Source organism: Sminthopsis crassicaudata, chromosome 3 (genome assembly GCF_048593235.1).
Source record: "Sminthopsis crassicaudata isolate SCR6 chromosome 3, ASM4859323v1, whole genome shotgun sequence".
Lineage (NCBI taxonomy): Eukaryota > Metazoa > Chordata > Mammalia > Dasyuromorphia > Dasyuridae > Sminthopsis > Sminthopsis crassicaudata.
In genome coordinates, this window is record NC_133619.1 from 349996201 (window position 1) to 350068289 (window position 72089).

Consider the following 72089-nt stretch of genomic DNA (forward strand, 5'->3'; position numbering starts at 1 on the left):
CTATTGTGTTTCTTTGCTTTTACTTCTATGCTACTGATTGCCAATCGTCAAAAACCACAAAATTGTACTGATTTCATTCATTATAAATTCATGCTGTCTAACCTCAGCTAAGCCCTTATTGCTAATCAGCAATCTTTTTCATTCAATTCTTATTGATTCTCTATCACATCTTACAAAGAGAATGTTTCAAATATTTTTCTCTCTTTTCAAGCTTCCAGCTTCCCACTAGGCCCTATCCCATAGCAAATGACTTCATCTCTGTATTTAGTAAACATTTCAAGGCCAGTAAAATGAAGCTCTCTCAATTCTGCTCTTCATATGTGAAAACTTTGCATCCTCATCGATTCTCTGCCCCTTCCCTTCCATTTCAGAGTAAGTGTGCTTATTTCTTGCTAAAGCTAGCTCCTTCTCCACCCATGATTCAAGTGCTAGACTTGCTGTCAGGAACATTTGAGGTTAAATCTTGCCTCAGACACTTAGCTGTGTGACTCTGAGCAAATAATTTAACTACTCTCAACTTCATTTTCCAAATTTGCAAAATAGGGATAATAATAGCACCTACTTCAAGGGTTTGTTTGCTTTAGAAAGATCAAAGGAGATTATCTATGAAACTTTAAAGTATTTATGAATGTTAGATAATGTTATCTCAAGTCTTTTCTTTTTCATCAAGCACACTGAGGTCTTTCTATGAAAACAAACAAAAACAACTCTCAGTTCATCATCTACTGCTAATCTTATTCCTTTTCTTTGACATTTTTAAAAATAACCACATGGTTTTAAAACTGTTCAAGATTTTAGAAATTATTTAGTCCAATGCACTCACAGTGAAAAAGTCATGAATGAAGAGTCAAAAGATGTGGGTATTTGTTCCTTCTTTGTTATTAGCTTTGTCATTTTGGGGGGATAAATTATTTTGCCATTTTTGGCCAAATTAGTGCTTCTCTTAGCCTTTTGTTTCCTCATCTTTAAAAAGAATCAATTATATTAATTTTAAGATCTGTACCAGTGAGAACATTCTATTGTTCTAGAGACACTAATCAGTTCTTCCTCTAAAATCAAATCTGAAAGTAGGCTTAGACATCAACACAAATGTTTCTTTTACATTGTAAATTAAAGATCAAAAGACAGTTCTGTAAAAGAATGTCATTAGGGACAATATTTAAAGGAATTGTGGTCATGTTTTAATACTCATTTATGATAATGATTATGATATGATAATAAAAATTTAATTTTTACACCATTGGATCAGAATTCTGAAATTTGTACAATGTAAAGGGCTAGAACTGAGCAATGCACTTGGATAATGAAGCACGTGAGACTAATTGTCAATTGGACGGTTCCCTATTAACTTGTTTGAAGGTTGACCCTCCCCAGCTGTTCTGTGCTGACTTGATTGGTGGGACAAAGAGAGGGAAGTGACTTGTGTGGGAGGAGTAAGAGAAACTTGGGTGGTGGAACTCACGCTCACTCGCACTCGTGACCTGGCGTTGGAGGTGATGGTAAAGATCTAGAATAAAGACATTTAGTGGTCCTGACTCCTGCTGATTTCTGGAAAGATAGAGTTCCAGCAGTACAACTGTTATCAATAATAGGGTCCTCTTTATGATTATTTACATTTTCTACTTTGAGTACTATCATATCACTGTGCAAATTGTAACATCAGTATTTTAAAGGATCTTTGTTTCCATTGTATGGAAACTCCCTTCATAGTTTTAGTAGACCCTCTCCATAAGTTACTTTGCCCTCCCCTCTCCCCCACCCCAATCAAATGCTTTGCAGATGGGCTAGACCAGGTTGAGGTCAAGGATGCTCAAGCTTCATTTTGCAAGGGGATTAATGATATCATGGATGATGTCTTGACTTGATTTATATGAGGCAGAGTGGCACTAAGACAGCAATCTCACTCTTTCTTCATAAATCCAGTTTCAGGACAAAAGTCAAGATCATAGTTGGTGGCCCAGGATGCAATAAGTAACTTTGGTGTCTCCAATGCGTGACCAAATTCTAAGTGTTGCACAATGCCTATTTCAGCTGTCCTCAAGCTGTTAGAAGAAATTGTTCTCATTTGTCTATTTCACTGGAAAAAGTCTTTATATGTTTGGAATAGGCATCCCTCTAAGTCACCACTGGTTTGAGGTCCATCAACCTCAACCCATGACCTGTTAAATGCTTAACATTAATTGACTTACTAACAATTGATTTTATATTTTAATGTCATTATGAAATAATATAGATCTTTCTTAAAATTCTTTAAATTCAGTTACTTAAAATTAGTATTTTCGAAAAGTAGATTTTGAGTTAGAATCGACCACACAGAGCATCTAGAGTCTAGACTGATGCCTTCATTTTACAGATGACCAAGCCATTTATATAGCTTGCTTAAACTCACATGGGTGTCAATGAAAGAATCAGGATTTGAATCCAAAGTCAGTGGGCTTTTCACAAGGCCAAGATGATTCTTAATTTTTTTCTTTTCTCTTTAATTTCTTATTTAAGACTAACAGAGACAAGCCTGGACAAAGTTTTTTTTTTTTTTTTTTTTTTTTTTTTTTTTTTAATATTTGAATGACACAATATAGATTGACATTATCCCCTTAACATGATTCATCTTCTTGCAAAGGGAACAAAAATTCCAGAGAGAGCAAGGTACAGGAGCTCTGGCTTCCCTTAAATCTTCATCATTATTGCTTCCCAACACCATTCACAAACCCTTTGAGATCTCCTAAGTGCTTTGCAATTGGTGGTTAACCATTTAATACATTAAATAGCTCCTATTTTATTATAGTTTGGTTTCAGGCAAGGGGAAATTTATTTTTCCTTTTATTTCATAAAGAAGGGATCAAAGAGATTGTTTTAGGAAGCTGATTAAATTAAGTGATGGAGTTTGAAAAATTGCCATTAGCAATGCTACCAAATGTTGCACCCCCATCATAAAGACTGGAGCCAAGAAAAACATTTACTTTATTACATGAGCTTCAATGAGCAAGAAAGAGAGTCCCCAATCAGGACAGCTATACTTAGCATTTATGTAGTATCTTGTGCTTGAGAGGAAATAAATGATAATGGTGATTGGAAAAAAAAAAGAGTGAATTAGATAACACTACATCTTAGATTAAAGTTGAATAAAAACCACTTACAATGGACGTTGTGAGCTGAAAAAGAAGCAATACATTTACTAGAGGTGTGTGTGTGTATGTGTGTGTGTGTGTGTGTGTGTGTGTGTGTGTGTGTGTGTGTGTGTGTATGGGAGGGGAAGAATAAGACAATGGAAGACTTTTTAGAAGAAACTTTTTTAAGAATGTGATATAAATTCATTTTCTTCAAGAGGCCAATCTAAGCCACATTAAGAACATCACTTTACTAAGGACTCTAATAGTTTCACTGTTGCCTATTGGTTAGTGTGAGGTACATACAATACTGAATATGTATTGAAGGACGTGATCATCTATATATTTCCATTTAATTCTTGGAAATCTATACAGAAACACACACACAACACACACATACACACACACACACACACACACACACACACACACACACACACACACACACAATTCCAGAATTTAATTCCTGGAAAATTCCTTTTGCTGTTCAATTAAAGAATACAGGATGTTTGCTCTCTGGATTTATTTTCCAGGTCAACTGTTTTTTCAATGAGGTATTTTACTTTTTCTTCCATTTTTTTCATTCTTTTTAATTTTTTTGACTGATTCTTGATGTCTCATTGAGTCATTAGCTTCCATTTGCTTGGTTCTGGTTTTTAATGTTTAATTTTCTTCAGTTAGCTTTTGTTGATTAATTCTATTTTATGTTGTTGCGTTTTGTTTGTTTGTTTGTTTTTGCATTTGGAAATTGTGATTTTTAAAGAATTGATTTCTTCAGTCAATTTTTTTTTTCCAAGTTGGCTAATTGTATTTTTTTCCCTTGAGGCAATTGGCCTCAGGATCACAAACTAGGAAGTGTTAAGTGTCTGAGCCCAAATTTCAACTTAGGTCCTCCTGACTTCAGGGCTAGTGCTCTATACACTGCACCACCTAGCTGCACCTAATTGTATTTTTTAAGGAAATGTTTTTTGCAGTCAATTTTTGTTCTTCCTTTTCTAATCAGTTGATTCTCTCTTGAAGTTCTCTTGTTTCTTTTCCAAATTTTTCTTTGACCTCTCTTATTTGTCTTTCAAAATCCTTTGCCAGTGCTTCAAAAAGACCTTTGGGCTTGAGATTAATTCATATCACCCTTCAAGGTTTCACATGTGGGAATTTTGTTCTCTTCTGAGCTGGTGCTTTGGTCTTCCCTGTTACCATAGTAGTTTTTGGAGTTAATGCTCTTTTCTGTTTCTTGGTCATTTTATTTCTTAGACAATTGTTTCATTATATCTCTTTGGTGGTTCTGTTGTTCCAGACTCTGTTCAGAGGCTTAGGTACACATGGCTTTTGAGGAAAACTATTAAAGTTCAAGCAGCTTCCTGGCTTCACTTCTTAGAAGTAGGAGGTAGTTTAAGAGAGATAATAAATGAAAAGAGTGAAATTAGAGAACTGAAATAATACAATAGGAAAATAATGCAATAGAATTACTGTTCAAGAGATGTGAGAGATCAGAGGACTACAGGGTAGATTTCCAGGTATAGAAAGGAAACAGAAAATAGCAATGGTACTTCAAAGGACAGCAACAGAAAAAAATCATCAGAAGAACAGTTGGCCAAGATCATGTCAACATAGTACCATAGAGGAGAGTTCAAGTGGTATCTTATTATTTTGGACAATGTTGGGAACTAATTTGCAGATATCATGTATCATCACAAGAGCTCTGGGCTTTAAGTCAGGCAAGCTGTCTTTAAACACCAGTTCTAGCACTTATTAGCTGTATGATCTTTCCTTTCCATCCTTTTCCCTTTCCCTTTCCTTTTCCCCTTCCTTTTCCTCCTTCCACCCAGAATATCATACATTTGCCTCTTGGTTCCTTGTCCAAAGAAATATAAATTTTGATGTTTGAAGCCTCACAAAATATTTAGGGTTTATGGGCTCTGATTGGCTCACAATGAATGTAAATAACAATTCTTTCTATTTTGGCCAGAAAATCTGAAAGCCTTCTCCTCCAGATTGATCTATAAGTAAAATAGACTATTCTCTGTTTCATTTCTTTCCTAGTATTAGCACTGTATTAACCACTGATTGGGTATTGTCTCAGTTAAACTGAGACTTATTAAAAACTGTAGGTTAAAAAGGTCAATTTCTCCCTTTCATTGCATCTGGGAGCACTTCCAGTCTTCCTGATTTATATCTTGCCCTTGGACCATCTTTGAGAATGAAGGGCAAACAACAAAAGTCTGATAAATAGATATCATCTACAGTGTGCTAAGCACTGGAGATACAAAGAGAGGTAAAAGAGAGTTTCACAGTCTAACGGGGATGTGATATGCAAACAACTATATACAGGAATTAAGAGAGATCAGAAAACGTTCTTGTAGAAGTTGAGGTTTTAAATGGAACTTCAAGGAAGCCAGGTAAGCCAAAAGACAGAGATGAAGGAGAGAATTTCAAGCATGGGGAAATTTTGTAAAAATCATGGAAAAAAGTCAGGATTTTCTGTTTAAAATGAATTTGAAAACTAGACAAAAAGTAATTGGTTAAAAACAAATTTCAGATTATTTTACTTTTCCTCTCTCTATATGGGAAAAGTAGCCCTTTTGGTATTTTATGTATTTTAATTTCACTTATTTTTTTAGAAAGGGGTGGTGGAGAGGAAGACTTTGTAAAACTTATAGAAGGTAAAATTGAGTGGATTCCCATCAATTATGTATGGCTGAACAAGCTGTGGTATATGAATGTAATGGAATACTATTGTTCCATAAGAAATGATGAACAGGAGGATTTCAGAAGATCATGGAAAGACTTATGTGAACTGATGCTGAGTGAAGTGAAGCAAAACCAGGAGAACTTCATATATAGATTGTATATAGTAACATTGTACAATGATCAACTATAATAAACTTACTGCTTCTTAGAAATAAAGGGATCTATCTATCCTTAGGGATCTAAGACAATTCCAAAATATTTGAGATGAAAAATGCCATCTACATCCAGAGAAAGAAACTATAGAGACTGAATTCAAATTGAAGCATACTATTTTCACTTTAAAAATTGTTTTTTCTTCTTGGCGTTTTACTGTTTTGTTATTATACCCCTTTCACAATATGATTAATATAAGAATATGTTAAACATCATTGAATATATATATATATATATATATATATATATATATCCTAAGTGGAATTGTTTGCTGTCTTGGGGAGAAGGGAGGATGGGGAGAGAGGGAGGAAAAAATTGGAACTAAAATTTTACAAAATGAATGTTGAAAATTCTCTTTACATGTAATTAGAAAAAATACTATTGTGTGAAGAAAATAAAATAAAAAAATCCAATATTGGGAATTTAAAAAAAGAATATATAGTAATAGTATAATACAAAGAGAATTGGATTTCAAATTAGAGAAGCTAATTTTAAAACTTGGCATGTATACATATCGTCCATATTTATTTGCATAAGTTACTTTACTTTTACAGTATTTATTCTTTTCCTCATCTGTAAGATGAGGGATTGGAGAAATAAATACTCTGCCAGGTCTTTATCATGTGATCTCTATGATACTTTCCAGAACTCAATCCCAGAATCTAATATATTTGAACATCTTTTACCCAGAAGGCAATCAATCTACATTTGAATATTGCTATTAAGGAAAGAGCTCAAACATATCTGAAATTAGGAAACCAAGAATCCAAAACATCAATGTTCTATGATATGACCGTGTTTCAAATAGCATAGTAGTTCTTTGCTAATTGATAATAGAATATACAGATCATCACAGACAATAATAGTTAAAGATAAGGAATCATCATATTTCAATAAAAATTAAAGACTAAGTTTTTTTTCAGTAAAAGATGAGGGCATTAAATTCTGAGCTATAAACAAAAATTGATTTTTCTGATTAAAAATTATCTTGAACTTGACCAGGTTAGGGAAAAAAGAAGTACAGTGGAGACTTGATGGTTTTAGAATATGGTTATGTAATTTGGTCATATGTAAGGTTGAAGTACCAGTATTCAGGTCTCTTCTACTCTCTGACATGTCCTTGAAAGGAATAGCAGAAATGGTGAAATACTGAAAGCTGTGACTTTAAAAAAAAAAAAATTAAAGTCAAATGATCTTAGTTCCAATAGATCCTATAAATCTTTAAATAAAATAAAAAATAGGTATGTTTAATTTCTCTCGGATTCTGATTATTACAGAAATAGCAGAATTTTAAAGAATTTAACTATTTTTCTATCTGACTGAAAAAACAACAATCATTCTTCTGATATTTGTATTATTAAATATCCCAAACCAAAAGATAACCACAGTCCCAATTTTAAATAGTTGTTTGACTTGAGCACATCACTTCATCTTTCTGAGATGATTTTCTCATCTAACATGTTAATGGGGATGAACTAAAGGAAATAGAAGGAAATCCTAAACATTATTAAAAAAACAATTAGTAATGATTTCTTTGATTTTTCCTCTCTCTGGAAAATGAAGAAGAAGTTGTAAAGATGATAAAAAAATACCAACAAAATAAAGGGATTGGTCACCCAATATACAGAACTGAACCTCTGTTTAAATTATTGACAGCTATGTGAAACAATGGATAAAGTACTGGTCTGGAATCAGGAAGACTCTCCTTCAGAGTTCAAATTCAAGTTCATTATCTTACTAGCTGTGTGTCTTTGGGAAGTCCCTTAACTCTGTTTGACTTGGTTTCCTCATCTATACCAAATAGAGTGGCAAAGAGTACATTACTAAAAAGTGACTAAAAATCTCAAATTAGTGAAGTCTACAAAAGTGAGATCTAACAGAATTATGCAAAACACATTGTCATTTCAATCCAGATTATTTCAACAGGCATCAATAAAGTAGATGGCAGCAAGGTAATACAATGGATAGAATTCTGGGCTCAAAGTTTGACACCTGTGAGAGACCTTAGCTCAAAAACACCAAAATCTCCCAGAGTATCTGCACCCATCCAATCATTCTGATCTATATCTTGTGACTGGGCCCAGATGGCTCCAGAGGAAAAAAGTGAGGCTGGTAACTTTACATAGCTTTCCTTCACTTAAATCTAATTAACTCACATGTCATGGAATCACCTTTCTATTGTCATGATTTTTTTCAAGAAGGAAGAAGAACATTAACATTAATATTAATACCACCACCAATAACATTAACAATAACATTAACACCACTACCAACAATGACCTTGGATAAGTAATTTAAACTCTCAGATTATAATTTCCTCATCCATAAAATGAAGGTAATAATGCTAGCACTAACGACTTCATGTGAATATAGTAAGGATAAATGTAAGGGAACTCCTATTATAAAGTGGTCCTCTTATATACTATCATCACCATCACTATTACCATTATCATCACCCTGAATGATGGTAAGAAAAAAAGTGAGTGAAGTGCTAGTTAACCCATAGTACAACCTTCCAGCCTTGATTTTGTAGCATTGTTCAGTTTTGGATTTTCCCTTCTAGTGCTTAGATAACATACATTTATGTTTTAGTCATATTTACATTTTAAAACTGAAATTGACTTCTGAAGTCATTTTAATCTAACCATTGCACTTTACTATGAGAAAACTTAACTAAATTGCCTAAAATCAACTTGCTTATTAGTAAAGCTGAGACAATTCCCAGATCTTTTCTTTCCTTTCAGAAAAATTCACACCCTGTCCCACAAATGAATGCTTTTTCTACAATATGGTATGATTTCCCTTCATTGGTAATATCCTTGGTGAGGTATATACAGCATGGAGTAAACTAATCTACAATTCTATAAGTTATCCTCTTTCTTCTCTCCATCCCAAGATAATTAAGCTTGGGATATTTTCCCAATGTAAAAAAGAAAATCATCTTTCAAAAATCAAAATTACATCTCTTGAATTAATTCTTCTTTCATTTTCACCTTCTCATCATCTCTTAGCACTTTTGCTTTCTCCATGAGACAGATTCCTCTCTACACTCTCTTTGTTCCAAATAAATTATCTTATTTTCTGTTCCTCCTCCACAATACTCTATCTCCCAATTCTCTATCTTTCCTTCATGCATGGAGTGTACTCAGTCCTCATTGCTACCTCAGAGAATCCCTAACTTCCCTGAAAGTTTAGCCCAAGTGCTACACTAGACTTTTTTTGATCACTCTAATGTTCCAGTGCCTCATCACTTTCAAAGTTAACTTGAATTTACTTGGTATATGTGTTTATTTTTTATATATAAGTTGTTTCCCTACTTTCCAATAGCATGTGAGATCCTTGAGACTAGGAACTTTATTTTTTTTTCCCCAGCCTAGCAATGAAGGGCATAATAAATGTTTGTTGAATCATCATTTTTTGGTTGTTGTTTGTTGAATGAATCATTTACAAAAGGAAAACATTGAAACAAACTTTCCTCAAAACTCTTCCTATATGAAAAAAGGAAAAGCATAGCTGAAACACTACAACTGTATACATATAGTATCAAAACATGGATTGAAAGTGAATGTTCTGTTCATCTTGTTATAATAATTTTAAGATTATTATAAATATAAACAATTATAATTAACAATTATATAATTATCATAATTAATAATTTTTTAAAACCACCACCAACAAAACTTCTTTCCCTTCCTCTATACATGTGCTTTACTTGTGGGGAGAATTAGTCTATATGAATCTGAATTCACAGTTTTGAAAAAAAAACAACATATGGGAAGTCAGGATTTTTTCATGAAGTATGGAAGAATTGGAAGTATTCAAAAGAATGCAAGCAAGTTTTAAATAGAACATCTTTTGTATTCAATTTTAATATATCCTAATGATATGTAGGATAAAGATGCCAGTATCTCTGTAAAAAATAAATGGGTATCTGGTTTAATAATCATATATTGTAGTAAGGCTTACTTTAGACATTTGGATTTTTGTATAATTTTTCTTCACTAAGTTCCTACTTTGAGTTTTACAGGAATTTTATATAGACATTATGGGAATGAACCCTGGGTTCTGGAAGGCCAATATAACAATTCACAATCTCTGTCAGCTTAATCAAGTTTGAAAATCATCACTCCGGCCAGAAAAAAGGTCTGTCATCAAGGTATAACCCACTGATAAACATTTATTATTATGTCCATTGTGTCTAAAATGTCTAGACAATTATAGAGATGGGCCATAGACAAAACCTCTGTCCTCAAAGAGCTTGTAGCCTAGTTAAACTGGGGAAGCAAATCATCAGATTGGACAATTGAGGATATATATATATTTATATTTTAGTTACAGGAATTTCTTAAGACTCCTGGGGCATTTACTAAGCAACATAATGTGTTATATATAGTAATAAGTACTAATAATTACAAAGATAAAAACAAAGTTGCTCTTGTCCTCAAAGAGCTTACATTTTTTTGGGGGGGAATAGATGACTTAAAGTTTTTCATGGCCATACGGGGCCACAGAAAGATTAGAAAGAAGGGCTTTTAACTCTTAGTATAATACCTTTATTTTTTACTATAGTTGTGGATTGGGCCTTTTGTATTTATAGACTAGGACTTTTACCTGAATTTACTAAGTGTTTTTTCTAAGGTGAAATGGTGCTAAGACATTAGTACCACAATGGCTAAGTGGCACAATGGATAGGTCTGAGCTTGGTGTCAGAAAGACCTGCATTCAAATATAACTTCATAAAGTTTAGTTAACCTCTGCCTGCCTCAGTTTCCTTGCCTATAAAATGACAATAATAACAGCATCTTCCTATCAGGATTGCTGTAAGGATCAAATAAGAATAATTTCTAACATTCTTTCTAAACCTTAAAGTAATATGTAAATGTTAAATTATTATTATTATTATTTCCTTTTAAGCTTTTAGCAAATCACAAAGCCCACCTCAATACATACTTTGCAATACTTGATTCAAGAGCTAAAAGTTTAAGGGGTTTGGTTATTTTTGATCCAACATTCAGAAAATGTTGTTCACATCTTCTGGCTTCCTACTTTTGTGTATATCAATATTTATTGCTAATTCAAGGTCAGGATTTAACCTCAGCTTTACTTGGTCAATATATGCTTCTTAGAGCAATAAATCTTGGTAATCGCCACTGTCCTAATCAATAACTGCTTATTATCTATTTATCATCTATGAGTGAACACTTCTAAATTACAGACTTTTAGAGAGTCAGGGAACCAGTTCCAAGAATGGAGCTTGGCAAAATGTAGATGACTTGGATATAAAACCTTCTGAATCTATACTTTTAATCTGGCAATAGAAACCATGTCTTAAATTCTTTGAAATTTAATTGTTAATTATTTAATCATTAGTATTTTTCAGGAGTTTATTATGCTGTTAGGCATATAGTTTTCAAACATTTATTCACTGGTCCAAAAATATCTATGAATCCCAGACTATTATTAGCTGGAAGAGAATTTGGAGGTCAACGAGTCCAATTTCCATTCAGACTTGATGATTTTAAAAGTCTCTTCCATCACTAACAATCTATAATTCTATGTCATTTATCATGACTACTGGGCAGCTTGCCTATGTCCCCATGAAGATGAATTGCATTAAGTGACACTATTTGGCCTCAATCAAACTAATAATAAATAAGAGCACATGATGGTATTAGTTATGATATATCTCTTTGTCCTATACAAGCTCAGTGATTGTATAGACCTGGACTTCATCCTTTAAATGTTGCACAAACTATTAGGAAAGGAAACTGTACTTTTTCATTTTGATAAATCTTTATTTAACTGTTCCACAAAGTTATCTAAGGATCTAAGATTATCATAGGATCCAACTGCTGATATGGTTACCAAAGTTGGACAAGTTTTCACTCCCTTAATGTTCTCTTCAGTATCAATGCTGTGGTTTGCAAACAAGCTATTTACCAGCTCATGGATGCAGTATAAAATGTTCTTTTCTTGAATCTCTGGCTTCATGTATAGGGACAGTTTGGGTATGTAGTCACAGAGTGACTGGTTTTGCTGAACAAACATTCATATTTTCCCCAAATTATTTTTCATTTTGTGAATATACAACTTTTTTTTGCCACAAAACTAATAAATTGGCTCTAGTTTCTTGATAACACAGGTAATTTCTCTTCCCCTGGCAAATACTCCAGATATTGAAAGTACATGCTCTGGTCTGACCCTTTTTGCTCTCCTTATCGTTGGTGTTCTTAACTCCATTTATAGAAGAAATAAGATTTGTGGTTATGCATCTTAAATCTGACTTTTCATTTTTTACATGTAGCCATATTGTCTAATGTGTTCTTTTAGAGGATTCGGGATACTTATACTTGCATTTCTACTCATGTTTTTCTGATTCATAATTTGAGGATGTGTAATCTGAACCCAAATCTTCTGAATCCTTAGAATTTTCATTTTGATTCTTCATCTTTCTGAAAAACTTGCAACATTTCCTAGGTGATTCATTAGATCCAGAATTTTTTTTGTTCTGAGACCATCCTTATAGTCTGAAGGAAAGTCCCTTGGGCTCTCACTTTTCTTATCATTTCCATGTGCAAACTGTTCAGGTTTTGTCAATAGTTGGTGATCTGGGAATCCAACTCACAGTTGAATTGACAAATTATTTTATCCTAAATGCTCAGGATCTTTGAATTGTTCTTATCCTTCTATGCTTTGTCTGATCTTTGCTCACTACCTTTTTCCTGGATGTTTAATATAATGCTCCTGATCTTTCCAAATATGGTCTCTGAATGACATCTCAAATCTTCATGGCATTCTGAATGGTTTGAATGAAGTTATTTAGCTCCTGAAAACTTTTTCCTTGCCACTTTAAACAACTTTCTTAATGTCCTCATCTTCACTCAATAGCAATATTTTAAAGATAGTTTAAGTTTAAGACAGCTCTTTAAGATAGTTGTCCTACAAAAATGGATTTTTATATCATCCTATCTCTGGATATGTGACTCCAATTTGCTGTCTTAACTAATGGTGAAAATATAATGTATATAAATTGGGAAAGTAGGTATGAGATACTAGTGAAGTAATAGGAAGGGCTTGGAAATTTGGGTTCAATTTAGTTATAAATGAAAATTGTACCTTTCTGGAATTTTATTTTTTAAAAAATGAGTCACATTAGTCCATGGATATGATAATGGCACATACACATAGAATACTTTTACGACCTTAATGCTGCTTCATTCTCCTAATAGAAAAGTTTCAAGTAGTCTCTCATAAGTTTTGGTAACAAAAGTACTTTTGAATCTAGAATTCTAAGGTACTAAGGATGACTGAAATCTGTTTCAGTTTGAAATACTTATGGAAATGTACTGATTTCCTTGGTTCTTTGTACCTTGGGTTGCCTATGCTATGTTTGGGCTCTATTTGGAATAATTAGTTAATAATAATTATACATAACAATTAATTAATAAGTATTAATATTATTATTATTATTATATATTATTATATATAATTAATAATATACTTATATCAGGGATATGTATATGTCTCCTCCATACAAGTGATATCTTAATCTCTGCTTTTGAGGGATAGACAGATGACTAAGACATGTATTTTGTCCTCATACATATTACCTCTTTTTAAAAAATTTTTGCTTTTTGGTGAGGCAAGTGGAGTTAAGGGACTTCCCCAGGGTCTCATAGCTAGGAAGTGTTAAGTATCTGAGGGCAGATTTGTACTCAGGTCCTCCTGACTTAAGGGCCACCTAGCTACCCCTATCCATCTTACATCTTGTAGAGAAGATAAGACATAGATAAAAACGTTGGGTAGAATACAAAAGTACAATAAGAGAATATTATAATTCTGCAAAAATTTAAAAGAAAAAATCACTTTTGGATTGTGCATCATAGAAATCAGGTGAATTTATTTGTTTTGATTTATTTTTCTCCATATGGACCATCAGTTTAATTTTGCCTTTGTCAAAAACAAGCAAAATAGATGAGTAGTAAAATAGATCTATCCCTTGACTTTCCTTCACTTTGCATTCTTTTTTCTCACTCCATAATCACCTATTACCCATCTTGGGTTATATTGTTTGTTTCTTTCAAGGCTTCAGGTACCTTTCAAGCAAGAATGAGCAGTCAATGACAGCTTATGTACAACTTACATTGTTTTAGCACAATTATATATTTTGTAGCTTACTGCATGCTATGCTCATTAGAAGATTTGAAAAAATTCAAGAACAGTGCCATAGTGTCATAAGGAAAGAAAAAAAGACCTAAATGATGATTATGGTAAACATCAACAGATCACAAGTGATGTGAGAAAATCATGTGACCAAAGCAAAGTATTAAATATTAATGAATAATGGTAGATAAATTTGGATTAGGTGATTTGAGAGAGTAGAGATTAAAATTCTAACAGTTAGATTAGATTCACATGAAATTTATTGGATAAAATAGGACAAAAAAACATTATAACATTTCATTCTCTATTCTATACCAGGACACAGGGATGCAGCTTGAGTTAACTTCTCCATGTGGAATTTTGTCTTTAAAGCAAGTATATAAATATATCCTATGTATTATATTTGAGGCACTGCTTAGACCCAAGAGAACTTCATTTCTTATTTTAGCTTGGTTGGGGAAAGGACAATTACAATACTTTCAAAAGAGTAGACTGAGGGCAGCTGTGCTTATTTTTGCATTTATTTAGTAAAGCAAAAGATTGCCTCAACTATCAGACACCATTGCACTACATAAGGAGCATTTCATTAAGCCACTAGAATTTCAGGGTTTTTAACAGGGGAAATAGTTAAAAAAAATGTGAATCTGGCATTGTGCTAGGATGAAACTGAGTGACCTCAGAAACGACAGATGATAGTTCAAAGATCCAGACAGGATGAAATCAATTTTAAAAAGAAGATATGGTTTTTAGCAAAGGGAATGTTAAAAATATCAGTGGTGATCATGAATTATATTACTTTCTCTTGATTCTGAGCCATGCTATATGAGAGAAAGTTAGCGTGTATCTTTAGGGAAAATTCTGGCTTTAGTAAACACCAGAAAAATAAAGGATTGTAAGAAGAGATCTACAATGAGAGGAGTTTGTTAGTCATAGAGGAAGGTTCCAAGGAACACAGTGGAAAGAGAGGGCAGAAGAAATGATTAGAAGTGACATAGGGATGAAAATTTGTGGAGAAGTAGAAAAATAAAGGACTCCAGGAAATAAAAAAATAGTTCTAAATCATGTAGTCTAGAGGAGCAGGTGGTAGTGATTTGCTATCTATAAGGCATGAAATTATCAAACTATAGAGAAGCTAAATCAAGGATAAGGTTCTGATTAGAATAGTGTTCAAGAGTCTCGGTAAACATTGTCTCTGAGATGAAGCTGATCTGAAGATGATTACAGTGGAGGGGGATAATGGATTCTTTGATAGAGAAAATAGCAATGTTTATAATAGTTATTGACATCTGGAATTATGCCCAAAAAGTTATCAAAATGTGCATACCCTTTGACCCAGCCATACTACTACTGGGATTATACCCCAAGGAACTACTAAAGAAGGGAAAGGGTCCTGTATGTGCCAAATGTTTGTGGCAGCCCTTTTCATAGTGGCTAGAAGCTGGAAGATGAATGGATGTCCATCAATTGGAGAATGGTTGGGTAAACTATGGTATATGAATGTTATGGAATATTATTGTTCTATAAGAAATGACCAACAGGAGAAATACAGAGAGGCTTGGAGAGACTTACATCAACTGATGCTGAGTGAAACGAGCAGAACCAGAAGATCATTATACACTTCAACAATGATACTGTTCGAGGATGTATGCTGATGGAAGTGGATTTCTTCAACATAGAGAAGAGCTAATTCAATTCCAATTGATTAATGATGGACAGAACCAGCTACATCCAGAAAAGGAACACTGGGAAATGAATGTAAACTGTTATTTTTACCTTCTGAATCCAATTCTTCCTGTGCAACAAAAAATTCGGTTCTACACACATATATTGTATCTAGAATATACTGTAATATATTTAACATATATAAGACTGCCTGCCATCTGGGGGAGGGGGTTGGGGGAGGAAGGGAAAAAATCTGAATAGAAGTAAGTGCAAGGGATAATGTTGTAAAAAATTACCCATGCATATGTACTGTCAAAAAAAATGTTATAATTATAAAATAAAATAAAAATAAATAAATAAATAAAATAAAATAAAAAAATTTAAAAAAAATAATAGTTATTGACATTGAATGCTGACTCTATGAAATACTGTCCATGGTAGTAGGAACACCATGGAAGATCTGTGATAGTCATCTATGCTGGTAAAGTATTTACTTCAGGGGAAGAAGTAGCAGTTAAATGTTCAGGCTTTGACCACTGATCAGATAATTCCATGTGTTTCAGGTACTTTCAGTTTAAAGAGTGAAATCTGTTTTATTGAGACTGTTGCTCTGGGAGAAAGAAGAGTGTTGTGATGATTACAGGGACATTAGGATAGCCTCCTGGGAGCAGTTATGTGGCTGACACTGAAGAGTTGGGAGTTAGGAGGTAATGCTTTATTCCATGTTATTTATCATTTATTTTGTCAGATTTAAAACTGGGACTTAAAAATCCAACCTTCTAATTCTACACATCAAAAAAACTTGAGTGTAAAGAAATTTTAAAAACTCAATCCGAAGGCACACAGGTAATAGCAGAGGCAAAACTTAAAGGTTCTCTGAATTCAAATGCAGATATCTATGCCATACTGACTTCTTAGAGAGTGAGACTTATCCAAAAGACAGGAACTTAGGAAATCTTGTCCTTTCAATCAAGAGGGTATTCCAAATAGAGAATTTGATAGACCAAATTTCTCAGTCCTATTCATGAGTTGTACATATGTAGGCATGACTGCATCTTGTATTAAATTTCTTGAATCTTTTCTTCTTTCACTTTCTTTCCCTCCCTGACTGATTCATTTTATTTCCTGTACTTGGTTCAGCACCGAGTACTGCAATACGACTTGAAGACCAACATAAAATAATATAATTCTCCCCTCTCTTGTCATCTCTACAAAATCCTTAGAGATGAAATGGATGACATGGACTCCAAGAGCTCACTATGAACTCTGACTAATAGTCCCTCACTGTGGAAAGGAAATCAGGCAGATCTTTCTTCTCTTCTGAGCCTGTAAATTGTAGTCTGGCAGTCCCAAATGACAGTATCCTTGCAACATGTGAAATGTTAGAAATCTAAGGTAACTAGGGGTTTTGATGTGTCAAATGTGTAAAGAAGGTGACAAAAATCACTCAGAACAGTTGCATTTGTGTGAAAACAGCATGGGCACTGAATATTTCAGCACTAGCTTCTCATGTGCTTGGCCAAAATTACAGTTGGTATATCCAATTTTAGATGACTTCCAAAAGATTGACTACTGCATGTATGAGAAAAACCTTTGAAACATCTTTAGTATTTCTTTTTCATATACCTCTTAAGAAATGTGTGAACATTCTAAAGGTTCCTAGTTGCTAATTTCTATCCAACTTAAAATTTGTTGGGAATTCTTCTTAATTAAAAATCAAAGTAGAAGAAAAGGGATAGGTCTTCTTTCCTAGTCAATTTTATCCTGCTAATTTGACAGCAAAAAAATGGTCTTGCTTGCTCCTACATTATCCTATACAGCCAGAGGACCTGGTTTTGAATCTTGTCTATGACTTCCTACTTAACTTCCTACCTGTATAACTTTTGGTGAATCATGTAACCTCTCTGGGTTTCAATTTTCCTACTGGTAGAGTCAGAGGGTTGGATTCAATATCCTCTAGATCATTTCCAGCACTGCTGGATCTTTTAGAGCTTGTATTAACTTGTAATGTTTTATAAAAATCTAAGACCAACTCCACATGATTGGGGTATGAATTTGTTATGAAGCGTTGTAGTCAAACCCCTAAATTTTAAATTTCTTAATATCTGACCAGGCTTGGAGGATAGTCTCATTATTAACCTAGATTCCAAATCCATTTTCTTTGTCAGTGTTGTCCAAGTATTTAAGAACCAAAAGAAAGTCAATTCCAGGCAACAGTGAGTTAAATGGATTTTTTATCATCAAACAACAAACCTATCTTCTCTTATTTTATGCATGCGTGTTGTCTCTTCAAATATCAAACTCCCTCAATGTTATATTTGAGCCATCTCCTAAAAGACTAGCTTGAGATTTCTATAGATTACTATTTGAACCCAGGTCTTCTGAGTCATTCCCAAGTGTCACACTTGTCAGAAGCCATATTACAATCTACAGCTCAGTAAAGGCAAAAGAAAAATTGTTTTCAGTGATGGATTTATTTAGGATGGCAAATATAATTGAAAACTACAGATTTCATTATCTGAGTAGAAATTGTAATACTCTCCTGAGTTTGGGGGTTCTTCAACATTCAATCTTAGTTTTTTCTCAGCTTCATTCTGTATACTCGTTGCCTCAGAGACCTCATCTATAAGCACAAACAACTCCCATTTCTATGAAGAGGACCTGCAATCAGCTTGATCTCTCTCTAGCTCTCAATTTACAGTTCCTTGTGTTTAGATTATTGGACCACTTCTCTAAGAGATTCTGTCTGTTGCCTCTGTCCAGGCTAGCCCAGCTGGGTGCCCAGCAATCATCATCCTTATTCCAATTCCAGAAATTAGAAGGCTTCCTGGAGGGGGATGAATAATGATAGAATACTACTAGTGGAAATGATATTTAAATCCTGAACCAACCACTTACTAAGTCCATTTTTGTATTTGTACTCCTAATTTACAGCAACAGTAGTAGGAATATAGGAAGTATTTAATAAATGGGCATTGATTGATATGCATTAGAAGAGTCCTTTGGAATCATCTAATCCAATTGACAAATTTTACAGATTACAACAGGATATCATCTTTACTACTCAACTGGCACATTCTCCCATTTTCCCTTGTTTTATACATTGCCCTACCGTTTTCACAGTCATCCAAATTCAAAATTCAGATATCTTTAATGCTTTCTATCAGGCACCAACTTGTAATAAGTCCTTTTTCATAAGGCTTCTTATATTTGTTTCTTCTTTTCTATTCTCACTACATTATACTAGTTCAAGCCATTATTATAGTTTCATCTATAAAATAAAGTGAGTTGGACAAAGTGATTGTTAAGGTCTCTTTAGGCTCTAAGTTTGATCCTATGATCGTGCATCACATTTCAAATCTTGCATTAGCTTAACTGATATCTCTGCTACCAGTAAATCTCTGCTTTCTTTTGCCTTATCTTCTTTTTTTCCCCTAAGTCTTATTTTCAGATAGATTCATTGCATTCTGAGATTGTTCAAAATCTCTTGTTTCCCAGAGCCATGCTTTGACTTTATTTCTGTTTTCCAGTCCATAATATGCTGACTGACTATTCGTTATCTATGTAACCTATGTAACCTATTGTAAGCCAAATCAGTAAACTCATCTGAGTAACTATGTCCTCACTTGTAAAATGAGGGAGTTAAATTCTATTCATTCAACAAGCATTTATTATAAATTTATAAATAGTTCCTGTCCTCAAGGAATTTACATTCTACTTTTAGGAATAACTAGGCACAACATAAATAAAAAGTAATAATCAAAGTCTATTTTGGGGAAATGGCATTGTGATAGTTAGGGGATGAAAGACCAAGTAGCTGGCATTTGAGTCCAGACTTGAAAGAAAGAAAAATCCTTTTTAGGTCTAAATCCTATGATGATATTTCTCCTTAATGTCACCTTTTCTTTTTTTCCTCTTAGTTTGGAGTTATAATGCTCAATAACCAAAGAGAAAGAGACAAAACCCTCATTGGCAAGGATTCAGCTTGCTGACACTGGAACACATCTTAGATTTCATAGAACTAATGTAATCTAGCCAAGGACAAGTCAGTAGTCAATGGCCCTCCACCAATGACAAGCAGGCACTTAATATAAGTGGATTCCTTGAAGCAAGCAAAATTGAGATTGACCCACATAGTTAAGTTATACTTTATCTTCCCCTCACATTTCTTGAAATCTTGAAAAAGTATCACTCTATTTATCACCTCAATATACCAAAAAATCTACTGCTTCTTTTTGCTTTCATTCTGCTCTCTAATTTAGGATTTGGTCCCTTCTAAAAACAGTAAAGTGGAGGGCAGAGAGCTTGACAGGGAGTCCAAATACTTGAGTATTAGACCTGAATTGGCTATTATTTACTTTGTGATCTAAATCTGTAACTTCTTTGTATCAAAGTTTTATAAACTGAAAAATGAGGGAGCTAAATTAAATGTGTTGAGATGCTTCTTATTTATATGCTAAGATTTCTACTTTCTATTTAGATTTGCTGGACCCCCATCTCTGGAAGAGTTATCAACTAGGAAATATTTGTCTTCCATATCTTTTGCTACTTGTTATGCATCCTCTTTCTCCCTCTCTCCTTCTCCTTTCTCCCTCCCTCCCTCCCTCCCTCCCTCCCTCCTCTCTCTCTCTCTCTCTCTCTCTCTCTCTCTCTCTCTCTCTCTCTCTCTCTCTCTCCAATTCTCTAATCTAACTTTCAGTAAACTGATTTTATCCTCCTTATCCTCCTTCCTCTATTATCAGTATAGAAGAAAGACAAAATAAAACTCATTCACACTAAGGAGGAGATAACTGAAGTGGTTTAATATGTAACTTATTCCATGAATATTTGTATTTCAGGATTAGGAAATATCATCTAAAGGACTGAGTTTGTGGCAACTAATGATCTAATAGGGAAGTATTTTTTTGGGGACTTAGGGAGCAGCCTTTTTTCTGCTCCTGAATTCATTCTGTCTAGATTGTCATCTGCTCAAAAGATAGACTTTCAGTATTTGCTGAAGATCTTCTGCATTTCTTACCTTATTGCATGAAATAGTTGCATCCAGGCTTAGGAGAATAACATGTATTTTTATATAAATTTATATAAATTATTTTTCTCATACACATTTTTCTAAATTTTCTTTCTTTTTAGAATATATATATATATATATGTATATATATATATATATATATATATATATGTGTGTGTGTGTGTGTGTGTGTGTGTGTGTGTAAAACTTCACTTATAATAAAGTGTCCTGCATATATTCATAGCTATGATCTATGCTTTCAGCACTAGCCTTGGCTGTAGTTCTGAAAAAAGGGAAAGTCACTTCAAAATGTATGATACCCTTCTACTTCAAGGTAATATTTCTTTCAGATCCACCTTTCTGAAGTACACCATACCTCAATCATCTGGATAATTTTCACCCTACTTCTTTAATTAAATGAGATCTGTGCTCATTTCCTCTGGACCCTGCTAGACACTTAATATTGATCTGATAGATTCTATGTAGTTTATATTGTCTAACGTTCTAGATTCTTCATTATGTTTATTAAGTCTCCTTTCCCTTCATCTCCATCACTACTGCCAAAGTGTCCTTTTTACCTTTTTTGTGGATTGCTGCAACAACTTCCAAATAGCTCTCCCAGATCCAAGTCTCTTCTCTCTCCAGTTCATCCATGGCATTTTGGTCAGACATTTTCCTAAAATACTACTTCCTATCATGTCATTCTTTTTTTCCCTAGAACCTATAGAAAAACTATAGCTTTCCAACTGCTAACTGTTCATTGCTCAGTATCTATCTTCAATCTATTCCTATCTGATCAATATTATTATTCCTATAATCCTTAAACAGTATTCCTCCACTTTAGATAGTCTGGTCCCTTATATATTCCATGCATATTCCTTCTTCCATACCATTGATAATGTCAATATCTCTCAAGTGTTAAGGTGATTTCCTTTCTCCATATAAAAGGCAAGCACAGAGACATGAGAAAGGAAGACTGTTATAACTACAGAACAAAATGTGGCAATCAAGAGGAAGAAATAAGAAGGGAGAGGTTGTGGGAAGAGGTATGTTCAAAGAATGCTAAGCAATAATCCAACAGATGGTACCCATTAAATGTACATTTGCACATATGCATATATGTAAATGTTATAGCCCATATGTGGAACCTACCCACTTGCCAATAAGGATACTTATCTGGAATGGCCAGATTGTGCTGCCCAAGCTCAGGAAAATAATTTTTAGACCATGGAAGCCAATGGAAATGTCAACACATGTTGAAAAAATGCTATTAGTGATACAAATGTCAAATCACATCATGCTTAAACTAACACAGGGAAATAAAACCACGAGCTTATTAGAAGATACAATAAAAATGTGGTTAACCAGAATATGAGAAAAATAGGAGGGTCTTACATATTGGCCTCTTCTAGTTTCAGTTCTTATTGTTGAAGTATTGGGGCAAGATTTATGGTTTTGTTGGAATAAGGAATTCCATTTACCACTGCAGGGTAGTAGCCTTTCTGCAATTTATAATCTTAGAGAGTTGCTACTGAAAGGATAAATGAATTATTTAGGGTTGCATAATCAGTCCAGGTCACAGATGGGACTTGAATCTGGGTCTTTCTGGCTTTGAGAGCAGTTCTCTATCCACATATTTCTCCCATTATTGAAAATGTTTCTCAAATATTTGAGTTACTTTACTCCCATTTTAGTCCAGATTAGTGAAGACAATGAACTATATGGTATTGTATAATGAGATAAAAAATCATCTATTACCTCATAATTATTACTCTGAAAGTCAGTGCCCAATGCAGAGGCAGAGGGAGCAGAGAGGGTAAATCAAAGAAACTTAGATTTAGAAGAATGTGAGAGGTCCTCCAGTTCAACCCCCTGAAAAGACATTAAATTAATGCAATTTGCTGTTGCTTAACAGCCTTCAATGGCTTTTCACTCTGCTTCTGAAATAGCTCATAAAGATTAAGTCAAGCTAATGGAATTAGAAATTTCTTTAAAGAAAGAAGTTCATAGATTTAGAAGGGACCCAAAAAACCAGGTAGTTTAAATCCTTGATTCTACCTAAGACAAATGAAGTGAGAGGGGGGATGAGGAAGGGAGAAACAGAGAGAGAAGAAAGAGGAGAGAGAGAGACATACATAGAGAGAGACAGAGACAGAGAGACAATCAGAGTCAGAGACAGAGAAACAGAGTCAGAGACAGAGAGACAAAAGATAGATTTATACACACACACACACATACACACACATGCAGACAAAGAGACAGACAGAGACAGAGAGGCAGAGAGAAAGAGACAGATACAAAGACACAGATTCTCACAGAAAGAATCAAAGGGACTCAGAGACAGAGAATCAGTGAGACAGAAAACGAGAATATATTAGGTATTTATTATGTGGCAGGCTGATACTGGGAATATAAATACAAGCAAATAATCCCTGCCTTCAAAGAACTTACATTATAATGGGGGAGGAAAACTTAAGAATTACTCAAAAGGAAATGTGGAGGTGGAAAAAAGTATTTAGGCAAGGCAACACAGTGTGGGGGTATCCTGAATATAACTTGGAACCCTAGAGGAAACTTACCTCTCAGGTCCTTACTTTCCAGAAGCAGAGTCTAAAGTTTTAGTGAGAGAGGAAAGAGTAATATCACGACTGAGACTAGTCACAGAATGTCAGAGGTGGAAAGTGCTTCATCTAATCCAATTCACACTTAAACAGAAATTCCCCAAGGAACAAACCTGAGAGCTGGTCCTGAACCTTTGGTTAACTTCAATAATAAGGAATTTATTACTTATCACAGCAACTCATTCAATTTTACATTTGTCACATTAAAAAGTTTTACTTTCTACTGGTCGTATCCCTGAAGTTTTATTTTTATCCCTATTCTTCTCTCTGGTGTTAACCAAACAAGTCTCATTCTTCTTTCATGTGACATGATAGGCTTTATTGTCTGATTTTATAGATGAAGAAACTGAGGCACTGAGAGATGAAGTTTTGCTCATAGCTGCACAGATGGAGTCTGAATCAGGATTTGAACTCTTTCTGTCTCCATATCCTGCACTGTATTCAACTTGCCACCTGCCTGCAACATGGCAGCTAAAATGGAGCAAAATACTTGAAATGTGACCTAACCAGAGCAGAATACACCAAGATTAGACACTGCCTTATTTAGATACTTTGCATCTGTTAATGTAGTCTAAAATTCCATTAGCTTTTTTAGATATGATATCATGTTGTGAACTCATTTTCAGGCCCATTAAAGCCCTTTAAGACCTTTTCACATGAATTATTTAGTTATTTCTTTGTGTTCTATTTTTATTGCCATCGTTATACACACCCATACCCTCATACACATACAGACTACAAACACCTACAGACATATACAGATACAAATATATAAATACCCACATATATATGTATACACACACATATATAATTTAAATTTTGAATTCCAAATTATATTCCTCCTTCAAGCCCCCTCACCAATTGAGAAAACAAGTAAGCACTATATCAGTGATACATGTGAAATTATGCAAAACATTTTCATATTAGCCACATGACAAAAACAGCAAGAATAATAAACAAAGTGAAAAAAAAACACACTTTAATTTGCATTCAGTTCATCAGTTTTCTTTCTTGAGGTAGATAATTTTTTCCTCATTAGAATTTCAAAATTGTCTTGAATCATTATATTGCTCAGAGTTGCTAAATCTTTCACAGTTGATCACCCTTATAATAGTACTCTTATTTTGTACAATATTCTGGTTCTATTCACTTTATTCTGCATCAGTTCATATAGGTCTTCTTGATTTTTTTCTGAAACCATACCACTAATCACTTCTTATTGCATTATAGTATTCCATCACAAATATATTTGTTCAGCCATTCTTCAACTGATGGGCATCCCTTCAATGTCCAATTCTTTACCATCACAAAGAGTTGCTTTAAAGATTGTATGCATTTAGTTCCTTTTCTTTTTTTCATTGATTTCTTTGAGATACACACTTACTAATGGAATTTTGCATCAAAGGACACATGCAGTTTTACAGCTTTTTGAGCATAGTTTTAAATTTCTCTCCATAATGATTGAATTACTACTAATAATGTGTTAGTGTTTATTTTCCATATTCTCTCCAGAATTTGTCATTTTCACTTTCTGTCATGTTAGGTAATATGATAGGAGTGAGGTGGTATCTCCTCATCATTGTTTAAATTTGTCATATAGCATTGAAAGAAATACAATATGCTTCAGGTGTTCCATAGTCTGAGTTCAACTTACCTTTCTGGACTCATTTTATACTACTCCTAGTCAAACTGAACTATTCCTCATTCATGGCTCATTATCATTCTGCCTTCTCATGCCGGCATGCCTGTGTACGCATTCCCCATATTTAAAATGCACTTCTTCAGCATGTTTTCCTTTCTACTTTCTAAAGAGTCAACAGTCTCTCTATTGCTTCTAACCTTCACCCTTATTCTATTCTCTTGGTGAAGTCTTATCCTTCTTCAATGAGATAATTATTCAAATATTTGATATCATCTTTCATGTGTATACTAACTTCTTTCCTTCAGGAAAACATACTAAATCCTTCACATTTTACCTTATATATCATGTTATTTAGTTTACTTACCATGTTGGTCACTTTCTTTTTGATGTATATCACCTTGCCAGAGGAATAATTTGTGTGATAACAGTAGTAACAACAAGAACAGTAAAATTGCTTTTATATAGATCTAAGCTAAATGGAGGAGAAAGGATGTCTGGATAAAATTGAGCTTCTGGGAAGAACTCACCAATGGGAAAAGATAGCCTCAATAGTAGAGGGATCTATTTAGCTAAGAAGTCTAGTGGTGCCAAGGGAACTTCTGTAATAAGGAGGAAGGTGGGAACTTGGAAAGGAATGAGAAATTATTGGCTTGATCCCTTCATCAAAATGACCTCATGATTTCCACTACTGACCACAATACTCAAAAACATTAATAATATTGATATTGTATGTTACTTTTAATTATTATACATTATATTGATAGTTATTATTATGGATAATTATAATTGTGATCAAAATACAAAAAATAAATTGGAGCTAAATGGAAAGATAGATCATAGATGCTACTTGGAAAAGAAAACAAAGGAATTAGTAAATTTATTTTGTTATGCAGGCACAAATAATTTCTTCAAACATTTAATCACTTCACATTGCAGTGGTAATGGTTATCATTTGTTATGAAAAAAAATATTCCTCTGAAAAGAACCTTTCATGCTAACATTTTTTGCAGAGAATAAAGGTATATAACACAATTCTGTGATGAGTTCAGTGAGATCCTCCAAATTAAATTAACTTAGACTTGAACATTTGGCCAATTTTATTATTTATTATTATTACACATGGCACTAATGAAAATGAAAACTAGGAGAACTGTTAGATTAGATCAATGAAACACATAGAAAGTTTGTGGCTGAAAAGCACAAGTCCAATAACCTCAGAGGACTGATTTTCAAATTACCTTAAAGAAAAGAAATATTAAAGACATGAAAAAAAAGCATCAATATTATCACTTCCCCTAAAAAGGTGAGTGGATCATTACCTCCTGACCATATGCTTAGTTTCCCTAGCTTCTAAAATGTTAATAAGAATAATTTATATAAGTATCAAGGATATTCTTGATGAAGATATGAAATAGAAATAGGCAGTCTTTCCCTAAAGATTTTCCACAGCAGAGCATATCTTTAGATTCACACAATTGACTGAAATACCCCATAGTGTTTATTATTTAACTATAAGAAAGAATTTGATTTAGTAGAACAAAATGTTTTGTTAAAAACTCATCTCACACATAGTGTCTCCAGTGAATATGTTAAAATTATATAAAAACCTTGAAAGATTCAACAATAGATGTCTTAATTCATTAACCTTCCATTATTGTTAACACTGCATAAAAGGAAGACATGCATAATAAAGGTATTTGCCACTGTCATGTCCGACATGTGGATTACAAATGGAAGGGAAAGTCTCTACATATGACAAAATCTTCCAAATGTTCCTATTTCAATATGACATCATCCTGACTATGTCGAGAAAGAATTTATTGTAATTATACTCAGAAAATAAAGTGAATGAAGAATGCCTACTGTACAGATTAGGATATTTACTTTCATAATCTTTAGAACTAATTCAACAACTAGGCAGATTTTGTATAAAGGTAATTATTTCAACCCAGAATTAAGGGAGCTGCAGAAAACAGGCTATAAGTGCACTGGGAAATTGTGCCTTTTGCAGTTTGATTGATGAGGCACTGAATAGGTAAATTAATTTAGGGAGAACTGTCACTTTTATTATATTAGCTCAGCCTACCTTTGAACAAATAATATTTTTCCATTTGTTTAGATCTAATTTTATTCATGTAAAAAGTTTGCCTTGATGAGTAGTCTCCCAAATATTTTATATTGTCTACAGTTATTTTAAAGACTTTTTCTTTGTATCTCTTCCTGCTAAGCTTTGTTGGGCTTATCCTTTCAAGGAAGAGTTCATGTCAAAACCTTATTTTGTTTCCCAAGAATTCCAAGATAATTTGTAAAAACTTGTTTTGAATTGATTGGTAAAATGATCAAGGTATGCATATACTACCTATACAGGGTATATGTGACAGTATGCATATGAAATTTAGAGTTAAAGCATCTGAATTTGAACCTGAGGTCTTTCACTTGCTACCTGTTACAACTTATTTGTCATTTTGCCCCTTGGATTGATTGCTTTATCTGTATAATGAGGGAATTGGATTAGGTGATCACTAAGTACTTTCCAAATTTAACACCCTAAAGACCTTTTGTACATAGGACTTTTTTGGGGGTAAGGGTTACTCCAATATTACCTAGACATCTATGGTCCTGACTCCTGAAAACTTATGATTTATAATTAGATTGTTTCTTGAGAGTGAAAAGTTTAGAGTTAAGTAGAACTTGTTTCAAATCCTAGATCTATTACCTACCTCCATGACCTTGAGAAAATCACTTAAACCATGTTGGGCCTAAACTTCCTCATTTGTAAAACGAGGTAATTAGTTTCTAAGGACCTCTCCAACTTTAAAATGATGATTCTATAATACTATGAATTGCTTTACTGTCATGTGAAAGCTCTCGGACTTCACTTGCTTGATTCAGAAAGCTTACCATTGAAGACAAATGGATCTGTGAAAATTGACTAGAAAATAGAGAATGTGAGTTGGAGAAAACAAGATTCCTACAAATCAATATCTCCTTTTACTACCTAACATTTGGAGGTAGGAATAGCAAATAGTATGAAGAAAATAAGTCACCACTTGGTTAAATAATTTGTGCTGAAGTTTTCTGTGCTTGGTAGCAATTTGTTCACAAGTATTGTCTGTATCCCAAATTGTTTCTGTTAGTCAGAAAGGAAATGTTCACTCTGTGTTGCAATATGGATTTGAAGATATCTGGTTTGCAATAGTATTAGATTCTATTTTGATTTCTGTCTCTGAAGCTCTAGTTATTTCTGAGTATAATTCTCACTGCTCTGGTATTCCTCAAATTGGAGAAAATAGAATATAGAAAATTTGGTGATGGAGTAATTTCTGAGTCATTCTTATTCTTGCTCCTTTTCCTCTCTTTTTGCTCTTACTCCTTTTTCTCCTTTCCCCTCTTATGTATTTGTATCTATATTCCTGTCTTCCTCTTTTTCTCTCCGTCTCTATATCTTTGCTTTCCTTCCTCTCTCTTTTTCTTTCTGTCTTTGTTTCAATTTATTTCTTTGTGTCTGTTTACATCAGTTTCTAAGGTTCATTGTACCCATTTGCTCTTCCTCTTTTTTGCTGTATATGCCTCCTTTTTTTTCTTTCATTCTGTTCTCCTACTACCTACCCTCCACCCCTCAGTTAGGATATGAAACTTAAATCTTAGAAGTATATTCTCTGGCGTACTTCATAGCACTATGTGCTCATGCTCTTTCCTGATATTTAAGAAATAAGACTGACAAGGAGATAAAATTAGATGTCTAGATCTCTTTCAAGCTGTGGCATTTATCCATAATTATAACATATTTGCATTGCACTTTATACTTCACAAATAGCTTTCATAGCCGTTATCTAATTAGATACAAATGACCATCTTCTTGTGAGAATGTATATGTGTATAACAAATAACAATATCTCTGTCTTGAAGTTTTATTTTTTAAAAATAGCAAAAAATAAAGCAAATCCAGAAGTTGCCAAATATTACAAAACAGATTAGTAGCAGAATCAGGGATAGGACCCAAATATTCTGATTCTCAGCTCAATATTCTTCCTGTTACACCACATGTACTTCCTGAACACAAGGCAATGGATTGACAGGAAACATATAGCACTGGGGGAGCGTTTTTCTTTTCCATCTTTTATTTATTTGTCATGTCTTGTCTTTTTTAGGTTTCCATCTATAATGAAGAAACTGTGTCCCAACACCGGGTAACAGTAACATGCATTTATTCCCAAACTGTGAGCCTTTTTTTCAACTTTCCTGCCAGAAGTGCTAATTTGCAGATTTCACAGCCATGAATCATCAAACAGCAGGTGTATGTGAAAAGTAACATCATTGCCTCAGTGACAGTAAGAATTAGTTGGAGAAAACAACTGGCTTCTGTGAAAACAGGCTGGAAGCCAACATTGCAGGGTGATTTCCTTAGGAACAGATATGTCTATTCCAAAGGTGAGGCATGCTCACAAAAGAAAGACTGACTAAAGAACTGGAGAGAAACTTAATCTATACACCAAAAAATTCCTATTGATAATAAGCATTAATAAGTAGAGACACTGTTACTAACTAGATGATAAAAATCATAGATTAAAAATAATAATAATTTTCCTTTGTTACATTAGCATAATTGAAAACTATAAAATACAGAAAAGCAAAGTGAAGGACAGAGAGCCATAACTAATTGTGTGTGTGTGTGTGTGAGAAAGAGATTGTGTGCATGTGTGTGACTAGAAAATATACCATCATGTGAAGCAGTGACACACAAACAGTCTTATTCAAATATAGGCACATTGGAAGAGAGATGAATGGCTAATCTTTGGGAAAGTAAAGGACCATATCTATATCTATATTACTATCTATATTAGAAAAAATGTTGCTAGTAAAGTAAAACATTCTTTGTGCAGGGTGTCATAGCAATTGGATGTTGGTGATGTATCCCGTTTTTGGGGGAAGAAGAATATTCTTGTTAGATTTTATTTGGATACAGGGCAGAGGGGCAGTGGGACTCTGGCAAAGGGTTACAGAATGAAAATGAAGTACATTCTTCATATATTGGGATTTTTGGACAAAGTTCAGTTTCTTTATTCTAGTTATTTATACCTTTGTCATAAGGTATTGTACATGTAAGGTAATGGGGTTAAAATTAGAACTCTGTATTCTTTTTTTTTAATTATAGCTTTTTATTGACAGAACATATGCATGGGTAATTTTTTACATTATCCTTTGCATTCACTTCTGTTCCTACTTTTCCCTTTCCTCCCTTCACCCCCTTTCCTAGATGGCAGGCAGTTTTATACATGTTAAACATGTTAAAGTATATCTTAGATACAATATATGTGTGCAGATCCATACAGTTCTCTTGTTGCACAAGAAAAATTGGATTCAGAAGATAAAAAATAACCTGGGAAGAAAAACAAAAATGCAAGTAGTCCACATTTATTTCCTAGTGTTTCTTCTGTCCATCATTGATAACTGGAACTGAATTAGATGTTATCTTTTCTCGAAGATATCCACTTCCATCAGAATACATCCCCATACAGTATTGTTGTTGAAGTGTATAATCTCCTGGTTCTGCTTGTTTCACTCAGCATCAGTTCATGTAAGTCTTTCCAAGCTTCTCTGTATTTATCCTGCTGGTCATTTCTTACAGAACAATAATATTCCATAACATTCATATGCCACAATTTACCCAACCATTCTCCAATTTATGGGCATCCATTCAATTTCCAAGAACTCTTAAAAAGAGTATTCTTAAAAAGAGAAGAGAGAGGTATCCCTGAAGTGAAGACTTGGACTTTATAATTTATATTTGAAAAACATTTGATTTTACCATTTATTACTTTATGACTTTTGGCAAGATTTTTACCTATGCTGATAATTTTCTTTATATAAAACCAGCCCTGCATTCCTGGTTTAAATCCCTCTTGGTATAAGTATATTATCCTAGTGATAAGTAGCTGTAATTTCTTTGCTAATGATTTATTTAAGATTTTTGCATCAACATTCATTAAAGGAATTGGTTCTATAGTTTTCTTTATTTGTTTTGACTCTTCCTGGTTTACGTATGAGCATCAAACCTGTGTAATGAAAAGAAGTTGGCAGGACTTCTTTTTTGCCTGTTTCCCCAAATAATTTATATAATATTAGAACTAATTGTTCTCTAAATATTTGGTAGAATTCACTTGGAAATCCACTGTGGTTCTGGAATTTTTTTCCTAGGGAGTTCCAAAACAAGCCTAGTTAAGTATTTCATGTGCTTTTCTGTTAATCTGGACAATTTATTTTTTTGTAAATATTAATCCATTTCACTTAGATCAGCAGATTAATTGGCACATAATTAGGCATAATAGCTCCTAATTATTGCTTTAATTTCCTCTTTATTGGTAGCAATAATACTGGTAATTTGGTTTTCTTTATTTTTTCTAATAAAATTAACCAAAAGTTTATCTATTTTATTGATCTTTTTATAAAACAAACTCTTAGTTTTAGTTATTGGTTCAATAATATCCATACTTGCAATTTTAAATTCTCTCCTCTCCTCCTTCTAATTTGGTATTTAATCAGTTTTGTAAAATTTGCTCTTTTTTCTAGCTTTTTTAAATTGCATGCGCAATTCATTGATCTCCTCTTTCTCAATTTTCTTCATGTAAGCATTTGAAGATATAAAATTTCCTCTAAGAACTGCTTTGGCTGCATTTCATGAGTCTTGTCATGTTAGTACATTATAGTCATTATCTTGATTGTTTCTATGATCTGTTACTTGACCTATCCATTCTTTATGATTAGATTTAGTTTACAATTAATTTTTCCATGGGCCTTTATTACGTGTAATTTTTATTATGTCATGATATGAAAAGGATGCAATATTTCTTCCTTTCTGTTTTCAATTTTAAGGTTTTTATGCCCTAATATTTGGTCAATGTTTGTGTAGCTGCCATGTACTGCTGAGATGGCATATTCCTTTCCATTTCCATTCAATTTTCTCCAGAGGTCTATCATATCTAACTTTTCTAAAATTCTATTTACCTACTTAACTTCTTTCTTGTTTATTTTGTGTTTAGATTTATTTAGTTCTGAGACAGGGAGGTTGAGATCCCCTACCAATATAGTTTTGCTATTTCTTCATGTAACTAACTTAACTTCTTTAAGAATTTGGATGCTATGCCGTTTATAATGATCTCTTGGTTCTGTTTATTTCACTCAGGCAGTCTTATACATGTTAAACATGTTAAAGTATATCTTAGATACAATATATGTGTGCAGATCCATACAGTTCTCTTGTTGCACAAGAAAAATTGGATTCAGAAGGTAAAAAATAACCTGGGAAGAAAAACAAAAATGCAAGTAGTCCACATTCATTTCCCAGTGTTTCTTCTCTGGGTGTAGCTAATTCTGTCCATCACTGATCAATTGGAACTGAATTAGATGCTCTCTTTGTTGAAGATATCCACTTCCATCAGAATACATCCTCATACAGTATTGTTGTTGAATACACAATACTACAACATATTTAGTAATATTCATTATCTATGGTACCCTTTAGCAAGGTTTAATTTCCTTCTTTATCTTTTAAATTTAGATTTTTTTTTGTTTGATTTTGCTTGATCTGAGATCAGGATTGCTACTCTTGCTTTAATTTTTTTAAGTTGAAGCATAAAATATTATGCTCCAATCTTTTACCTTTATTTTTATCTTTTTGCTTCAAATGTATTTCTTGTACTTTTAATCCATTCAGCTTTCTGCTTACATTTTAAGGGAAAGTTTATACCATTCAGATTCTCAGTTAAGATTACTAACTTTGTATTTCCCTCTATCCTATTTTTTCCTTTTATATTTTCTTCTGTTCTTTTACCCTTTCCCTTCTCACTAGTGTTTTGCTTCTGACCCCCACCTCCCTCAATCTGCCCTTCTTTCTCTTTTTCTTTTCCTTTGTACCCCTCCTATTTCCCTATAGGGTGAGACATGAGACATACCAAATTTAGTATGTATATTATTCCAAATTTGAACCAAATCTGATGAGATTAAGGTTCAAACAATTTTTTTGCTCTATTGTACTAGGTATTTTGTACTAGGTATATTGTACCTAGGTATATTGTACTATTTTTTCGCTCTATTGTACTAGGTATTTTGTGCCTCTTCATGTCATCTTATTTACTCCATTTATCTCTACTTTTTTCTACTTCCAGTAAAAAAAATTATGTATCCCTTAATTTCTTTTTTTTAATATCACATTACAGTCAACTTATACACATTCCTTTGTCTATATATATATATACCTTTTGACTGCCCTGACAAAGATATAGTTCTCAAGTATTATCTTCCCATGTACAGATGTCAACAGGGTAACTTTTAAAAAAACATATTTTGTCTATCTTGTTTACCTTTTTATGTTTCTTTTGAGTCTTATATTTGAACATCAAATTTTCTGTTCAGCTTTGGGTTATTCATCAGAAATGATTGAAAACCCCATATTTCATTGAAAGTCCATCTTTTCCCCCTGAAAGATAATGCTCACTTTTGCTGGGTAGTTGATTTTTTATTGTAGTCTAAGCTCTTTTGCCTTTCAGAATATCATATTCTAGGCTCTCCAATCCTTTAGAGTGGAAGCTGTTAGGTCTTAGGTAATCCTGCTTGTGGCTCTTTGATATTTGAATTGTTTCTTTCTAGTTGCTTGCAATATTTTCTCCTTGATCTGATAATTCTGGAATTTAACTACGATATTCCTTAGAGTTTTAATTTTGGGGTCTCTTGCAAGATATGATCAGTGAATTCTTTCAATAACCATTTTATTCTCTAGTTCTAAGATATCAGGACAGTTATCTTCAATGATTTCTTGAAAAAAATGTTGTCCAGGGTCTTTTTTTTTTGTGGCTTTTAAGTAGTTCCATAATTCTTAGATTATCACCTTTGTACCTAATTCTTAGATCAGTTGTTTTTCTAGTGAGGTGTTTTCCCTTTTCTTCTATTTTTTCTTTTAATTTCGTTCAACTATTTCTTGATATTCCATTGTGTCAGTCCCTTCCCTTTGCCCAGTTCTAAATTTTAATGGGTTATTTTGTCAATTAGCATTTTTAAATTCCTTTTCCATTTGACCAATTGGACTTTTAAAGGTTTTGTTTAGAGGATTTTTCCATTTTTTTTTCACCAATTCTATTTTTAAAGGAATTGTTTTCTTCAGTATATCCCACCCCCCTGCATTTTGCTAAATCTCTTTTTAAGGAGCTTCTTTTTTTCAGTATGTCTGTATGATTATCTATCTATCTATCTATCTATCTATCATCTATCTATTTTATCCCATTTTGTCAAATCTATTTTTAAGGAGTTGTTTTCTGCAGTCAATTTCTGTGCTTCCTTTTCCAGACTGTTGGGTTTCCTCCCCCCCCCCCCCCCCCGCCCATGCTTTTATAATTCTTCTGCATAGTTCTTATTTCTTGTATTCATTTTTCTCTGCATTTCTTGTTTGATTAAAAAATCCTTTTTGAGCTCTTCCAAAGAACATTGATTCTGAAAGCAGTTCATTTTCTCTTTGCGGGCATTTTGTCATTATTGTCTTCTTCTGGGTTATGTTCTATTCTTCCCTGTTGCTATATTAGCTTTTGATCATCAGGAGTCTTTTTGCATTTTTGCTCATTGTAAAAAAGTTGAGCTCTGTCCCTAGAAGACAAGGGAGATTATCCAAAGATTTTTTTTTTTTGAAGGGAGACAGGGGTCTCTCACTGACTTCTTGAACTAGGGTAGTGGTGCTGCCAGCTTTCCCACTGTGCTGGAGATATTAATCTGACCTGTTATTCTGGGGTGTGGAGGCTCACAATTTGTCTTCTGTGGTTAGCCACTGGTTTTTTGAACTAAGACAGAGTGGCCAGTGCTGCTGTATTTTGGTTAATACCCTTCTGCTAAATTCCTCTACCCCCATACTGCACCTGGGCTGGGGCCACATTCCTCCTTGCCCAAGTGAGATAGACCTTTCCTGAAACCTTTCCAAGACATCTTGTTTCAATCAGAATTTTTGTAGGTTCTTCATTGAAAATCCCTTAAGAGGCTTGGCTCTATTTTCTAATTCCAACTTTTTTTTAGAAACTAGCTGGGCAGACTAATTAACCTTTCAGTACTTTATTAGCCTTTATGAAAAGATGAAGTTAATATTTATACTACTTGCTTCGTAGTACTCTTTTGAGGAGGAAAGGAGAATGTGAAAATACCTTAAGAGAGTTTCCAGTACTATTCAAATGTAAAAGATCATTATTGACAATTTCAAAATTAATTCATTTACATATTGAAGTGAATATGTGATTTCACCAGTGTCCTCAAATTGTCCATATGTGGAAATTTATCAATACTTAAAATAACATTATTAGCTTAATTTGTTGTCCCCAATGGCTGCTACTGCTTTGGGTTCAAACTAGGATACTGAAATGAAGTAAGAGCTATGTATTTACAGTAGCCATCAAGGAACAGTTTGTGCATGAGTCAGCTGCAAAATCAAGCCTGCTGGGGAAGAAGGAAGGAGATGCTTCAAAAATAAACACTGTGGGTTAAAAACGGGCTCTAAATTCCTTGGGAGTAACATATGGGATATAATCACTGCCAAAAGGAGCACACAGTAATATTTTATTGAAGTAATAAAAGAGATATGGTACAACTCCATGTGGAATGATTCCTTGGTGGTCTGGAAAAGCTTATTTTTTTATTTTTTATAATGATCTTTAGACTTTTGACCCTTTCTGATCAGTAGCTTAGAGCTGATAATAGATCTAAGGAAATGTTAATATCTGCTGGTCCATTCTGATAAACTACATGCATGCATCTATCAAACCCATACCTGAACTTAAAGCAATCCTAATTAAATGAAAATAGTGGCTTTCAGTCCTACCAGTCTTGAATTTTCTCTTGCTAAGGTGATATGATATTCCTCTGGCTAATTCTAATACCTTTTCAGATGTGTTTACTTCACTTCCCTAGACTTTTAACAGTGTCAAGAGCTTCATGTCCATAATCTCTACATCATGTTTGTGAAACTTTTTATTCCATTGGCAGCTCCTTTCCTTTTTTCTTCCATGACTTCTTTTTTTTTTCTTCTTGGTCCTTAAATGATTTCCCAGACTCAATCTTAGACAATCTGCTTTTCTTTCTGAAATATGTAGACTCAACCCCGCATTTTAGCACTTAATTACAGACTGTTTTATATTATTGCTTGTTGTTTCATTTGTGTTTTTCTTTTTCCAGTGCTCCCTTCCCACTTTATCCCTCTAACAAAACAAAACAAAGCAAAACAAAATTGGATTCTATGTTTCCCACATCACCAAGCATGCATATGGTAGATTCTGTCATGAATGATTTGGCCATGGTAGGGCCACGTTTGACTATAGTATACTTTTATAGCACTATGACATTCTACTTTTCCCTTTTCTACTTTTTGGTATCTTTTTCCTCCCTCTACACCTAAGGAATGATTACCACAATGGCCTTGTATTTCCTTACTCTTGATTGTCCAAACTTGTCATATCCTGTCTATATTTGCCTTCCTACCAAGTATTTTGCATCTGATCCCAAAGCTATACCAATTCAACAGAGATGAGAGATGCCATCACTTTCTGTCATAGGATAACAAATCACTATCTCATTGGACTGCCTTTTCCATAGAATATTTTTTCCCTGAGTTCCTTCTGTCTTTATGGCATATTCACTATCTATCAGCTGAGTAATAATTCCTAGGATCATATATTGTAGTAATTAACAGATAGATGACCTGCTAAGTTCTTTTACAAATGAGTTATTTTGAAATTTTTATTTATCTGTGATGGCATTAATTTGACTTTTACCATCTGTGCAGATCACTATCTCTCATTCTGATTATGATTATATCTGCTCTTATTAAACATAAAAATTGTTCATATTCTTCTATAAAATCCACATAGGGGACTGACCTATATCCTGATGACATTCATATGGACTACCAATGAGTAATTATTGGTGTATTCTGTCTCTTTGTTTCTCTTTCTCATTCTCTCTGTGTGACTCAGTCTCTGTCTCTGTCCCTCTCTGTTTCTGTCCCTATCTGTCTGTCTGGATTATTTCTCTTTCTAATCATAAATTTTTTTAATGATATTCATTAAGTTGCTTCTTGGATAGAATTTTTCATTGTTAATGTGACGCAAGCTGTTCATACCCACCATGAGTTTTTCCATTGTACTAAAGTTACATCCTAGAGTTTAGGGAATTAATTTATCAGATGATGGTATTATGCACTTTGTACTTATATAGTACAATGGGAAGAATATCGACATTAATTATATGGATTATTGTTTCAAGAAGAGACTTGAGCTTATTAAAAACATCATGCAGTTTCCCAAAGGTAATCTAGCTTATTTCTTATTCACATCTTGACCTAATTAATTGTCCTTGTGAGATATCTTTTCAAGATATATGCACTGATGGTTCAAATCTATTGGCTTTCTATGAAATTGGGCCTTATAGTTTGGGGAAATGGGTATTCTTCATTTACTTGACTTGTCCTGTGGGAATTGTTTTGAATGATTATGAATCTCATTTAGGAGGCTCCAAAATGTTCTAAGGCCATAGGAAAGTAGTACAATGGTATTGACAAATAGGAACATTTGAGGGGCCTTACCATCTAAAAGGATCTTCTTATGCATTTCAATTCCATGTTGGACATCCTTCATAAAAGGAGCAAATATATAATTTTGGTAAACATGTTTTTTTAATTTCATGTATTGCCTGATATTAATAATCTGAGAGTTGTCAAAGTTATTTCTAGTGAATATTTAAAGTATTTTGTATTATTTTTACAAATACATGAAAGATATTTTATTAGAAGAGAATTAATTAATGAATAAATAATTAGTAAATACCTGCTATGTGCCAAGCACTGTGACAGATGATGGGGTAAAAAAACAAATATTAGAACCTTCTTGTCCTTTATGGATAAGCTTTTCCCTCATTGCTTCTTAATGTTTTATTCGGTGATAGTGTTCAAAATTTTCTATCATCTTCCTGTGAACAATTTTTGAAGTGGGCTTATAATCTTAATGATGCTTTACTTCTTTATATATCTCTGATTGACAAGGTCAGTTACTGATAGAGGATATTTTTATGATGTTTTAGTCTCCTCATTACATAATTTATTTATCTTTGTTAAACTTAATTAGGAAATTTTTGTAGTCTGAGTGATTGTCTCTTCTTAAATTCATTCACTTTCTGCATTAAACATCATATTTAGGTCAGGCTGAATTTGCCTTGGTTATGCTGCATAAGTTCCTCTTAGTAATGATTTTGTTATTTGCCTGAAGAAATCAATGGTCTGACTAAATGCTGACAGTTGAATCAGAAATGACTCTCATATTGGATAACTAGTCATTTCTGTTCATTTCACCATAATCAATTTCATTTTTATGTTATTTGATTCTAATTTTGTCCAACATTTTCCAAGTTTCTCTTGAAAAACATATCCAGACCATATAGTTGTAAAGATTCTGTATAGTCTATAGGCCTATGGCTTCTCTCATTTTTTTTTTGCTCCCAAACTTTATTATACACTATATTTTATGATATTTTAAATGATTATAAATTTGCATCAAAAATGTGAAATGCTAAGCTACATGATGAAGATTTAATTTAGATGCTCTTTTTAACTCTTCTTCATCTGTAAAAGATTTTGGCATGTAAATTGCAATTAGTTATCTTGATTGTATTTTTTATTGTTACTTGTCATGACCACTGATATTTTAGATAATATTTAATATCTCTTGTCATTATATTTCATGCTTTATTTGTATATTCAACAAAAATCAACTGTACTAACTACATCCTTTTACTCTCCTAAGAAGATCTGTGAGCAATTTTTCTGTTTAACTACAAGTTTTTTTTGTCTTTTCTCTTTATTTATAGTGAGCATATTAGGATGTATATGAATCAGTTCCTCCTCTAGTCTTTCCACTTGTTGGTCCCAAGGGTAGAAGAGGATAAGGATATCAACTATTTAGTTAATGTAGTACATTGTGTAAAAATTGCATGATTCTGAGCTCTCTCTGAATATTCTTCAGTCACTCTTGCCATAATTATTGAAGAAATAAAAGGAGGCTACATAGGATGGAAGATCATTTTGTATTTTTATTTGCATTAGTGGGTACTAAAATGTTCATGGAGCATTTAGTACTTCCAGATTACATGTATCAATATTAGTGAACATCTTCTCCATATATTCCTCTAAGGGATGTGACTGAGAATTTTAGACCCTTGGTCAGTTTGGAAAATGATACTTTATTTATAAGGACAGACCTTTTAGTACTCTTTAAATCAGACCATATAGTCATGCATTCTATAGATGAGAAGGACTATCCTTTATAGAAAAATTAAGAGGCAAGACCTATGCCAATAACCAGAAGCAGATTTACTTTAACTAGGATGTTTGTGTTCTGAAAATATAGCTATCTTTGGATAGATGGAAAAATAAGTCTGGAGAGTATGATTTAAGTTTGTTAACTACAACCATTAACTTTAGAATATGGAAGACAATTATAGTAAAATCTCTGATTCTAGTTTATGTCTGCATGACATCCCTAAAAAAGTTGAAATTAAAATGACTGACTTATAAAATTATCACACATTTTTGGTCTTTCAATTATTTATTATTCTCATCTCTGAATTTATCATATTTTTCCCTATCAAAAAGTACCTTAATTTTTGCACTTTTTCTTCTTACAAATTAGCTTTTATGTTTGGCCTCCAATTCTCTCTCTTATATTGTGATCTGCTTAAAGTTTTTTGAACTCATTATCCCATAATCTGCCTTAGTGTAGCCAAAATAAGATGCATAACTTGCCTGAAAGAAACTATTCCCTCTTCTAATCATTTAGAGGTTTCTTCAAGGTTTAGTTCACATACCATATTTTAGAGGAAGTTTTTGGCTTCTCTTATTTCTTACTCTTGAACCATGTTGTGCAGCATATGTTGTACTATCTTATGTTATATCTGTCTTTGCACTGAAATAATATAATTATTTTATTTGAATAGTTTTATCCAGTTCTTTGTAAAATTTCTTCACCTCTTACATTTGCAAAATATTGGAATGCATTCTGCAATTTTTCCCTCTACTCCTCAGTATTAATTTTCTTTTGGGTTAATTATTTACATGTATATGTATGTGTGTATGTATGTATATCTGTCTATTTATCTATCTATAAGTTATATCTCCCCCAATGTAAACTTCTTGGGGGTATTATTCATTTTTGATTTATTTTTATATTCCTAGAAAATAGTACAATGATCTTCATATAGCACATAACATTTACTGTCTAGACTGCATTAAAAGAAATATCAAAAAGAGCAGTTGAAGTGTGTTATAGGTAAAATGATGTTAAGAAAGCACCTACTTATTCTAAATGAGTTCAGAACTTTAGGGCTCAACCTGTGGTACGGGAAGAACTTTTATATATGATTAAAGGATGATTGTTTTTAACCTTTGGGTGGAAAGTATGGAGAAAAATACCAGGATACTAGAAAAGGAAAATATTCCAATTTTCATAAAGGAGAAAAATAATATTGAGAATTAAAAATCAGTAACATTGATGCCAATGTCCAGCAAAATTCTAAAATATGTTGCTAAACCCAAAGTTTTTGCTATAAATTGAAAATATTAAAGGGTTAGAAAGAATGCTTTAAAGAAACATTGATAAACTTATAATGTTGATATTAATAAAGTTAAAGTTAAATGATATATTGATTAAGTTATATCCAATAATCTAAATTACAGAGTGAGGTGTTGGAATACATGGGAGTTTTTGGAATATATGGGAGCCACCTGTCAGTGGCTGCTGGAGATCCAATCCAGAATAGATCTTCTCTTGTGAGAGGTTGATACAAGGAGACTGAGAGGCAGTTGCTGTTCACTGACCTCTCTGACTGAAAGATCATTGCTTTGTCTGACCTCCCTCCTCTTCCCTCTGCCTCCAATTTATCTCATTACTAATCCACAACACCTGTGTCAGCATAGGCTACCTTGTAACTCCTTTAGATGCTATGATTCACAGCTGTGGAGGCTCTTGGAGAATTGACCTGTCCCTTAACAGTCTAGAAATCATTTTATGTAAGGAATAATTCAAGGAAATGGAGATACTTAATCTGAATAAGAAAGATGAAGGAAATATATTTGTCTTTAAATATCTGAAGAGTTACTACATAAAAAAGGAGTAGATGTTTTATATTACTCAAAATGGCAGAATGAGGATCAAGGTATAGCAGATATCAGTAGTTCATCTAAATAGAAGGAAGCAATGTGTAATAATCTGGACATTCCCACAGTGTTTCACAGAGCAATGAATTCTTTCACTTCATAACTGTAAATATTTGAACATATTTAAACATATTTTATTACAACAAAATACCACCATTTTTTGAAATTTACTATTTACAGCCTGATTTAGATCAACTTTATTCTCCCCTTCACATATGCTATTTTTAGATTGTTTACTTCATTCAATCTAACAATCAAACAGTATTTATGAAGTACCTACTATATTACATGGCAAGTAGGTGGTGCAGTAAAATAAAGCACTGGGCTTGAAATCGGAAAGACTCATTTTCATACATCCAAATCTAACCTCTGACACTTACTAGCTGTGTAACACTGGGCAAATCACTTAACCTTGTTTGTATCAGTTCCTCCTCTCCAAAATGAACTGGAGAAGAAAATAGCACACTACTCCATTACTTTTGCCAAAAAATCTCAAGTGGAGTCATGAACAGTTAGACATGACTGAAATGACTGAACAACAACAACAATAACAACAACAGGTACTCTGCTAGGGTCTGAGGATATAAAGACAAAAAAATTTTTTTTTCCTTCTGTCAAAGAACTGATATTTTGTTCAACAGCAAGTTGAAATAAACATACTGAAGGAATGGCTTTTAAGGGTAAAATTGCATTTTCCAGGAGGGCAGGATAAGGTGGAAAGGGAAGGAAGTAGAACAAGCCTATAACTATATGTGGTACAGAAAGGTCTAACATACCTTTATTATTGTATAATCAGTTGGATCCTCTAATATGAGCTATGCTTGTCTGCCTCCTTTTGCTCATTCTAATCTTTTTATATGAAATGCTCTGTGACTACCTTTTTGCCTCTTGAATTCCTACTGACCTATTAGAACCCAATTCAACTTAATCTTCATGAAGCTTCTCTCAAAGCAACTCTATCCCCTTAATTTCTTTCTTTTTTTAATTCACTAGTACTAGGTTCTTTAAATCTCTCATGTAATTATTTTGTTTTATTAATTTTGAGCATTTATTAGGCAATGCTATCAATCAATAAACAATTACTTAGCACCTGCCACTATATGCCAGACACTGTGCTACACACTGGGGACTGAAGTTAAAATTTTTACTGTATTCCCAAGTACCTTTTTGTTCTAGTAAGAGCAGCAAGGTAATATAGTGGTTGGATCATTGGGCTTGGAATGAGTAAACCTATCTATATGAGTTCAAATCTGGCTTCAAACATTTACAAGCTAAGTAACTCCAGGTAAAGTCATTAAACCTCATTTGCCTCAGTTGCTCATCTGTAATATGGACTAGCAAAGGAAGTATCAAAGCACTTCAGTACCCTTGCTGAGGAAAACCCAAATGGGGTCACAAAGATTCAGAAATGATTGAAATGACTCAACAAGAACAATATCAACAAATATGCTCCAATGGGAGAGACAAATCCATATTATCACTGTGTTTGTTTCTTAAATTAGACTTAAGCTAGAGGAAAGCAAAGACCATATCTTTGTACTTCTTCCTGCATTTATCCAAGAACTTTGTCCAGAGTAGGTGTTTAATAAATGTGGAATTCATTTGGGGGTGCTGTTTCATTGAGAATATTTGGCTCCAATTCTGACCTGTTTCCAATTTTATTGTATTTTTCCCTTTGGTAACTCATTAACTATTCCATGAACCTTGTTAATACATTTCTGAATAAATCCATTGGGGAAAGGTTCACCAAACTTGGAAGATAAATGCAGAAAGGGACTAGTGAAAGCCTCAAAGACAAACCACCCATGTTGAAATTGGTGGAAGTTTGCTCTTCTATGAACTACTCTAGTTCAGATGCTTTTCAGCACTCCAGGGAATTTGACCATGAATAATAGTACCATCTGAAGATATGAACTAGGAGTAACTCTGAAGGTTAAAGAGCCTTTTAATTTGAAGATGCTAAATTTCTGTTTGTTTTTCATTTAACTCTTCAACAGTAAACCCTGTGGAGGAAACCATGTTAAAAGCATTCCAGAAAAGAGTGAATTCAGTTTCAAAGTCTTGAGTTTACCCATAATAACTGCATGCCACATTAATGTAGGAAAATATTATTTACACAAATATAGTAAAGACTTAGTTTTCACTGCATGCAATTTACATTAATGAATATAATTTTACTAATACACTCAAACTTTAACATTTACAAGTGCAAATAGATTAAGAGAGATCAGGTGCATCTGCATAACAGCTGCTTAATTAAAACAATATTTAGAACATACAACTTGAACTCAAACCTAAATCTATCCCCTCACTTAGATATCTATCTTCTGTGTAGTTTTTTAGCACTTTACTCATCAACTTAACCTCCCTGTTATGTGTTTTCCCCATAATTTTTTGCTTTTGTGCATTCATGTGTGTAATGATCTTTGCTTGTTTGCCATTTCTCATGGTTGGAGAAATTGGGTAGTTTAACTCTTCACATTCCATAGATATAATTATTTTGAATACAGATGTGCATTTAGGTAATAAGACTTAGAAGGCCAATTCCTTCAGTGGAATTATAACACAGAAAATATTTTATATGTCAATTAGGCAGTGGCTAAATTTATCTTTTTTTTAAGGGACAGTTTCATTGGATGAAAAGAAAGAGCCCAGTCTATTCTAGAGGACCTAGGATACTATTACCATAATCTGGTAAGTCACAAGTTTAAATGCTAGAAAGTCAGAAAAGTCATTTATGTGTTTCTTAAATAAATTTGTGTTCCTTTTTATTTTTAGATGTAGATACCATTTCAACCCTGCAATCAATGAATTTGACTTCACAGATCCTGTTTCATCTTTGGTATGTAAATACCAAATGATTATCAGAAATGTTAGCTTAAACTCTGAACACTTCTGTATATTCATTGTAATTTCATGTATAAAACAGTCCTCAACAGCCCAATCCAACCACTATAATTAGGCTTATTCTACTTTGAGTAATAATGTTTTGTCAGCACGGTATCTTTTTCCGTAATTTTATCTAATTTCTGTAGTCACACTCAAATTCAGTCATTAAAAACTCAGTGTGGACATCTTTTAATTTTCTGTTTTACCATTTGAACACCATTAGGAATAAATGTTCATTTTAATCATATCTCAACAGAAATGACCATATAGTGGCGGAAAGCAATAAATGAAACTAAATTCATTTTGGTGAGCACAAATTTTCTTGACTAAACTAAAAGGTATGTGTAGGAAGTAATCTAATTTGGGAAACAGGAACTTTCACTAACCAAGGGAAATCTGGGCATGTCTCTGACCCTTGTTCTACAGGACATTTTGTTATATAGTCTCTTGAATTGGAGGAAGGTCCCTCATTTGGGAGTTAGGACAGCTTACCTGTAGTCCTGGTTTTTCTATTAATTTAGCCATGGGGCTTTATTGAAGTACTAACTTCTTCAAGATTCCTATTTCTCATCTATTAAATGGAAATATCAATATATTCCACATCATTTTCACAAGACTTTGATGAGAAAGGAAAGAGAAGAAATAGATTAAAGATCTTTGAAAAGATGAAGTTATTAAAAATGGAAGAGCAAGCACAAGTTAAAACATATTATTAGAATTCTTATATAATAAAGGAATCTCTGATGTCATTGTTCCTATGTTTTTCTATCATATTCATCTTCCTAGATGAGCACTTATCTTGTTTTCTGCTTAACTAGCTTTTAATTGATTCCTGAATTAATGAAATTAATGGATCCTTGAATTAGTGAAATGAATTCCATCTAAATCACTTCAATCTACAAGCTTTTTCTAATGAGGCTCATGTGTGGCTTAGAAAACAGAATATTGTGATTGAAGTTGATAAAAATTTGAGTTCAAATTCTTCCTTACATATTTATGTATATGTGAGCCTGGGCAAGATAATTAGCCTCTTTTAAATTTTTCATCTGTAAAATGAAGGGTTTGGACATAATGGCATCTAAAGTCTTTGAGTTTTAGATATATTCTTCTTTGATTTATTAAGCATGTAGTATGTACAAACTCTCAAGTTTGGGTTTTAAAAGCAAAAAAATAAGGGAGTCCTTTTTTCAAAAGGAGCTTACATTCTATTGGGAAAAGAATCCCTTCTTATGTGGATAGGTACAAATAAATGACCTACAATAATTGGTCAAAGGGGAAAAAGGGAGGTGAGAGGAGAATATTAACAACCAGGAAAACAGAAACGGGCTCTTGACTTCATTTTTGAACTAAAGGAACTAGGGATTCCTTGGGAGTCAGGTGAGAGGGAAGAGCATTTCATGCTTGGGGTATAGTCTGTACAAAGGAAAGAGAGAAAATATTATGTTAGAGGATATAGCAAGTAAGTATGCTAGATTGGCTAAAAATTGAAGGTATAAGATAGAAAGTAATGCATAGTAATCAATTTAGAAAGAAAAATATAAGATTATAAAGAATTTTTAATGCCAAATAGAAGAGTATTTTTATCCTGGAAACAATAGGGAATCACTAAAACTCCTTGTGGAATGGTGTGAGATGATCAAATGAGCAAAGATCCTTATCTTGGTATTTGCATTTTCTACAGTTTGCCTTCAACATATCTTTCTAAACTTATCTTCCACTAGTCTACTCTATGAATTTGATATTTAAACCACAGGAATCTAAGCATGCTCTCATGACTACATCATGAATACTTCAACCTCGATACCTTGATTCATCCATTTTACTACAATATAACGATTTCTCTGATTGCCTCCATTTAACCACATTCTACCATTTTTAAGTTCCATCTTAAAAGCTACCTTCAATATGAGCATACATAGCCTTATCCAATCATTCTAATTCCAATCATCCAATCCTACAGTGATATCTTTTATCTTTTTAGTTATAGCATTTATTATCTGTATATCTTTAATTTTGTATTTATAATACAATGTTTCATAACATTTGTTGTATTGTTGTCTTTTGTTGTTGTTTGTTGTTGGCATACATGTATCATATTTTTCACCTATTTATAAGGTAGAAATCAGTTCTTATCACTACAGTATACAAATAATTCACATGTATTTTGTATTCTATGGTGACAAAGAATTTTACAAATAATTTAATTCTGTCATCACAATAGCCATAAATAGATATAATAGCACAATAGCTATAAAGTGAAAGTATTGAAATTCATATTTTATAGATGAGGCAATTGAGATTGAGAATTAGATGACCACCAAGATCACATATCTGATACCTTAGTGGGTCAGGATTCAAACTTAGGGCTATCATCTCTTAGTCTAATGCTCCTTCAGATATACTACTCTGCTTCCTACAGATTATACTTATAACACTAATTTTTCTCTATAGTGTCTAATTTCATGCCCAATACAGAACCATGGATCTGGTGTTCAATAATTTCCTTTTGAATCAATGTGTAAATATATAATTTTAACAATAATTAATATACCAAATTACCATCTAAACAAACCAACTTGGAAAACCCTGTGGAAGCTTCTACAATGATATTGAATCTGTATTTATATTTTATTTAACATGGTCTTTAGATCTCAATCTGGTCCTCATTCAGTAGAAATGATTAGAAAATGATGGGTCATCAAAATCATTTGGTGCTGGTTAAGGCAGAGTAATAAATCAGTGGAATACCGATAGGTACTGGTAGGTACACAAGGTACACAATAGTTAATAACTATAGTAATCTACTGTTTGATAAACTTATAGATTCTGGGTTCTTGGATAAGCCCTCAGTATTTAACAAAAATCACTGGGAAAATTGGAAAATTAGTATAGCAGAAACTAGGCATAGACGAACATTTTACACCCTACACCAAGATAAGATCAAAATAGGTTCATGATTTAGACATAAAGTATGACAGTATAAGCAAATCAGGAGAGCAAGGGATAGTCCCCATTTCAGGTCCTTGGAGAAAGGAGGATTTTATAGTCAAAGAAGAACTAGAAAACATTAAGAAGTGCAAAAATGGATAATTTTTTAAGAGGAAATTTTCTTTTCTTTTTTTTTTCATTTTGTATTTGTATTTAATTGCTTTATCTTGCTCAGCTTTTTTTTTTAATTAAAGCTTTATATTTTCAGAATATACACATGGATAATTTTTGACATTCACTCCTACAAAATCCTGTATTCTAATTTTCCCTCCCCTCTCCCATCCACTCCCCCAGTTACCAAATAATTCAATATATGTTAAACAATTGCCATTCCTGTATACATATTTCCACAAATATCATACTGCATCAGAAAAAATCAGATCAAAACAGGGGAAAAAATGACAAAAAAATCAAAATGCTAGCAAACAACAACAAAAAAGTGAAAATGCTATGTTGTGGTCCACATTCAGCTCCCACTGGCTTTCTTAATCACAGGGCCATTGGAACTGGTCTGAATCACCTCATTATTGACAAGAGCCATGTCCATCAGAATTGATCATAGTATAAATCTTGCTGTTGTTGTATATATAATGTCCTCCTGGTTTTGCTCATTTCACTTAGCATCATGTAAGTCTCTCCAGGCTTCTCTGAAATCATCCTGTTGATCGTTTCTTATAAAAGAGTAATATTCCATAGCATTCATATACCATAACTTATTTAGCCATTCTTCAACTGATAGGTTCCACTCAGTTTCCAGTTTTTGGCAATACAAAAAAGTCTGCCACAAACATTTTTGCATATGTGGGTGACTTTCCCTCCTTTATGACCTCTTTAGGATACAAGCCCATTAGAAATATTGCTTGATCAAAGGGTATGCACAGTTTGATAACCCTTTGGGGCATAGTTCCAAATTGCTCTCCAGAATGGTTTGATCACTTCACAACCTTACTAACAATGTATTAATGTCCTAGTTTCCACACATCCCCTTCAACATTCATCATTATTTTTCCTGTCATTTTACGCAATCTGATAGGTATGTAGTGGTACTTTAGAGTTATCTTAATTTGCATTTCTCAGATCAATAATGTTTTAGAGCATATGCTTTTTCCATTTTATTAACTTTATTTTGTAAAGAAGTATTTGCTTTTTCCATTTCACTAAGTCTATATTGAGGCATTTTCTTCAAATAGTTTCTGTATTTTCTTTCCCAAACCCTCTTGAAAAGTTTTCATTTCCTTTCCCCATTTTTCCTTCTAATTTTAAGATTCTTTTTGAATTCTTCTAAAAGATCCTTATGAGATGGAGACCAACTCATATCACCCGTTGGGTCTTCATCTGGAGATAATATGCTTTTAGTGTCCTCAGGGTTTGAAATTGGTTCTTCTATCTCTTAAAATCTAAGTATGGTCAGAGTTCTTTTTTTTCTCATTTTTAAAAGGTTGAGGTCTGCTTATAGGTAAAGGGGAGATTGTTCAAGTTTCCTCTACAGGTGACAGTGACTGCTGCTTGGTCAGTGCTAACTCACTTCTGATGCTGGGTGGGCATGGCCAGGTCCTTCGATATTCTGGGGCTTAAGGGATAAGTATTTGCCTTTTGTATTTGTTTTGGGTATCTTACAGCTAATCTGCTGATCTACTGGCTTGCAATCAGAACAGAGTAGCCAGCACTGCTGTAGATTCCTCCTGGTAGATTCCCCAGCACAGGGGATGCCACACTACCCTGGGCCTGCACTGTGCCTGTGCTCAGTCTCTCCCGCAATGCCTGATTGAAACAACCTTTTCAGAAGTTCTTCCAAAATATCAATAGCTGAAAATGTGTTACATTACAAATATTTGTGGGTTCTGTTACTCCAAAATCACTTTAGAGGCTTAATTTGGTGTTGATCTGAGGGAGATGGGGGAGGGCTCAAATAAAGACATGTCTCATCTTGGCCATTTGGCTCTGCCTCATCAAAATGGATAATTTTAATTACATTAAATTAAAAAAAGTTTTTGCATAAACAAAACCAGTGTAGCCAAGATTAGAAGGGAAGCAGAAAGCTGGAAAACAAAACCAGTGTTTCTAATAAAGGCCTCATTTCTAAAATAAAAAAAATAGCATCACATTTATAAGAATACATGTCAGTCCCAAATTGATAAATGATCAGAGGATATGAACAGATAATTTTCAGATGAAGAAATTAAAGTCATTTATACTCACATGAAAAAATGCTCTAAATCACTATTGTTTAGAGAAATGAAAATTAAAGACAACTCTTAATTACCAATTCATACCTATCAGATTGGCTAAGATGAAAGGAAAAGGTAGGGGTAAATGTTGGAGGTGATGTGGGAAAACTGGGACACTAACAGATTATTGATGGAGTTGTGAACTGATCCAGCCATTCTGAGGAGCAATTTAAAATTATGCCCAAAGGACTATAAAACTGTACATATATAGTAGCCCTTTTTTGTAGTGGCAAGGACTGGGAATTGAGTGAATGCTCATGAATTGGAGAAGGAATAAATTGTAGTACATGGATTTAATAAAATATTATTGTTCTATAAGACATAATAAGAAAGGTGATTTCAAAAAAGCTAAAAAGGCTTATACAAACTGATACTGAGTGAAATGAGCAGAATCAGGAGAACAGCAATGTGATGATAAACTAAGATAGATTTAACTCTTAGTAATGTGATGATCCAAGACAATTCCAATAGACTTCAGATGGAAAATTCTATCCATATCCAGAGAGAAAACTATGGAGACTGAATATGAATCAAAGCCTATTATTTTCATCTTTTTTTGCTTATTTTTTTTCTCATGTCTTTTTTTCCCTTTTGGTATTATTTTTTCTTGTACAACATGACAAATATAGAAATATGTTTCAAAGGATTGTGAATATATAACTTATATTACTTGCTGTTTTGGAAATGAAAATAGGAGGAAGAAAAAAATCTGGAACACAAATTCTTACAAAAAATGAATGTTGAAAACTAACATTACATGTATTTGGAAAAATAAAATGCTATTGAGGAAAAAAAGGTAATTGCTTGGGAGATAGACTCTTATTGGGAAATCTCACACTGAGATCTGTGAGAGAATGGAAATGACTCCTAGGAAAAGCATCCCTTGCTCTTCTAATTTGTTTATGATATCATCCTTTATGCCCAAATTATGTACCAATTTTGGCCTTATTTTGGTATGGGTTCCAAATTATATTTAAAAACCAAAATCTAACTTTTCACTCCTTTGATCTAGAATTGTAAAGGGCTGAAACTATGAACGGGTATGCTTGAATTAGACAACAGAGCACTTAAAGTTAATTGCAATGACTCCATTAGCGTATGTTTGGAAAAATGGCTCTTCTCACCATTGGTGCTTACTCAATGTTTGGTGTATACAGTTATTCTTAGGCAAGGATTAGAGGGTGGGGATGAGAGGAATCAGACTCATTTGGCAGCAGGATGAGGAGGAGAAAAGTGGAGATTCTGGACTCCAGCAATGAGGAGAGATCTTTGACAAAACTCCTGGCAGTTTGCTTGCTTCTTTAACTTCTCCCCCTAAAAACCAAGGACTTTTTACTTATCCTGACTCTGACTGATACTAAGACCCCCAGGGAACTAATTTGGACTTAACATAGAACCACCACTGTCTTCCTTATTAGATTTAGGATAAAGCTTACCTTAAGTTGGTATTTAAAACTCTTTATAGCCTAACTTCAATGTACTTTAAAGGCTTTAAAGGCTTATTTCCCATTATTTTCTTTCTATCTTCCAGTCAAATTACCCTGTTGTATGTTCCCATAACTTAGCATTTCCTCACTCCCTACCTCTTTTCCTTCTTGCCTCCCTTCTTCCCTCTCTCCCTCTCTTGCAGGCATGTCTCTTGATCTGAACTTGTCTCTTGACCTGCCTAACTTAATTTCCTCACCCATGAAATTGGAATAATACTAGTACCTATTTTCCTTTTTTTGTTAAAGTATTTTATTTTCAAAACATATGGACAAATAATTTTTCAACATTGACCCTTGTGTAGACTTGTATTTCAAATTTTCCCCTACTTCCTCCCACCCCCCACCCTAGGTGGCAAGCAATCTAATATATGTTATAAAAGTTAAAATGTATGTTAAAACCAATATATGCAAACTTTATATAATTATCTTGCTGCATAAGAATAATCAGATCAAAAAGGAAAAAAAAATTGAGTAAAAAAACAAAATTCAAGTGGACAACGACAATAAAAGAGTGAAAATGTTTTGTTGTGATCCACACTCAGTTTCCCGTAGTCCTCTGTCTGGGTGTAGATGGCTCTTTTCATCACAAGATCATTGGAGCTGGCATCAGTCATCTTATTGTTGGAAAGAGTTACCTCCATCAGATTTGATTGTCATATAATATTGCTGTTGCCATGTACATTGATCTCCTGGTTCTGCTCATTTCACTTAGCATCAGTTTATGTAGGTCTCTCCAGACTTTTCTAAAATCATCCTGTTGATTGCTTCTTATAGAAAAATGATATCTCTTAATATTCATATAACATAATTTATTCAGCCATTCTCCAACTTATGGGCATCCACTCAGTTTCCAATTTCTTGCCACTATGAAAAGTGCTGCCACAAAATTTTGCACATTTGGGTCTCTTTCCTTCCTTTAAGATCTCTTTGGGATATTGAACCAGCCCTGCATTCTTGGTTTAAATCCAACCTGGTCATAGTGTATCATCCTAGGGATGACTTTCTGTAATTTCTTTGCAAATATTTTATTTAACATTTTTGCATCAATATTAATTAGGGAAATTGGTCTAAAATTTTCTTTCTCTATTTTCACCCTACCTGGTTTACGTATCAGCACCATATCTGTGTCATAAAAGCAATTTGATAGGAGTCCTTCTTTCCCTATTTTTTCAAATAGTTTATATAGTATTGGAATTAATTGTTCTTTAAATCTTGGTAGAATTCACATGTAAATCCATCTGAACCTGGAGATTTTTTTCTTAGGGAACTGATTAATAGCCTTTTCTATTTCTTTTTCTAAAATGGATCTACTTAAATAATTCATTTCCTCTCCTGTTAACCTGGCTAGTCTATATTTTTGTAGATCTTCTATTTCACTTAGATGATCATATTTATTGACATATAGTTGGTAAAAATAACTCCTAATTATGGATCTAATTTCCTTTTCATTGGTAGAAAGTTCTCCCTTTTCATTTTTGAGACTAACAACTTGATTTTCTTCTTTCCTTTTTCTAATCAATTAACTAAAAGTTTATGTATTTTGTTCTTTTTTAATAAAGCCAACTCAGTTTTATTTATGAATTCAATGGTTTTCTTATTTTCAATTTTTTAATCTCCCCTTTTATTTTCAGAATTTCAAATTTGGTATTTAATTGTGAGTTTTTAATGTGTTCTTTTTCTAGCTTTTTTTAGTTGTAGGCCCAATTAATTGATCTTCTTTCTCTATTTTATAGAATTAAACATTTAGAGATATAAAAATTCCGCTAATAACCTGTTTGGCTGCATCCCACAAATTTTGGTATGTTGTCTCATTATTGTGTTTCTCTTGGATGAAGTTATTGATTGTGTCTAAGATTTGTTGTTTTAACCATTCATTTTTTAGGATTAGATTATTTAGTTTCCATTTTGGGGGAGTTTATTTTCCACTTGTCTTTTATTGAATGTAATTTTTATTACATCATGATCTGCAAAAGAAGCATTTACTATTTCTGCCTTTCTGCATTTGATTTTGAGATTTTTATGCCCTAATGCATAGTCAATTTTTTATAGGTTCCATGAACCACCGAGAAAAAGTAAACTCCTTTCTTATCTCCAATCAATTTTCTCCAAAGAACTATCATATCTAACTTTTCTACCTAACTTTTCTGATATTCTGTTTACCTCCTTAACTTTTTTCTTATTTATTTTGTAGTTTGATTTATCTAGTTCTGAGAGAGCAAGGTTGAGTTTTGCTTAGTCTACTTCTTCTTGCATCTCTTAACTTCTCCTCTAGGAATTTAGATGATATACCACTTGGTGCATATATGTTTAGTATTGATATTGCTTCACTATTTATGGTACTCTTTAGTAAAATATAGTCTCCTTCCTTATCTCTTTTAATTAGATCTTTGCTTTGACTTGATTTGAGATTAGGATTGCTACTCCTGTTTTTTTTTTTGTTTTTTTTTTTTTGTTTGTTTGTTTTTTTTTTTTACTTCACCTGAAGCATAATAAATTATGCTCTAGCCCTTTATCTTCACTCTTTATTTATTACTGTGCTTTAAATGTGTTTCTTATAAACAACATATTGTAGGATTCTGGCTTTTAATCCAGTCTGTTATCCACTTCTGTTTTATGGGAGAGTTCATCCCATTCACATTCCCAGTTAAAATAACAAAATCTGTATTTCCTACCTTCTTATTCACCCTAAGTTAGGCTTTTCTCTTTTCTTTCTTCCTTCTTTCTTCCCCAGTATTTTGCTTTTAGTCACCATCTCTCTTAAACAGCCCTTCCCCTTTGGAGGGGGAGGAGTTCTCCTTTTCTTATACCTTTCCCCTATAATTTCTGTTTCCCCCCTGTATTAACTTTCTCTTTTCTTTTCCCCTTTCCCTTACTACTTTCCTAGAAGATGAGATAAGTTTCTCTGTGAAACCAAATATGTCTAATATTCTTTCTTTAAGCCAGATCTGATGAGAGTAAGATTCACATAATGCTCATGCCATTCTCTTCTTTCCCTCAATTATAATAGGTCTTCTTAGCCTTGTTGTGAGATGTAATTTCCCTTGTGCTACTTTCTTTTCCCTCTTTTTCCAGTACAATTCCCTTTCCATCTCTAGTTTTTTTTTCATATTATCATAATAAAATCAAATTATACCCACACTCTCTATGTATACCCATAACTAAAATATAATTCTCAAGAATTATTTCTTTTTTTACATTGTTATGCTTCTCTTGAGTTATGTGTTTGGAGATCAATTTTTTTGTTCACTCTGGTCTTTTCATCAGAAATAGATGAAATTCACCTCTGTCATTGAATCTTCTTCCCTGAAAGATAATGCTCATTTTAGCTGGATAACTTATTCTTGGCTATAATCCCACTTCCTTTGCCTTTCAGAATATCAGATTCTAGGCCTTTTGATTCTTTAAGATGGAAGCTACTAAATCCTGGGTAATCCTGATTGTAGCTCCTCAGTATTTAAATTGTTTCTTTCTGGCTGCTTGCAATATTTTTCCCTTGGTCTGATAGTTCTGAAATTTAGCCACAATATTCCTTGGAGTTTTTATTTTGGAGTCTTTTTCAGGAGGTGATTAGTGAATTCTTTCAAGGTTATTTTACATTCTGATTCTAGGACATCAGGGAAATTTTCCTTTATAATTTCCTCTAAAATGATGGCATGGCTTTCAGGAAGTTCAATAATCCTTAGATTGTGCTTCCTAGATTTATCTTCCAGGTCAGTTGTTTTTCCTGTCTTCAATTTTTTCTTTTCTTTAGGTTTTGTTTGACTAATTCTTGAAGTCTTATTGAGACATTCACTTTCATTTGTTTGATTAGAATTTTTAGTGTATTTTCTTCAGTTAACCTTTTTTAGCTCCTTTTGTATTTGATCAATTGAATTGCTTTTTTCATTGCATTTTTTCCCATTTAACAATTTTGCTTTTCAATGAATTGGTATCTTTTTTCATATCTATCTTATAAGGTGTTATATGTTTTTCCCATTTTATCAAATCTATTTTGTAGGGAATTATTTGATTTTCCCATTCTTTTTTGCAAAGATCTCATTTCCTTTCCCCATTTTTCTTTTCTCTTTTAAGATCCTTTATGTAATCTTCCAAGTTAGCCTTGTGAAATGGGGACCAGCTTATTTTTCCCTTTGGGGCTTCATCTGGAGTTGATTTGCCTTTAGAAACTTCAGGATTTGAGGTCTGTTCTTTCTCTCCATAAAAGTTGTCTATGATCAGAATTATTTTTGCTTTTTTGTTCAATTTTTTAAAGGTTGATATCTGCTCTTAAGGCAAAGGAGCAACAATTCCTTTAGTTTGCCCTGGGCTAGTTCTACTGATTGACTTCCAGTGCTGGGTAATCATGACCAGGTACTGAGTTCTTCCAGGGTTCAGTGGCTTACAACTTGTCTTTTGTATTTACTTTGGGTGTTTTACAGCAAATCTTCTAATAAATACCTGCTTGCAACCAGGACAGAGTAGCCTAAGAAACTCACAGAAGATTCATTGGTGAAATGCTACAACACTCTAGTTCCCCACCCCAGCTCTTTGCCTTTAGCTTCCTGTGCTATGGTCTGGGCTCCCCAGACTGTTCCCCTGCCCATTTGAAACAGACCTGTTATGAAGTTCTTCCAAGGTATTTTATTCTGGGAATGACTTGTACTCCAGATATTTGTGAGTTCTATCACTCCATTACCATTTCAGAGGCTTACTCTATTGTTGCTTTGAGAGAAGGTCAGAGGAGGTCACAGAAAGTTATGTCTGTTATCCACCATCTTGGCTCTAACCCCAGGACCTATTCTCCAAGGTTGGGTTGAGTACCAAAAAAAATGAGATTATACATACAAAGCACTTTTTAAGTCTTAAGTACTATATAAATCCTAGTTATTATTATTCAGTAAATTCCTAAAACAGCTTTAAATTATATTGGAAGTTATTAAGTGAATCGATAATATGATTTCTTACCATTCCACAACTCATATTTGCTCCAGGGTCTCTGGTTTGCATTCCATTTGAGGGTGCCTTTCTTGCTTCATCTGATAATACAAAAGTGCTTGTTTATAGCTCAGGATATAATGTCTCTATAAGTATTTAAAGAATTTTAATAGATCAGGCTTGTTTTGCTTAATTTTAGAGGGAAGAACCAAGAACAAAGTGTGAAGGTTTTGTCAAATTTTGGTTGATATTGGCAAACTTCCTAATGATTACTATTTTTTCTACTATTTTTCAGGAATGGCCATCTCTTTGTGACCTTATTTGGAGTTTCCTTGTCAGAGATACTGAAGTTATTTGCCATTTTCTTCTCCAGATCATTTAACAGATGAGCATACTGAGGTAAACAGCATTGACTTACCTAGGATTACACAGCTAATTCGTGCTTGAGATCAGAAGCTGAGTCTTCCCCATCCCAGGTTCTTGGACTTAATTTACAATGATGCCTGTCTTAAAGATTACGTTGTCCAAAAGTGCAAAGTGGTACCTCAGGAAGTGATGTTTTTCTTTCTTTTTTTTTTTTTTTTTTTTTTTTTTTTTTTAAATTTCGTGAGTTCTTCACATACTTGTTGAAGGGCCATTTGTTGGGGATATTTAGAAGGATGACCTTTCCCAAAAGGTAGTACCAAGAACTAATTGGTCTCTGATTATATTATACTTTTGAGATACTGTAGCAGTTTTGTACTAAGCATTATGGGTAATGAGAAGATGCATAATATATACTTCTTGATCTAATAGAATTTCCCACCTAATTGAAAGTACATGATATAACCATATGACTAATAATACTTTACAGCCAATATTGCCAGGTAAATAAGTAAACAAGTGGATGGTACAGACTGAACTTAAATTCCTAGTTTTTGGGCATAGCATTGGGACTCAAAATAGCAAAAACACCATAGAGCAGTAGAAGAAATGTTGAATTTAAAATCAGATAATCTGTATGGTCCCTTCTCTGCTGGTTACTAACTGGATGGCTTTGGACAAGTTTCTTAATGTCTTTGGGACACCATTTATTCATGTATAAAAGAAAAGAGCTGTACCAGAAAACTTCTAAAGTCTTATCTGTACATCTAGAATCCTGTGATCTCATGACTTCAAAGGAGAGGTGCAATATGAGCAGGATCTGAAGCATGAGCAAAATTTTGATAGATGGAGAAAAGTGAGATGTATATTTAATGCAAAGAAATATAATGCAAGGCTTGAAGATGGCAATGAGGATAGCTTATGTGAGAGTGAGAAGATAAATCCAGATGCATTTGACTGTGTACAGGGATATTTGAAAACATAATAGGTAAGGTAGGCAGAATTAATTGATTTGTTTTTGTTTGTTTTTGCAAGGCAATTAGGCTTAAGTGGCTTGCCCAGGGTCACAGAGCTAGGAATTGTTAAATATTTGAGGTGGAATTTGAACTAAGATGCTCCTGACTCCAAGGCTGATGCTCTATCCAATGCATTATCTTGCTGCCAATTTCCTCTGTTTTTTTTTTTTTTAATTCTGTTTCTTTTGGGGGGTGGGATGGGGCATATTATTTGGAAACCTTGAACAATGATATCTTGGAGTCAGCTCATAGTGGAGCCAATTGTTAAACTGCAGTGATTTTTTTACAACTCTGAAATAGGAAATGTCCTAAAAATCAGAGCTTGATTTGTCATTTTGTTGATTGTTTATACCAAGGCTGGACAAACAACACTTTATTGGCATCCTCATCTGTTTGTGAAGGGTCCTCAAGCAAAGAAAAGTCTTTATTATTTTTAAATACAAACTTCCCTTCTCTCATTTTGCAGAAGTTGAAACAAGCCTCAGAGAGAGTATTTTGGGAAAAGGTATCCTTCTAAGTATCCCAAAACAAATCACTCTTACCAGGTATATGAAGAACTCAAGAAATCAGAAAAAAAAAAAAAAAACACAAAAAAACCCCCAAAAAAACACTTCCTGAGGTACCACATTTTACTTTTATTCAACAGTAATCTTTAAGACAGTTAGGCAGTAGATTAAATCCAGAAGCTTGAGATGAGGAAGACTCAGCTTCCTGAGTTCAAATCTGGCCTCACAAATAGCAGAGATCTGGATTTTGAATCCAGGACTCTGAGCTCAGAGTGATAGATCAGTGAAATTTTGGAAAGAGACACAAAGAACAAGTCTTAGGGAGAAATTTGAATAAGTCCTCTTCTCAGTATCCCAAGAAGATCTTGACTTAAGGGTCAGGGTCAGAGTTTGAGTTATCTCCAAAATTTCAGATCAATCAATGCTACCTTTTCAGTTTGGCATCAGGGAGCATATACCAATTTTGTACGGTTTTGTAAAGAGACTTTTCTTTTCATAAATGGCAGTGTCAAGTCATAAACCACAAGGTCAAAATAAGAAAACTGCATGATTTGAAACTCTTTTGTCCACAGCTAAATATAAGATTTCTTAATGCATTGGTCACAAGTTGTGCAAAAAGAGTCAGTGGGCTGGATTGGTCATAGTTTACAGACCCCTGATCTAAACATAAGTGATGGGGAAAGCATTAATAAAATGAAGGCAATTGAACAGTGTGTCATACATGCATTTGTTCCTTCAGAGAGCAGGTTATTACATATTTGCCACCAAATCCCTCCTTGAAAGCTACTTTAGCAACAGTGAAATAAAAATAATAGGGCTTAAATGTAGGAAAAGGAAACTGTGACTCAGAGAAAGGTGTTAAGTTCCTCAAGGCCACACAAGTAGTAAGTAACAAAGCCAGGCCTTTTGATCTAGACTCAGTGCTTTTCTTATTATATGATGTTGTTCTCTGGGAAAGGAAGTGTTGCATAATGGATAGAAAACCAGCCTAAGAGTCAGATTCAATGATTCAAATATTATCTCTGAAATATACCACCATTGTGATTCTGGGAAAATCACTCTTAATGACCTTGCTTCTAAGACTATAAGTTGCAGAGCAGGTGCTGATTTGCATTAGTAGAGGGAGTTTCCTTGTCAGTAATTACTTATGCCAATGCAATCATGGGTTCATAAAAAAGAATGTTGCTTCTCCAGTATCTCCATCCCCAGGTGGAATGGTGAGAATCAGAGTCTTGAACTAGTTCTACATAGTTGCTCACAAAGACCATTTATCAGTTGATCAAACAGCAATCTACCTGTCTTATGAACTGTGCACCATATATCCACAGCCTTAAGTCTACTACAGACCCTTTCCTCTGCTCACAAAGTGAAATCAGATGTTAACTTGTATGAAATAGGGTAGGAATCTTTGCAGGTGATAATTCCTGTTTTTCCTATAAGTTGACTAATAATGTTTAACATTCCCTGAAATACTCACTGATTTTTTTTTTTTTTTTTTGGCACTGCCTGAAGGAAAAGCTTTGCAAGTGTTCTCCAGGAGCCACAACACTTGTTCATTTATACAGCTGTGAACCATTCAGCCTCCTGTGAATCTCTACATACAGAGATGGGGATGTGATTAACAGCTGTAGACTAGATTTCATTTATAGCTCCCCACATTATGGAAGGAGAATGTGTGGACTTATGCATCAGGTATGTTGAATAGAAATCCTCCGTGATTATGCACCCAACTGGGCTACAAATTGGTTCGGGAATAGAAACTCCTGACATTTAGCTTAATTTTAGGGAATTCCTCTGAACCATCACCATTCAATTTTTATATATGATTTTCTCTTTCTTTTTGCTGTTTTTTTCCACTACTATCATATTATATCCTGCTTATGCAGTTCTTTAAAACATTTTTTTTTGTATGGACCTATGATACCTATGGGGTAGGTATTATGAAAACTCTATTCCTGATATTGTTTAATATATCCCCTCTAATTACAGAATTAGTTGCCTGGGGGCACTAACAGCTTGAATAATATGCTCTTGGTCATAAAGCTAGTATGTATAGAGAAAGTAGTTGAAACTATGTCTTCCTGACTCTATGGATGACTCTTTATCCCTTGCCATGTCTCCTCTCATCCTGTTCTTATATTCATTCAAAAAGGGTCACAAATTTAGATTAGAAGCAACTTCAGAAGCCATTTAGTCTAACTTCCTCATTCTGCAGGGGAGGAAATTGGCAGTCAGAGAAATGTGACCAGTGAAATGACTGGTCACATAGTTAGGGAATGGCAGAATGAAGATTCAAACCCAGATTTTCTAGTTATAAATCCAATATTTCTTATACTTTGCTTTTTAAGGTCCTAAAGAAAGAAGGCCCCAATTATTACTCTTTACATTCATAATAGCTTTTCTAGTCTCTGCTCTTTCTTTCACTCCCTTTTAAGTATAGACCCACACACCTATGTCTCTTCTGGCCCTGGATATTTGTTAATGATCAGCATGTTTGGGTGTTGCCTTGGCAAACATTGCATCAGAAAGGAATAATTCTACATCCTTTGTTTTCACAGACTTGCTCACATCTATCCTAGTCCCTAGATGGCACTATGTACTACAGTAACAACCCTTTAAACTGATTGCCTCTGTGGCCAGCAATGCCCTGGGAGAAAATGTGACAATCTCATGCTGATTAAGAAGAAAATGAGTGTTTTATTGTTACTAATACCACCTGACAGCAGCCCAAAGCTTCAGAAGTTTTTAGTAGCTTGGGGCATTTACTATAACTCTGTTGGAGGTTATCACTGAATAGAACTAAAAAGAAAAATCAGAACCCATTTTCAAAATTCACACTGACATTACATATTCTAATATTCAATGTATAATTTCAGTAAAATGTGCCAGAGTTGTTTTTCCTCTTCCTTTTAAAGTGTGAAAGTAGAGGATTGACAGCTCCAATCAAGGTCCAAGTCTGTCCGAAGTAGTCCAAGTGAGAAAATCAGCCCATCTACAATATGGCTGCCAGATGGCTCTTGCTCAAATGTGGAGAAAATCTTATCTCAGGATTTAAAGACCAGGAAATTAATACTTTCCAAATGAACACATTGGTTGTGGTAAAAGTGAGATTTTTTATTATTATTAATAACATCATTGCGTTTTTACTTTTGATGTGTTAACTCAAAAAAAATGGTTCTTTTGTGTGTTCTAGATTTTTTTTTAAAGTATACTTCCTATTTTAAAACTCTGAAAAATAGTTTCTTCTCTGAGATTGTACTTTGTAAGGATGTAAGGGATGTAAGTTTTCTGGGGAAAATAAGAATAGCTATGTGCCTAAGGTTTCAAGGAGGTACACTATGACAATCCTGGCCTGAGAGGACTAAGAAGTATAACAGTAGGTTGGTGTTGGTTGTTTCATTGGATAAAAACTGGTCTGGATGAGAATGCATCCTTGCCTTATTTTGTACAGTGCTTGGGAGTTCATTTTGATGCAAGGAAGAACAAAATGGACTTTTGTGTGGAGACATACTTTATCTTTAGATCTTAGAAAGAATGAATGAAAAGATTCAGTAAATAAAGACCAAAAAGGGGAGAGAAGAGTTAAATACTGGAGGATTTCAGAAGAAGTAGATCACTATGTTTTGAGGATAATAAAGAAAGTCTTCATTGAGGAAGTAGACTATGAAGTAGGTTTTTATAATAGTTCAGATTTATATAGGTGGGAAATAACAAACTCTTAGAATTGGAAGGTGCCTTTGAATTACCTATTCTGACCTTTTCAGTTAAATACAATAAATAAACTTATTAAGCATCTGATATGTAAGATGCTTTCCTAGATATCAAGGCTCTGCTGCTTAGCACAGTGCTTAGTACATTTGTTGTTTTGTTATAGCCATTTGTAGTTGCATCTGATCCTTCATGACCCCATTTGGGGTTTTTATGACAAAGATACTGGAATTATTTGCTATTTTCTTCTTTAGCTCATTTTACAGATGAGGTAACTGAGGGAAACTGAGTTAGATGACTTGCTTAGAGTCATACAGCTATTAAGTGTATGAGGAAGGAATTTGAACTCAGTTCTTCCTGACTCTAGGCCCAGTGCTTTATTTACTGTATCACCTAACTGTTCTACTTGCAAATAGTACACATTATTTATATATACATTTATTGAAACAAAGCTGAAAATGCAATAGTCTTACATTCAAGCAGGGAAATATAATAAAAGGTAGGGTGTGATGGTGATATTCTGACAAAGTTTCCTAAGAAAATTTGGGAAAAGATAGAACACTTTCTGTTGTGAGAATCAGAGAAGACTCCATGGAAGAAGTCAATTTGGCTAAACCTTCAAGAAAGAATATTTTGCAAAATAGAATTGAAGAGAAAGTACATTTCTAGGAATGTACAAAAGGATGAAGATGGTAGATGGCATGGAAAGCTCAGGGAAGAGCTAGTGACCCAGGCTACATAAGGGTGACTTTAAGCAATATAAGGCTGAAAAAAATAGCATAGATATTGATTACAGAGAGCCTTAAAATTATGTCAGGCTAAGGAGGTTAAATTTCATCCTAAAAGTAACAGAAGTTTCTAAAGCCTTTTGAGGTGGGTAGTAACTTGGTCACACTTCTGCCTTAGGAATTTCTTATAGATAAAAAAAGAGAAAGAGGTAGGAAAACTATTACAACAATGTATAAAAGAGTGATAACAAGGTACTGACTTTGAATGGTATCATTGTAAATGGAAACAAAGCAGTAAATGAAAGATGTTCCATGGTAGAATGCATAGATGTGGTGAGAGAGTATAGGAAAGAATATAAAAGGTAATAATGAACTTGGATGATTAGAAGAATGGTGGTACCTTTAATAAAAATATTAAATTTATAAGGAATGGCACTTTTTAAAATCAGGGAATATAATCAGCTTAGTTTGGGATATGTTGAGTTTGAGAAAATGGCAGGATTTTCAAAAAGAGTTATCTACTAAACAGTTGCAAATTTAGGAATAGAATTCAGAGGAGAGATTAGAACTCTATATAGATTTCAGATACATTTAACTAAAATTAGTTAACAATTAATGATATGATATCCGATATTTTTGTCACTGGATAAAATGAAAAGACATAAGAGGAAAAGTCCCAAGACAGATCCTAGAAAAACATTCATGCTTAAGGGACAAGAAAAAAATGAAATAAAGGAGTCCCCAAAGGAGTGACCAGTTAGAAGAAGCAGAAAAAAGCCAGGTTTTAGTGTTTTAAGAAGATGAGAGTGTGAAAGAAAAAGATCCAGGATGATAAGGTATTTGGAATCTGTTAATGATAAAGGAGTTTTAGATAGGCAAGGAAGTAAGATAAAACTTAAAGGGTTAAGGACTGAGTTTGGGGAAAGATAATAGATCAATGGAATTTGGTACTTTTCAATTATAAGGATTAACATGGCAGGAATTTAGGAATTTTTTAATTAGGAAGAAGGGAGAATTCTAAATAGGGAGACAAGCATAGACTAAACCAGCCCCCAAGCTCTAATTAGAATGCTGATGACTTTCTTTGATAATATTCCCTATCCTTTGTTGACTGATGAAGGGGAAGGGAACAAATACTTATTTAAACACTTACTATGTGCTAGACTTTGTATTATGTGCTTTTTACATATTGTCTTATTTGATTTGCACACCAGTCCTTTAAAACTGAGGAAATAATTACTATCCATATTTAAAAGTTGAGGGAATTGAGGCAAATGGTGGTTAAATGACTTTCCTGGATCACACTAAATCCAGACCTAGCACTGTCCAAGGTGCCATGTAGGTGCTTCTAGGAAGGAAGTATTTAGAGATCAGTTTCCAACCCCTACCTTGATAGTAATGGGGCAGAGAAGAGTTTACATTTATCATTACTAGAAGAGTCATGAGCCTCTGTTGACCCTAATATTCTCTGTCAAATTCACAACAGATTTGCTCATCAGCTTTGTGTTTCATCAACCAAGTAGTGAAAAATGGACAAGTGATTTTGTAACTCACAGTTGTTTTCTGAGGAAATCAGAGAGAAACCAGAATTATGATAAAGTTAAATGAGTGAGACCTACCCTTTAAGTGAGACTTTCATCTCCCATAAGTTTAAACTTTCCACATGTAAATTGTGGAGTAAAGAAGCCTGGTAAAACTGAAATATCATTGGAATAACAGTGAAGAATCTTAAACTGCTGATCTTACCAGTGATATGACCTTGAGTGATCTTTGAAAAGCACTCCTTATGGTTCTCCCTCCTTTTTTGGGGTCTGAATGGCCTCATCATTAAAAACAGGAATTTTAGACACTGTTGACTATCCCAGTCTTTTTAGATAATCTCTTCTTCATGGGTTTTTATGACTTTAACTGTAGTGTTCTCTTCCTATCTTTCTACCCTATCCTGATCAGTCTTTTTTTCTGTTTCAACCTCATTTTTCTCATCTGTAAAATGGGGATAATGATAGCATCTAATTGTAATGCTGGAGAAACTGAGGCAAGATAGAGATTAGATAATTTTAAAATATTTTATGTGAAAGGGAGAAATTTACTGGGACCAAATGGTTCCATAGTTTGTTCCCAAGGCTGAATGAGACTATCATCTCAAAGAATCCAGCCACCAATGTTAGATACAAAGATTCTTTTATAGGGTAACAAGAATGATGACCTAATGGGTGAGGCACCTGGAATGGGGATGACCTAATGGGGGGAAGAACCTGGAATGGGGATGACATAATGAAGGGAGATACTGGAGATGGAGAGAGGCTCCTGATATTCAAATGATATCTAAGATAGAAGAACTTTATCCTATCAAACATGATTAAGAAGGAATGATTATAGCCTGAGGCAGAGTAACTGAGGCAGGACAATTAGAGAAACTGGGTCAGGACATTAAAAGGGAACTGTGGCACAACATAATCTCACAGGGTTTTTATGGAATCTAAATACAAAAACAATGTGTAAAATGCTTTGCAAACTTGAATGAGAATTAGTCAATTAATAGTTTATGAATATTTGAATAATTCTGATTTTAATGGGATCAAAGATGTAGTTTACCAGTTTATTCTTGGTTTAAATTTCAATCTTAGGTACTCTTCAAGCTTCTTCTACAATAGTGGAGAATTAAAGCTAAAGGAAATTTTGTGTTCAATTAATACAGCTATTCATTTTATCACTGGGAAAACAGACCCAGAAATATTAAGTGACTTCACCTAAGATCAAACTAATCATAGAATCATAGACTTAGAGCTGGAAGAGATCTTAGATATGCTTTAGTATTGGATATGAGATCTTAGAGATCATTTAGTATTACTTATTCAATTTTACAGTCAATGGAACTAAAGCTCCGAGAGATTAAGTTGCTGCCAAAAGTCACACAGGTGGTAAATATAAAACTTAGATAGGAATTCAGATCTTCTGACTCAATCTAGCACTTTCTATTGTTCTATACTGACTTAGGAACTCAGTAAAGAAAAAAGTACACACAGCCTGGTGAAAACTTTTTTGGGTTTAGAATTTTCCTTGGTGGTGTCATTTGTTGAACATTTATTTATAGACCCAGAAAGGAAACTTTGAAAACTTGAATAAATGATCTATTTGAAGGTTTTCTGTGTAGACATAATTTTGCTGCTGAAATTCTAGTAGAATACTTAGGAAATTCACTTTTGTAAAGATGGTCTGTTTGAGCATATGGATTGACTAGAAAAAATAATCCCTATGATCAATAATGAGGGAAAAGCCTCATTTCACCTTTATTCCCAGAAGATAGGCCAAGACTATAGTCAAGGGAGATTTACTTGAAATCTTAGTCCATAATGACTAGGTTATTCACTATTCTAGAGAAAGCACTTATAGTATGAATTTTCTATTTATAAGGAATGCCCTTCTCCCTTCTTAACTGCCCCCTCCAATATTTAAATTTCATTTTCTATAGATCAGTCAAATTGGTAGCATTGAATCATCTGCCAAATCATCATCAAATACCATTAGAGGTCATTTATATATAATTTTAAATTTGCAAAGCATTTAACACGTATTATTTAACTTTATTATCATTACAACTCTGGAAGCTAGATATAACAATTGTTAATATTTCCATTTTATGAGATAGGAAATCAGGGCTTAGAAGTTGCGTGGTTTCTAACATAGTTACTCTGGATCAGAAGTAAGACTTACCTAGACCTACCTGATTCTAGGTCAAGCACTCTCTCCATCAAGCTGCCCTGCCTCTCATTAGCATTTGTATGGAATATATTAATAGTTTTTCAGAAATTGCTATTATAAAAATATTATTAAGTTCCATCTGGATAGAGACCTTGTCGCATTTATCTTTTACTTTCTCTCAGCATTTAGCACCATATTTTGTATTCAGTAGTAAGTTAAATAGTTATTAAGTTTTAACAAACTAATGACTGAGTCCTAATAAACCCATAATGACTGAAATTATTTGAGATGGATTTTGGCTTTTTCAAATAGTTCCAGTGGTCATTCCTCTGATCAAAGGGACTAAGAGAAATGGATTTTCCAGAAAGATGACTATAAAAAACAATCAGTAGTTGCTTGGAATTTAAATAGCCATTTTTAGAAACAGATGCTTTTCCTGAGCTATGACTTAAAATTATATTCATACTTGTTAACTAAAATCTCAATGAATATTAATTCATACCACCCACTGTCATATATATCCAAGAGCTCCTGAGAAGAAGCTGCTTTAAGTCCTTCATGTTGTTTTGGTAAGGCATGGCCACAGGCCACTTTGATGAGTCTATGAGGAGAGTGGCAAAGCAATGAATAAAAGGGAAATGGAACATCTTGCCTCTGATTGTGGGGGGGGTTTCTGAAATAACTCTGAGTGCTGTCTTTGCATTGCTAAACTTCAGTCCCATCTGTACTCATTTAGTGTAGGAGTAGAATTTATAGAACTGGCCCTTTAACTGTTTGGCTCACTTGTACCTCCACATTTTGAGCCAAAGAATTATCACTTTCCTAGTCACTTTTTATCTAGGAGGATATTTTTTGGGAGGTTATAGTTCTCTGCCATATTGCCCAGTGTTTCAGTTTATGCTGTTTGTAAGAATTTGCATATGAGACAATGAGATTCTTTATTTTTTTAAACAAAAACCACTAGAACTTATAACCGTAAGTTTACATTGTTTTCTCCCTGTTCCTGTGCACCTCTAAAACTTTCAAAGTCTCTGAGATGCTGGGCATTTGCGCTGATAATGCTGCCAGTACAAAAAAGATTTGTGCAATTCCATTTTGGGATTAGTCTTGAGGGTCTATAGATAAAGCATTTGTTAAGCACACCCTTCCGTTACCGCATATTCTTTTGCATTTTCTCTTTGGTGGCAAATTTCCATCCTTTTATTTTAGCACAACAAATATGTGTGATATGCTAGACTCTAGGGAAAAATGCATAGAGAAAAACACAAGACTCTGTATTCAAGGAATTTAAGAATAAGAGTATAAAATAAACACACACACAAAATTAAAAATAGAAAAGTGAATTGTGGCAGGAGAGGACACCAACAATCATAGGAGGTGGTATTGATCTGAAGGACCTTTGTAGGGAATATGGGAGGCAAAGATGACTTAGACACATGTGCAGGTAGGAACTTGATGTCATGATGGGCTAACAGAAAATAGTCCACTTTAGCTGAAAGCCTTAGTATCTGAAGGGAAACAATATTCAATCAGGCTAGGAAGGTAGATTGGGCCCAGATTTTGGAGGATTTTAAATTTAACTTTAAAAATAGGTTTTTATATGCTATTATTAAAGCAACAGGAAGCCCCTCAGTGTATTTGAGCAGTAGAGTGATACGGTTAGAACGGTGCCTTAAGATTATTTTCCTTGCTCTGTGTAATAGGGAGTGGAAGGGGGGTAAGAATGGGGAGACTAAGATGCTATTACAATAGAAATGATAAAAATCAGAGTCCTTGAGTTCAAATCCTACCTATGATGCTTACTACCTCAATGACCCTGAGTCTAGTTTTTGTCATATGTAAATAAAATGAAAAGATTGAAGTAGATGGCATATGAGGTCCTTTCTAGCACCATATTTATGACCTTATAATTCTGGGGTAATAGCCATATAGGTGGAAAGAAAGGAATATATTGTAGGCAGAATTTACAAGATTGTCAAATGATTATATAGGGAGAACGAAGATGAGAGAGAAGGGCCAAGGAAGACTCTGGCATTGTGAACCTGATTAATTGGGAATATGAGATTGCTCTAAACAATAATAACAAGGTTTAGAAGTAAGTTGGATTATAGGAGATGGGAAATTGGTTAATTCTGTTTTAGATGTGTTGAGTCCAAGATGCTAGTCTCCAAGTGAAGGAGTCTAATAAGCAATTGATAGTGCAAGATAAATTCAGGATACATATGGCAGAATATGTAGATTTAAATACCATCAACCTAGAAATGATATCTAAACCACCAAATATTGATAAGATCATGAAGGAAGAGATAATTATAATAATAGCTCATGTTTATATAATGTTTAAAATTTTCAGAGATTTACATACATCATCCCATTTAATCCTCCCAACACACCTTTGAGATAGTCTCACTTTTCTTTTGAGGAAATTTAAACCAACAGAATGTTTAAATGACTTGCTTAAAATTACACAGTGCATTTCTGAAGCAGGATTTGAATTTAAATCTGCTTGGTTCCAATGCTTTAATCTGATTTGCTGTGCTATACCCTTTGCCTTTGAGATTGTAGAGAGAGAAGAAAAATAAGCCCAGTGTAGACACTTGGAAACATTCATGCCAAAGAAGAGGAGGATGGATAATGATCCAGTAAAAAGAGACTAGAATATCATCAGGCATCAAACACTAAAGAAATATTATGTGGAAAGAGTATCTATGAGGAGGGACTGGTCAGCAGCATAAAAATCTGCAGTGTCTGAGAATTAAGAGATCAGAGTTAGCAGTTAAGATGCTATCTTTTAATAATTTAGAAGATAGCAATTTCAGTAAAATGTGCAGGGTGGAAGAGAGGAAACAAGAAGCTTTTGATGGATGTTCTCAATTTTCTCAGTAAAGTAAGAGGCAACTTTTTTTGTCGAAAGAAAGTGAGAAAGTTGGGGATGATAACAATTAAAGGAAACGTTCTGGAATAGCATTTGAGAAGGATGGTAAAGGTCAGCCCAAAAGTAGTAAAGTGTTGCTATGTCATAGTAAGGAAGTAGTTGTAATGAAGCATATGATGCACCTCCAGCAAAAGAAGTGATATTGACTGAATACAGATTAAAGCATGCTGTTTTTCACTTTCTTTTTTATCCTTTTATTAAAATCTTCTACAAAATGACTAATATGGAAATATTTTGATATAAGGGAGTGGGGAGGAAAGGAACAGATTAAATTTAGAACTCAAAACTTTAAATAAAATATTAAAATACTAAAAAAAGAAATTACACATCATAAATTTGTATGGTTATATAATTTCTTCCAGTGGTATTCAAACAATTTTCAAGTTATAAGTGGGTGGTAGATATATGAAGGTTTGTCACAATATGAATAGAATGATGAGTGATAGAGATCCAGAGATTTCCAGAAAGAAACCCAGTTGAATTTCTTAACCATAGGGTCAAGACTGTTAATAGGGGAAAGGAAAAAAATGAAACTGGATTAAGGATGAACAGAAAAAGCAAGGAAATTTTGAAGGATTGGAGTTTATAATGAGAACAAAGATCAGATTTAAGATGAATAAAACAGAAGGGGAGATGGAAAGGCAGGAGCTTATAATGAAAAGTAAAAATTTTAGAAATTTCTTGAGATCTCTGATCTGATGATGAGATAAAAGCAAAAGACTATCCCTGTGAATGACTGAGGTGGAATGAAAACAAGTCTTGATACCTCAGAAGAATGAAGAATTGGGAGATCAAGATGTTTAAGAGAATATTAATGTCTCCTTGAAAACTTTTGGGGTAAAAAGAACGCTATGAACCAAGGAATGAACTCCTTTAGAAGTTGGAAGAGTAATCCGAAAACTAGGATATTACAACATTGGGTAAAATAGAAGGCTTGAGGGAACCTCAAAAAAGGACAGGCTGTGATGGTAAGAGATGGAAAAGGCAGTAAAGTAATATCCCAAGTCCTCTTCCTAGAATTAAAGTCAAGAAAACTTGAGTGCAAATATGTCCTTAGACATTTAATAGTTAGGCAAGTTTCTTCAGTATTATTTGTCTTGCTTTATAAAATAAACTTTATAAAGTTTTATAAAATTTATAATTTATAAAATGAGGATAAAAAGAACATTTATAAAATGAGGATAATGAGAGGACCCACCAGCATTTAGCTCAGTGCCTAGCACACATGAACCTAATAAATGTTTGCAGTTCTTGTGAGGATACAATGATATAACTTTATTTTTATTTTTTTTGTTTGGTTATTTTTTAATTCTTTTTTTAATTTTTATAATTATAAAATTTTTTGACAGTATATATGCATAAGTAATTTTTTTTAAAACATTATCCCTTGTATTCATTTTTCCAAATTTTCCCCTCCCTCCCTCTACTCCATCCCCTAGGTGACAGGCAATCCCATACATTTTACATGTGTTACAGTATAACCTAGATACAATATATGTGTGTAAATCCAATTTTCTTGTGGCACATTAAGTATTAGCTTCCGAAGGTATAAGTAACCTGGGTAGATAGACAGTAGTGCTAACAGTTTACATTCACTTCCCAGTGTTCCTTCTCTGGGTGTAGTTGTTTCTGTCCATCATTGATCAACTGGCAGTGAGTTGGATCTTCTTTATGTTGAAGATAATTGATATAACTTTAGTAGTAATAATGATAATGGCATGATAATGGCAATGTTGATGGTGGTGATGGTGATGGAATGAAAGAAGGGGCAATATCTACTATATCCGATGGCTAGGGATATAATATTATCTTCTGAGAACTTTTTCCTTGAACATAAGAAAAAATAAATATGAAAGAAATATATTAAGCATGAAACATTATTAAAGATAGAAAGACTAATATTTTGAAGGGAGACTAGAGAAGAGTAATAATTCAAGAGGAGTAGAATTGTTTGTTTTGCCCAAGCATCTAGAAACAGAATTCCAGGGATTCGAGGCTCTAAAGGAGGGGAAAAAGCTAACTATAGGATGATAGATTTTTATTTTTTTTTATTTTGGTACTATCTGGGATCTTTTGATGCTAAAGGATCTCTTCTTTCAGTGCCCAGTAGTGTCTACATTCCTGATCTTGTATTTTCTTAAAATTTGAGGAACTTGGGGGTGAAAGAGACAGGGAGATTGTCTTGTTATCTGGTTCAATAAATTCGGAAGGCTTGCTGAAATCACATCTAATGTCAAATCTGTAGCTTCCTTCTCAGATAGCCGGGGATAAGACACACCAAGAAGACCCTTCAGGATTGAAACATGCCCTCCATTCCAGGTGAGACTGAATAACTGAGACCCAGGATTTAACACTTGGGGCTTGGCATCAGGGACCCTTCTCCTAGCATTGCCATCACTAGTTTCATCTGCTGTGACTATCATCAGGTTTTGGTTTGAGCCAAAAGCTATTTCCAGTGAATTCTGGTGCATAAATTTGGTGACCAAGTTAGGAAACCCTTTCTTTAATCAAAATAGAGATGAGAATATAAACTTATGATTATTATATTCTACTAAGAACATTTCTGGGAGGCTTAAGCCAATGGAAGAATTTTCAGCAATGGCAACAATACTATGAATGGCAGTGCTTCTCTAAATTACTATTTTGAGGGATATCCCTTATTTGATTTACATGTTCTGGTACGTTTGGTTAAAGTGTTAGTTTTTTTTACTTTATATTTATAACTCATGTTTCAGTTCAACTGAATAGCATACATTAAATATCTGCTGTAACTACAGTTCTAGGTTAGGTAGAGATACAAAGACAACAATAAACAGTTTCTGCTTTCAAGAGGGGTCTATTAAAAGAATAACACATGTACACAGATGGGGCAATACAAAGTATATACAAAATTAATACAATTGAATTTTGAGGGAAAAGAACTCGAACCAATGGAGGCAATAGGGAGTGCCTTATTTTGGAGGAGCCACCTAAACTAAGCCTTTAAAGGAGCTCTGATTCAAAGAGGTAGAGGTGAAAAGAAAGGGTTTTAGTCATCATGGACAAACTGTTTAAAGGCATAAATTGACCATAGAATATCATGTTTGAAGATCAACAAATATACCGTTTTTGGCTATAACAGACTATATGAAGAAGAAGAATGTGAAATGAACCTGGGAAGCTTGGCTGAAACCATTTTGTGAAGGCTTTATATGATAAACAAAGGAGTTTATGTCTTATTTGAACTCCTTTTGTGTGTGTGTGTGTGTGTGTGTGTGTGTGTGTGTGTGTGTGTGTGTACAGAAATGATGGTA